The following is a 72,089-nucleotide window of genomic DNA, read 5'->3' as shown; positions in this document are numbered from 1 at the left end:
CAAAGTCCTCGGTGAAGACACAACCACCACAAGCATCCTCATACATGGCTCCTAATAAGGATGCAAAGACTCAGCTAGGAGGAATACGACTAGAGCAACGAGCTAACAATGCTCTAATCAATGGGCTAGAAAAGTCCTCCAAGAAACTACCACCCACGAGCAAACAGACAGTAACTTTCCACTACTAGCCAAAAAATCAAGGGAAAGTACAAGAAGTCAACCTTGCCGAGGATAGTAGCGATAGTGATGAATCTTACGACATCCCCTATCATCAACTTAGGCCATCACTATCACCAACCCCTTCAATAACAACCATGACAGGTCAAAAGAACAGGACAACAAGTCAAAGCCAGAAAGCTCGACAAATCTGGATACCAAAAAACCAGATCGGCCAAAAACAGATATGGATCAAGAAGACAAAGATCTCTAATGACAAATCACAAGATCCAACACCAAAAAAAAAACAAGGAAAGCGTGCACGAACGGGTAAGATTGTCACAAAGTCGCAAGCTTTCACAACTCAGGTTTGGGCTCCAAAGAAGTTGATTCAAGCACAAAAAAGTCAGGAATTCATTTGGATTCCAAAACAACCACAGTATCAACTTTCAAAGCCTAAATCCCGCCCCCAACCAAGCGTACAAGGGCTAAAGCAAAGACCACTGTCGACTCACACAACAAAAAGGTGGATCCCAAAGAAGTCTCTTCAAACACAAACGAAGCACGGGCAAGTATGGGTTCTCAAACGAGCGTCAGCAACAAAGCAACCAATAATCGCAAAGAAATGGGTCCCAAAGAAGACCAACAAAAGTGCTGTCAGTGCATCGCCACTTGAATTCTTACAATTCTTCCTACGATTACACTACAGTTAGAAGAGATCAAGTCGTTTCAATCAAGCAACGATACAGGAGCTTCAAAGACCATTACATTGCTTAGCATAGGAAGCCTTGCCAACAAATGCCAATAAGCAAATTGCTTATACCCACATCTTGCAGAACATAAATCTTTTCCATGCATTGACTGTGTATGCATAATAGGGCTACATTACAAGGCCTGCATAGGCACAACTTTTAATTGCCCAAGCACAACACATACCCTTTGCGATACCCTGTCGTAAAGGATGACTCCAAATAGGAAGGGGGGAGGCATTCTGAATGCGGACCTAACATTATGACTTTTAGAGGGCAATGTTTTGTGAGATTCATTGAAATTTTGCGTTTTATTGTGATAATTTTTGACGAAATTTAGAGTATATGCCCTCATAGTAGTGTTACAGAGGAGTATGGGGACAAAATCCATATATGAGCCCCTAGGGACGTGTGTATAGTGTACATAGCATTTAGATTTCTATTTGAATGATTTTTCTTTTGTTGAGTTGTTTTAAGATTTTCTTTGTTTCTTATTAAGAAAAAATAAAAATAAAAATCCATAATCTACATGAAGAAAAGACTGAGGAGAGGCCTGAGCACTACAAAGAGAAGAAGGTACAGGAAAACGATGAAACTTCACGAAATATGTCTCAGCAGCCACAACAATAGCCGAAGAACTTGTCACAAAGAAGTGTCATCATGCAACTGACAAGTCATAAAAGTCAGAGTCGAGTAGCTAAGCCACAAAATGAGTGAGGTGTTAGTCCCAAAGCTTCAAGTAATATTCTCTGTGGTCTAAGCGTCTTAGCTATTCTAGGTACTGCTCAAGCTGGAAGAGTTGAGCATATTTACATTATGTCGCTCATGCTGGTATAGGTGAACAAAAGAGTCGAAGTCTAAATACTTAAGTCTGGTGAAGTGAAGGAGAAGGTCCAAAAGACACTTATGTACTGAGCACAGTGAGATACGAGTGGAGAAACTTCTACATCGAAAACCCTTCTTGGAAAGGTGGAAGCTATTGAGACATCTGTTGATGTCACATGTGCTACATTTATTCCTTGAAACACCCATCGTCTCCTTCTTTCACATTGCATGCTTTGTTGACAAATTTCTCATATGCATATAGAGTGTCCCATAATTGGCACTTGCATCAGGCACTCTTTCCGTGTTTCACCCAAGCACTCACCTTACATGAACATGTACTTCACGTTCAACTGCTCAACTCCAATAAGAGCGTATACCAAAGGCATTTTTTTCCCACCGGGTTTTTTCCCTTTGGTCATCCAGGTTTTAGACCCTAATCTAAAGACACCTATCACCATCCTCTTGTACATATTCCTTCTACATCAACAATAAGTAAATGCTACTCAAATCAATTGACAAATGAATTGGAGCACCAATTTGAGATCATAGCATACTTCTCCTCAATGGCGAGTCGAAGAATGGCCTACAATGACAAAGCTGTAGAGAACACTAACAACATGATTGCACAGGAACAAAGAAGTCCCCAATGAAGAAGAGCAGACATAAAAGTAATCAGAGGATCTCAAAAGATGAATGGTTACGATGATAGATGTCCGCTCTAATGGATCATAGTTCTTGTTGTGGTTCGACAAAGATACAAGCAGTGCAACAGATGAAGCCAAAACAACAGCAAAGTGTTGATCGCTGGGTCAACTACACAACATAACTCCTTACAAAGTTGTCATTGGCTCACAAGATCAGAAAGCCAATCACTCAATTCTACAGATTGTAGAAGTTGTTTTTGAGAATCACAAATACTCCGAATTGACAGATTTGCTGGAGCAAGTGATGGATGGAGCTTTCTCTATCCATCACTTGCGACATTGGTTTCTTTTTGAATTTAGATCTAGCAGTAGACCTATAATGATAGAAACAAATGCTGCAGCTCGGAGCGTGGATGTGAAAGACATAAAGTTCGTCATCAATTATGATTTTCCTGAATCATGTGAAGACTATGTACATCGGATTGGACGAACAAGAAAAGCTACTACAAAGGCTATAGTCTATACTTTCTTTCCAACAACAAAACGACAACAAAGACCACATCGCCATCGACAATCAGGTCATGTCGGGGACGACATGAATGCGGAAGGGGGGAATGCTGACCGCTGGGTGAACAACACAACATAACTCAAGTTTTGTACCAAAGTCTTATCTTTTGCGAGTTATGAAATGCTGCGGATTATGGATATAAACGTCATTTGTAATGAGTAGTTATTCTAGTTTCAGAAGCCGGGGTGCAATGGCACTTCCAGATTGTAAATACAAAGCCATTTGACCCTTTCAACCCCATTTTTTGTTAAACCTAAGGTAGCCTTAGTATATAAGGTACCTAGGTCATTTTGTAAGAAGACTTTTTCATAATCAAAACTGAGCGCTGCCGTCTACTGTGTGAGAGAGAGAAAGAGAGTGAGCGTGAGCTTCATCCTCTCGCTACGCCCGGCTCGCTCAACACATTGGAGATCCGACTGCACCATTGCCGTAGGCTCGAGGAGAGCTACGCGACAATGCCAAGCATTCCACGCGAGACGAAGCGCACACGCCGACGCATCTACGAGCTATTTGTGGCCGTAAGTATATCAAACGATGTCTGTTTCTGCGTGCTAGTAGTCTATAGAATCGTGGCGACATAAGCTACGCATAGGTACTCATAAATTTCAGTTTCGGGCACTTTCAAAATTCTGTTCCGTCATCCTACGCGTTTTCCACAGATGGGTTTAGAGTGAGGGTTTTGAGTGTAGAAGCTTAGGGACAGGTGTATCCTAGTGAGGGGATGGTGTTCCTTCAGTTTCGTATGATTCTGGCATGATTAGGTGAGTTACCTTCCGTATGTGTGTATGTGGCTAGGTGGTGTAGTTGAGGGCAGTGAGGTTCTTGATTGTGGTTTAGTTGGCCTTCCAGAGTGTTGTATGTGTAGGATGGTCTCAGCCTGACAAGCTTAAGAGATTTCCTCCGTGTGCCTATCGTGTCATCTGTGTCCTCGATTGACAATATGTTGATCTAGGTAGTGTTTGCATGCACTTCATGGGTGTGTGAGTCTCTCCCGTCCAACAGAGGTGTTGCTTGTGTTCATCTGGTGAATTAGAGTAGATGATAATATCATCAAAGAACACTCCAGTAAAGGTTTGGTGAGGCCTAAATAGCTTCTCCATCAGGTAGTTAAATGTGGCTGGTGCATTGGTCAAGCCAAAAGGCATGACAATGTATTCATAAAGACCAAACGTAGTGCGAAATGCGGTCTTTACAATGTCTTGATCAACTATTCTTATTTGATGATAGCCACTTTTTAGGTCAATCCTACTGAAGTAGGTGGACCCTTGTAGCTTATCAAATAGGTCTTCTACCCGTGGAACAAGAAACCTATTTTTGATACTGGTCCTATTTAGTGCTCTATAGTCGACACACATACGATATGTGCCGTCTTTCTTTTGCACTAGTAACACAGGTGAGCAAAATGGAGATGAGCTAGGCCTAACCATGCCCTTCTCTACTAACTCATGCACTTGCCGCATAATCTCCTCTTGTTGAGCTTGAGAAACTCTATAAGGAGGTTTATTAGGCGGTGAACTTCCTGGAAGAAGTTCAATTGCATGGTCACCATTGCCTCGTTTAGGAGGTAGTCCACAAGGGATGTCGTCAATAAAAACATCTTGGAACCTTTTGAGAAAATTGGATAACTCTAATTCCTTGTGATTGTTTATATTTTCTTTTGCTAAAGCATTAGGTTCATTTTCAGAATATTTAACAAAAATCATGTACACAGAAATAGAGCTCTTTATTGACTTATTGAAAGCTTGTGTATGTACAATGGGTATGGTGTTACCCATTTCCTTAGCATCTATGAACATATCTTTTTCCCTGAACCTAAAGTAGACTTTTCTTTCAGGGAATTTAACATTGGTAGCCATGCAATCAAACCATGGTGCCCCTAGGATTACATCCTCGTGCTTAAGAGGAGAGATAAAGAAGTCCTCTTTGTCCACATAGCTTTGGACATGGAGCCTCAATTTCCTGATTAAGGGAGTGATTGAAGCTTCTTGCCCCTTGAAAGCACCATCTGCGGGTAGGACATCTCCCATCTCGTAAGCTTGTATGCCTAGCTTGGTGGCCAACTTTGTGGATATGAAATTGTGAGTAGAACCAGGGTCAAAGAGAATAAAAGCATCATGTTCTCTTACCTTTCCCCAATCATGGCATAGAGGAGATCCTTTGTGGTGAGTTTTCTCCTCTTGGATTTCGACCAAGGTAGCTCTAGGAGGCTCATGGAGGGTGTTCTTTTGGGGACAAGCACGGTACACATGCTCTTGCTTGCCGCACTTGAAACAACGGTTATCCTTGCGATAACGTTCAAGCTCTTCAGGAGAGAGTTTGTTTTTGCCTTTGTAAACTCCCTTCTCCTTAGCTTTGTGGTTATTGGAACTGCCCTTAGGAACTTTTGGACATTGTCCTTCCCCTTAGGCTCATTGGAACCCTTGTTTTCTATGGGCTTAGGATTTCTCTTAGCCCCTGTTTGGAAATTGATTTGGGAAGCCACCATAGTATGGTGTATAACCGCAGATATGGTGCGTGGCCTTTGGGAGTTGACATACTCCACCATTTCTTCAATTAAGCCCGCACAAAAATGTTGCTTTTGCTCTCCAAAATCCAACTTTTTGAAGACAGTGGCTTTGAGTTGTAGGTCCCAAAACTTGTCTACATATTTGTGAATGGATTCATAGGGAGAGAGCTTCAGGCTTCGCCATTCGGTGAGTACTTTGTCTTTGGCATCGGTGGCCAAAAACTGCTTCATAATGGAAGCTCTTAAAGCTTTCCATGTTCATGGAGCTTCATCGTTGGCCCATAGGCTAGACCACCATTACCTGGAGGACTTTTGAAAGTGCATAGCTACATGGTGTAGCTTAGAGGACTCCGTGAAGCCCTCATCTCCAAACGCCGCATCAAATTGTTGGATAAAGGCCAAGACTTTGTTTGTAGCACCAAAGGTGCCATCATAGGTAAGGAAAGAGATGCTCTTTCCTCCCTCTTTGAACTTCTTGAGCTTGGACGACCTCTTCCAAGTGGCATAGGATTTCCTATGGCCTCTTCTTTTTGATGGTTCAAAAGTTGCACCATCACTTTCTTCAAAAGATGAAGAATTTGAGGAAGATGGAGAAGAGGGTGACCTCTTTCTCGCCTTTTTCTTGCCTTGATCTTCATTGTCTACACCATCACTTTCATAAGAGGGAGAGGATGAAGAAGATGGATAAGAGGGTGTCCTCGTTCTCGCCCTTTTCTTCTCTTGCTTTTTGTCATCCCTCTTTGAATTATGGTGTGGAGAAGTGTGCGATGGTCTTCTCCGTTTAGGAGATGATGGAGAGCGTTTAGCCCGTGGAGCCATCTCCATCCAGGTGGCAGGAGACTCACTTATTTCTCATTCCTTCGGCGGGGGCTCTTGAGTTCTCCTTTGGGGAGGAGATGACTCATCAAGGAGCAAATTTTTGAGCCCTTCGTATGGATCCTCTTCTTCTTCCCGAATCAGAGAGAGGTCTCTTTTGGAAGTCTCACAAGGAGGCTTCCTAGGTGCTCTCTCATCATGGTGGGGAGCTTGGAGAATCCCATGAGCACGAAGCTGCCATTGTACTTCACTTTGGAGGGATGGATTGCCCATGGCTTGTTGAAGCCTAGAAACAAGGTAGTTAACAAGCATAGGGGCATCATTAGTAGCCTGCTCATTAGCAAAATCAATGTTATCAACATTAATTTCACACTTTTTAATATTGTCCGTCATTCTAACAACTTTTAGGCGTAAAATTTTTAGGTGTACTTTGGCACTTCAAGCCCTAGTTGCTACTCCTCTTTACCCCTTTAGAAAAAGCACTCAAGCTACAGTACCCGTGGCTCGAATACCATTAATTGCAAGGAATAGAAGAGAGGGTTTTTCAACACCAAAACAACACCGGCTCCTGTCAAGCTTCTAATAGCTCAATAGTGGTTAAGCCATAGGCAAGCCCCATAGGACTCCACTATTAAGACCATAGCTCTTGACGGTGATGCCCCGTTGTCTGCACGAAGGCAGGCGCACTGCAAGGCTGAAAAATCCCTATTTTACTTACTCAATTGCAATTAATAATACCAACCATTTATAGCTAGCTTGAGGACCTCCCTTTCTGAGCAAGAAAAGAGAAACCTTGTGCTCTGATACCAATGTAACATTTAATAACCTACTAACTTGTGTATAGCGGAAAATAGCATGAACATAGTGAGCATGTCATTTGAATAGATTCCTAATGAGAATAACAAGAGTGCTTGGGTGGAGAGAGCAACAAAAAGCATAACACCTAGTTAGATAGCATGAACAATACTTCAAAAGAGAGAGAAATTAAGCTATTGACAACAGTTGAGGACCGGATTTCATGGAGCCGGTCCCCCCTCCATAAAGGCTTTGTATTATGGTTTCTCCCATCAGGAGAGACATTTTACAATACAATTCTTTAAGTTCCTTCAATACTAGCTAGTGCAATGAAGATGGAAACTTCAAGCACTAAGCAAAACACTTATTAAACACAACACCAATTCCCTCACGGTCTCAGACCCCAGACCTCACACACCTTCGAAGATGGTGAGAGCTAGCGGGGTATGAGAGTAGATTGAGAGGCAGAAGGAGTAGTCGTACAAGAAAGATGTACATCTCCTCACATAATCACTTATATTAGCATAGCATAGCTTAGTAATTAACTTGGTAGAGGAGATGAGCATGCATTGAAGCTTGGCTCTTGGTTGGATCTGCATCACAAAGCCAAGAGTTGTTGGTGTAGGTCTCCCTTCTTACAAGCTTGGAGTAGGTTATAAGATTTCAATTAAAGCTTGAGAAGGAGAGAGAGAGAGTCTTCTTGCTTCACACATGAGCTAGTGTGAGTGTGTGTGGATAATGCCTTTGAAAATTCAGCCCCCTCTCTCTCTTGGTCAACCCCCCTCGCTTATTGCTCTTGTTGGCTCCTCATTGGACCTCCCCAGGCCTAGCCAATGGAATTTAAGAAGCATAAGTGATATCCTTCTGACATGTGTCCCCCTTTTGTGAGAGATTTATGTAATTAATTTATGCTACTAAACTCTCATTGGACCCCTTTGTCTGCTGGCCAATAGGAATCAGGCAAGCCATTGGGCTGCTGAATGCTCATTGGACCCCTTGGTGGGAGACTGTCCAATAGTCTTCTAGAGAGCTTAATTCTTATTGGTTCTTTTATTAAGTGCTTTTAAATTAATTAAACTAGATTTACTCTAGCCTAATTCTCATTGGTCCACCTCCAAGGCCATCCAATAGGATTTGAGTACACCTTGTGGGCATCTGGGCTAGGGAGCTGACATGTGTCCCTCTTTTCCTTTGTGTAAAAAGGAGGCTTGTGAGTGTGTGTGTGTGTGTGTGTGTTTCTCTCTCATCCCCTATTTGCAAGGCTTGGCCCCTCCTTTGTAGGATCTATGAAGACTTGTTTTTGTATACACACTAAGCATCCAATTTTCCTAGTGATTGACCTTTGGACACAACCTTTGATATTTGGAACCTTAGCATTTTGGAAGTCTTAATGGGCTGAACCTTAGGGTCTTTAAAGACCATTGTTGCACCTTGCTCTTTTGAAGACGCCCCCCCCATTGGATCTCTATTTTCCCGCCTTTGGATCCTTACTGTGGCCGGTCTGCCAGCTTAACCAATATCGTAGTTTTTTCTCCCATGGCACTTCCCCATATTAAATGATCAGTTTAACATGAGAAAATAATTTAGGAGAATTAGATACTAGTTATTATGACAACTGAAGGTGCAGTCACATTTCCAATTGCAGTTGCAAATGAAGAAACAGGTGTTGCAGGTGGACAACAGCAGTTTAAAGATCCAGTATTGTCTATTGTGGATGAGATACTCATTGGAGAAGATGCTAAGGTGGCAATGAAAGAACTTGAAGCTAAAGTGGATGCACGATTTGGTAAAGATGGTAAGGAAACTGCAACAGAAGGGGAAATTTGAAAGCAACCTGAAGATAAAGATCATCTCGATATTGAAGTTTTTGATCAAGGGATGGGTTCTTACAATGTTTGAGAAACATTGCCCACCGGGTGAGCTAGGTGTTAGTGCCTCATGTGTCAAGGCACTTACTTTTTGGATTTTTAACTAAGGTCTTAACTTTAAGCCTTAGGAGCATGTTTACACAAGGACTTTATGCCTACGTAGCTGGATATACCCGAAGGTCACATGGCGAATAACAATTTTTGGATGTAATTAATAGGCACTTTGTATTCTTCCTGCAGTCGTGTTGCTATTTTTGAGAATGTAATGGACGCTGATGATGAATACAGGGTAGTGCAATACTTTCTCTTGCTTAGCCATGGTCTCTTTTGTTCACATGGTTTTTGCAGTTTCCATGGTGTAATGTGCAGTCTCCTGTAGTCGTTTTCCTTTATACTGCATGTTTCTTGCACTTAATACCTGTTAGGGTTGTGAACCCCTAACAATTTTGAGATGTACGACGTCTCTGAAGCCAAAAGTGCTGAGGCTGAGGTCAATGAAGATCCTAGCCCTTCAAAAGATCCCAATTACCTAGGGCAGATCTTGAACAAGTTTGCCTACATCTCAAAGGCCTTCTTTTCATTCGAAGAGAAGTTGTACTCATTGATGCTGGAAAATTTGCGGGGCACACTTAGGGTGTCACTCGATGTGCTTAAGTCATATGATGCACGAGGAGTGATGGACCTAAAGAAATGGAATGCATCTGAGTTAGATCGCACAATTTGTTGACTTTTTATGATTCCAAAAGAGGTGTTGATGTTGCTACATCAAATGCGTGTACGAGGTACATCAATGGCCATAGGAGTTGTGTATCAAAATGTTTCATGGATAGTGTGTGTCCATTTTCTACATGCTTCGGTTAGGGATGATCACTAGCTAAGCTATAATTTGGTGTAATTTTAGGAGGTTTTGTAGACCATGATTGGGCTGCAATGCTTGTAGAAGCTGTTTGCTTGCAAGAACTAAAGAAGGCAAGAATGGATACTCATATTCTAGCCTCAAGTTCAATTTGTCTTTCTCATACCATAGTTCCTTGTATCATGTCATTTTGGTGTAGCCATACAACCCGCAAGCATCTGATGAAAATAAACGGCCCTTCATCCTCATCATTCAAGATGAGTGGATGTGGGAAATGGCTCTTCGGTTTTAATGACATAATGCATGGGTTGTAGGCAACACATTCAAGGCAAATATCTTTGGGTTGCCTCTCTATGTTGTTTTCTTGCCCAACCAAAACAGTGTGGGGATTCCAATCTGGTTGATGTTGTGCCAATGATGTGGGCACTAGCCAAGAAAAATGGGCCTTGGAGTTGACCTTCAAGATGGTGTTTGCAAGGCTAGGTGCAGATCAGCCCGTTACATTGACAGGAGCTAGAAGCAATCCTCAAGGTGGTCCATGAAGACCCTCACTATTGGATTCAAGATGAAGAACGGGGGCGGCAACAAGTAGTATCCCATGTGTTGCTTTTTTGGTTCGATGTGAAGAAGGCATGGGTGGAGAATCTCTTGCCACAGGTTTGTGATCCATCAACTGGTCAATATTCACACCTTTTTTTTGGCATGCCATGCAAATACAAGTGGAGATTTACATTGGTGTCAACTTGTCTGTGCAGGTCCCTAAAGACAAGCAAGAAGTTGTTTATAATCACTTGTCAAACCTAATGCAGGCACCACTCAAGGAGATGTTCAATAGGGGATACACGGAGTTGTTGCATACATAGCACACGAGAATATACAACGTTACGTCTCAATTGGCTGATGTGGTGGAGAAGGTGGCCGAGGTTTGGGCATTTATTTCCACATGGGAATGTTGAACTACAAACCTAATTGAGAGATTATGGTAGTATATCAAGTATAATCTACTTGACACAAAGATAAATAGGTCAATTTTGGTCCTCTTGCATGCGCTTGTCAGAGATTCACTTCATGGAATAGCTGTCGGCAGAACATTGCTCAGTTCTTCCAAAAAAAGTAGGAAATTGGTAAGAGCTAGCACACAAGATTGAGATTTATTGCATTTGCACCCTAGTTGGATCCAACTCTCAGGTTTTTAATGTGGTTTTTGCTCTTATTTCAACGGATCCTGGTTGTTTCAGCCAATTTGGTTTGAGTAAGCAACACACATCTAGATTGACAGCAGGTGAAGGTGACAGCAGGTGAAGTGATCTTCAAAATATTTGAGAGTGACTTCTCCACTTTGGAAGTGATAGATGAGAGAAATTCCTCTTCAAAATCCTAAGCATGTCATCTCCATTGAAGTGGTATCATGCGAGCATGCAATGCAACTACTATGATTGTCTCGAATGGCAATTAGAGTGCAAGCACCCTTATGGGATCCGGCTAATAGTTGAAAGGCACTTCCCTTGTCTACAAAGTGTTCTCCCAACCCTTGATAGTTTGCATGCTCTTAGTTAGGTAGTAGATGTCCATTGCCTAGATGGAGCTGAGGAACAAGGGCCACCGTCTTCAGAAGCACCATGAACCACGATGGTTGGGGGAGATAGATTAAGCATTGATGAATAGATTGGTGACTGAATCCATGACCTAAGAGGTCTTCTACAAACCCTTGAGAAGGACATGCACAAATGTGACATCACATTGAAACTTGTCATTCTAAGTAAATTGCTCATCTCAAGAAATAGCATTTCTAGTTTGATTGTCCCCAAGGAACAAGGGTTACTGTCTTCAGAGGCACCACAAACCACGACAGTTGTGGGAGACAGATTGAGCATTAATGAATAGATCAGTGACAGCATCTATGACTTGAGAGGTCTTCTACAAACTCTTGAGAAGGACTTGCACAAATAAATGTGACATCAAGCTGAAACCTGTCATTCTAAGTCAATTGCTTATCTCAAAAAATAGAATCTCTAGTTTGATTGTCCTCAATGAGATTGAAATGCTAGCAAAGGGACCAGTTAGATAGATCCAAGCTCATGTTACCTTGACATGGCTTGGTCATGGATTGCCTTGAGTAGCTGCTGTTGATGACATCTAATCTTGATATGGTCTCTAATGTAGACTCAAGTTTTGTGCAGGTAGACACGCCTCGAGGGTAGACATGGACGAGGATAGTATGCAATAGGAGAAGGCTGCCACATTTGAGTGAACAATAGCAAAAAATGACAAGTAGACAAGGGAAACCACCAACACATGGGTTCGTGTGTTTGAAAACCTTGAGAAGTAAATAGATCCTTGTCCCTAATAAAAAACCAGGACCTTACATAACTTGGATCAGACAGTGTAAGCAAAACAATCAATAAAATTACTTTTCACCTCGCTCTTTAAGAAGAAGCAAACAATGACTACTTCACAACAACTCTTCAAGTAAAAGCAAACATTGAATGCTTCACAGCTTTACTTTACATAATTGCATTTTATATAAGGGTGAAAGTTGGTTGTGTCACATTGCACTGATTACAATTCGGGTACGAAGATCACGATTGATTACACCAAATGACACAAGGCATCCAAAATGTGTAGTGGCCAAGTAGAGTCATATACATTCGAGCAAATATGTGCTGCATACATATGCTGACATGTCCATTGCCCAAGAAACACAAAATCCTATGGCAAAACCCTATATCATTGTGTCGAGCCTAATACACCAGCATGTAGACTATGTGGTGGCCGTGATTAACCTTAATGCTTCAGCCAAGAAACACGGCACAACATACATTGGCCCAACTAACCAAGATGGACCTTCACACCTTTGTAAGACACTGCATGCACCAATCATGCAACTAATCTTGGAAACATCCTCGTTCTTGAACCAATTCCTTGTCAGCCAATTCTTGTTTGGTCACCCTATGAGACCTCGCAAAAACAGATCACTAAGAAACAAAGAAGTTATGATTAGATTGCTGTCAGACCGCAAGAAGGCTCAAATCTAGCATGCACGACGTTGACTGTGCATGACAAACTTCATAAGATAAAATCCACAATCGATGCCATTTGATTGCTGTGGAACATTGATAGCCTTGAGCTCAAGTGCGGAACGATCAAGGCACGTTGCATCACTTGTGCAAGGCTTTGCAATACACTACAAAATAGCGAGATAAAACCATTGAGAGAGAGTTCCCGCTACACAAGCGAAAAAGATAGCAAAAAAATTCAGAATGACGCGGAGATACATGTGCACTCTCTCAGCCTAAGGCCTAGAGAGTCAAAGTACAACATGTTACTCTTCTTTCCTGGTAGTCAAAGAAGTATTGCACCCTGTTTAAGTAGAGGGAAAACAAGGACCAATGGTGCCTGTGACAAGCCAGAATGCTTAGTTACACTACTTTACAATTGGCAAGGGATGTAAAAAGCACATACTAGAGCACACAAATAGCTGCATACAACTGGCCAAAAGCAGCAGAGCAGCTCACTCATGTCAACACCCATAAATTGCTGTGAGAGAAATTGGCAAAGAAGATTGGTGTCCATGGTATACCACAATCAATCGATGATATGGACCTCATTTAGGATGTGCATTGGTAATCCGTGCTCAACCCACTTACAAGGAAGCAAGCATACACACACCAGGTTAACACCACAATATCTGCAATTGGACTTGATAGGTTAATGCAAGACATTGTCTAATATTGTGCAAATAGGTTCAAGGTTTGGGACGATGCCTCCCCATGCAATATACTCAATAACAATGCCTGGTCCACATCAAGCGTCATCTTGAATCTCATTGATGTAAAAACAATAGATGCCATTGATGCTAGCCTGGCAACAAAAAATGAGGACTCAACAAAAAAAAAACAATGCTCAACAACAAATAATGAAGGGTGTGGCAATGTTTACTTGGGTTGCACACCTGGCATAGCCGCAATGTTTCCCCGTGTGGTAGTAACCCTACCACCCCCACCCTCTCCAACATTCACACTTCCATTTTGGATGGTGAAGTTGAGGCACACATGGGACCCCGACACAACACCATGTGGTGTGGACACATCTATGACAACCTTGGCCTTTCCGTTGGATCAGATGGCCAACTTTTTTTGGCGACCTAGTGAAACTACCTACAATAAAGCACAAGCACCCCAAGAATCAACAATGGAGCAAGCCCAAAAATCTTAAAATTGATAATATGAAAATTTGCATGTACCAACTATAGAAAATATGATAATTGTAAATATTGGAAAGCTAAAAATTTGTAGGCACCAAAAATAGAAAATTCAAAAATTAAAAATCTTGAAAAATTGATGATCTCAAAATCTAGAAATTACCAATAAATGGAAGGGCTAGCAAGGGAAATATTACCTAATCATGTTGTTGGAAATTGATGTTCATGGTCATCGAAGCAAATCTGATAAATGCATCTATGGTTTGTTGACTCAAGGAAGACATGGCCTTGACATCCTCGATCTCAGCTATGGATGGTAGCGGTGGAACATCCTTAACACCGTGTATGGCTGGCTACACAACAACACTGTGTATGGATGGATACTCATCGATATGTGTGGCTGCTAGCAAATCAACAAGGACGGTCGGTGCAAGGACCTCAACCTCTGGTGTATCCCCATGATGATCGAGGAGCTAGATGTAGAAGATTCATTCTTAGACCCCACCTCCTCCTCTCCATTACTCTTATGCCATTGATAGTTATCCCCAAACCCACCTTTAGCATACAAGCCATCTTTATCGCACCCGCACTCATCTTCGTCCTCCACCTCCTGATCCAAATCATCTTTATCGCACCCACACTCATCCTCCTCCTCCATCTCCTCATCCAAATCATCTTTATCGCACTCGGGCGCATCCTTCTCCTCCACCTCATTACCCTTTATGCTATGCAAAGCCTCCTCATTGTCGTCAATATCAACCATCATCACATTGAGCCAAGTTGGAAACTCCTTGCCACGCCTCTACATTCAACCCACAAAAGAAATGATTATTGGAAGTGCACTAAAATCATATAACCCAGAATAATGCTACATCATTGCAAAAATAGTTTTCATTGCAAGATTTCCCTTAAACACGACAAAAATTGATCATGACAAAAACTAAAAAGTTGAATAGCTGGCTGCCATTGAACAACCAGCTAGCAACAAAAGTTCAAAGTTCCCACAATTTTCATTAAGCAATTCCCACCGATCATTGCATTCACATACTTGACACGATGCATCACGCATGGTAGCTACATGCATGTAGATGACATTGCATAGACAAACACAACCACCTTGAACAAACAGAGATGGACCATGGCAAAAGCGGCTTACCTAGTGCAAATAGAGACATTAATGCAGTGCAAACAAGGATAGGGGAACGTAGGGACGCTAAGCAGATATGGATCCGAGCGTGGCCTTGAGGACGGAGGTAGCCATGGCCTTGAGGATGGATCTAGATGAACAAGGGTGGCAAACAGAGGCAACCACCACAAACCACTACATGGCCTTGATGATGGCTTTGAATAAACAAAGACAAAGGGACCTAGGTGGATGACTTTGAATAAACAAAGACAGAGGGACATAAGTATTCACATAGTAGACACGGATCACTACATGGCCTCTTCAATCACTCTGGATGAACAAGGGCAAGCAAACAGAGGTAGCCATGGACATTGCATAGATAGTGATCTAGGGACATAGGTGTTTAAGTAGACACAGACCACTAGGTGGGGCGTGGGGATGGCTCTAGATGAACAAGGACAAGCAAATGAAGGTAACCATGAACAACTATGCTGCCTTGTGGACAATTGCATGGCTTGAGGATGGCTTTGAATAAACAAGGGTAGGGAAACAGAGGTAGCCACAGACCACTACATTGCCTTGAGGACAACTTTGAATAAACTAAGACCCCATGAGGGACATGGGCATTCAAGTAAATGCAAACTTGTGTGCAGCCTTGAGTATGGATATGGATAAACAAGGATAGGCAAATAGAAGCAGCCATGGACCACTGTGCAGCCTTGAAGACAGTGGTGCAACCAAATTTGGTCGATGCTAGGAAGCGGGCCAAGCAATGCTATGGGTGTCTACATGTACATGATAGAGTGCTAAAGCAGGTGTGAAGGTCCTGGGCAGGCAAGTGATAATGAAAATGTATGTTTAATGTGGTTTTTTATGCCAAGAATTCTCCAAAATAGGCCAATTGGGATGGCAGGTTAAGGTGTCCAAGGTGTTCTGTTGATGCCTTGAAATGCGAGTCAGTTCAGACGACTCCTTACGGAGCTACGGTGTGAAAGATATCGAAGACGAAAGATGGAAGGCTTTGCAGATCCCCGACAAATAGGGGTGGAGACAGGTGGCCAGAGCTAGTGTGAGTGGATAGGGGCAAAGTGCTCAATTTGTGGAGCATCTCGGTCCTTTTAGGTCGTTAAAACGGGCAAGATTTGGTAGTTGAAAGTTTGTCGGGGGCCAGTTATGGGCCAACTTGATCGCTTTGGTAAACATGACATCTGAAGGTTTCTAGGCTTGCCAAGGATTGGGAAGGTAGTATGCATAGTATGGAGTTGACAAGAGTTGATGGCTTGTCAATTGGAATCACAATGGAGGAGATATGCCAGATCCAAGTTTGGTGTTGTTGGTTGTGAGGAGGTGCTAGGTGATCATTTCTTGTATTGGCGGCCTCGGTTGGTAGCCACGACAAATTCAAAATGCGGCAAGAATTGCACGATTTGAAGTCGAAATAATGAAGTTTTGGTCAGTTTTACAGCTTGGGCACTCTACGGAGCAGTAAATGGAAGAACTCTGAAGGAGGGGTGGAAATCTTGAGTTTAATGGAGTTTTTAGCTCATAAAAAAGGGAGCAGGACCGTGGAGGCGACATGTGATCAAGGGATAATCTCGTATGCGGGGGTGCACTGTAGCATGTTGGGGTATATAGGCTATGACGTGAGCCTTTGAAGATTCGAGACAGGGAGGGCTGATGATGCCAAGTAGTCAAAGCTCATTTCAGCGGATGGATGTGAAGAGCTCATCATGTGGAGCGTGGCCGTCTTTTCGGATCGTCATTTGGAGTCTCGAATGTCGAGATATTGTCAGTTGAAGTTTCACCGGGACCAATTCTGAGCCAATTGGGTCACCTTGATTGGTGGGCCATCCGAAGTTTTTGGAGCCTTGCCAGGGTTTTATGCGGAGTATATGGTGTAGAAGGCCATAGAACGTGATGGCATGCCAATCAAAGTTTAAATAAGGTAGATATACCAAGTTGAAGTGTGTGCCAATTGCCGGGAGTGTGGTAGCAAATGATTTTTTGCCAATTTGAGGCGCGTTGTTTGAGGGCTCGGCAAAATCGAGATCCATTGGGATTCATACAGTTTGTAGCCGGAAAAGGGAGCTTCTAGTGGCATTTTGTGGCTTGGCGGTTGGATCACCGCCCATTACTTTTGAAGGCAAGCGGTGAGAGCACCGACGGTGCTGTCAATGCCTCACTTAGGATGCGGATCACTTGGTGTGGAGCTCAAGGCAAGCCAAATATAGCATGCCTTCGCATGCAGGAAAGAGGCTGAAAATAGAAGAGTTTGACGAGTTTCATAATAGAATGGCTGTACACATGCCCTAAAAGGGGCCATCTTTTTGCATTTTTGGAGGAACTTTTTTGTGAAGGAGGAGGCTCAACGAGGGGCTTCTTTTTGGAGGAAGGAGAAGCTCAAGAGGAGCTCTTGAAGGTTAGATCTGTGCACTGCTTTGGCACCAATGAAAGCACCAATACAAAGTTCTTCTTCCATGCTCTCAACGAGGAGAGCTACATGGAGGTGAAGCCAGGGATCGCCCGAGCTTAATTTTGGTTGCACTTGTCGATGTTGTGTCGACGGAGTCGGTTGTAGCGAGTTTCTTGGTGTTTGTAGATGATGTTTTTGTCAAAATTGAAGCGAATCATACCAATTTTTAATGTCGTTTCTTCCCTCTTTCCCCACTTATCATCTGTGCTCTGCTTCAGTTGTTTGGTGCCAGTGTGTGAGATGTGTGTGCCTCCCTGCGTCTCTCTGTGTGTGAGAGAGAAAGAGAGAGCGCTGTGTGTGAGAGAAAGAGAGAGTGGTGTGTGCTTTGTGAAGATTGTAAACTGTTAGGTTTTAGGCCCCGTGGTCGGGTTGTGGCCGTGCTCGCCCATCACATTCTTGCTTATATAGAAAATAAGAGAGTGAGAAGGGTTCTTCTCACAATCTCCACCACATCCTGTGTATGCTCCTCATCCCCTTCCCCTTCTCTCCTTCCCTCTCTTGCACTCCGCATCAGTATCCACAAGTGGTATCAGGGCCCAGGAGGCAGTCCCAACATCTCCGACTACACACCACACTTGCAACCCTCCCAATCGGATTAGAATCCATGAGAGCTTTGAAGCTCTACAGGAGCCGACGAGCAGAGGAGTTTGAGCACTAGAAATCGGGTATACTTTTAGGAGCAGCAAATAGAATCAAGCATTGAGAGCAGGTAGAAAATGGGGCAGCATAACCCAAAGTAGCAAAGGCAAGGAATTGGGTGCAACAACAGAGGAGATTGGAAATCAGGCATCTTTGTAGAAGCAGCAGGGGAATCTTTGAGGGAGTCTTGGGAGCTTGAAAACTCTAATGGAATCAAGAATCGAAGGAATCAAAGGCAAGCTTGGGAAAGCAAGTCGAAATCGAGTGAGCAGAGCAGGAGAGAAAGTTTGAAAAATCGGGTAGCCAAGCTTGCAAGCATTTGAGCAGTAGCGCTAGCGAGCAATAGCAAAATTGAGATTTTAACACACTCCCACTTTGCTCGTCACTGTCTGCAGCATTTCGGTAGTTTTTGCAAATCTCAAAAGAGAAGCAGTGAATTTGATTTTTTTTTTGAAGTAGACATTAGTGTGTGCAAGGGCCTACTCCCACCATAATCCTCAACCGCCCCCTATTCACATACACTTGAGCAAGAGAGATTTAGAGAGAGAGAGAGAGAGAGAGAGAGAGAGAGAGAGAGAGAGAGAGAGAGAGAGAGAGAGAGAGAGAGAGAGAGAGAGAGAGAGAGAGAGAGAGAGAGAGATTCTCTCACCGCTAGAGAGCTTGAGAGAGAGAGAGAGAGAGAGAGAGCGAGTGAGAGAAAGAGAGAACATGCTTTATCGACATCGGTAAGATTTTCGTCCGATAGCGGGAGGTGGCCTCAACATTGGAGTTTTGCCATTCGAACACCGGTTTTGACACCGTGTTTGCACCTCGACATCGACTCTTGACGATTCTTCGATCTGGACATCGATGATTAGCTGTTCCGACACCGTTTTTGACACCGTGTTTATGCTTTGGTACTGACTCTCCTTACGAGAGGATTTTGACATCTGACCTGACGCCAGTCTTTGTGCTTGCGACGTGCGCGGGTGAGGTGTCTCTACCATAGAGGAGTGGCACCCAGCATCTGCACCAAGTGCACCGATCGGACTTTATAACACGGTTTTTAGCTACAACTCTCTTGCGGCTACTTGACTCGCACATTTTCATTTGGCGATGGAAATCGACACATATCGACGCTGACATTCAAGTTACAGGGGGCTTTTGAACCCATTCACACTCAGTTTCCCCAGGTTTCCGGACACATACAGACACAACACTTTTCAGGAAATTTTGACAGTCATTTCGATAGCAGTTTCTCTACGGAGAGATGCGTTGACAATGAGGCAAGCTTTTCCATGCATGGGAACCCCCCCATATATCTTTGCCCTTTTACCAAAATATTTCCTATTATATAAGTTACTTTTGATTTTTCTTCCCTTTTTCACAAAAGTTTTAACCTTTATTAAATAAATAAGACTTATGCTAATCAATCATGATGTAGCATAAATAAGTAAGCTTTCTTTGTTGATATCTCTTTTGACCTTAAATATTAAATATATATATTCTAAATTACATTATATAGTTTAGTATTTTCTAATATATTTTTCATGTATATATATTATTCCACCCTACCAAATATTTTATTCACTAGTTTTCATTTTCAAACCTCAACCCCACTTTCAAATTTCAATAATACCTCCATCTAAATGATTGCCAATCTTTTCAAAACTCTAGGTCATGTTTTCATACACATGAAGGAGCTTACACTTGAAGGCAAGAGAGAAGTCCACTCAAAGGGGACCACCAAAAGACCTTTGCAGCCACAAATAATACATTATTTGGCTAAATTTTTTAAGTAGAGAAGAACCCCGAATCTGAAGGAGCGTTCAACATGAAAAATGTAGCTCGTGATCTCAACTTTTAGCTCAATTTTTTTCAGAATTTTTGGAGTTATGAACACGGAGATATGATTTTTGTAGTGGACCCCAATTTTCTCGTGTAATGGTGATACAGGCCATCCCTAATTTTCTTTCCTCTAGAATGGCTATGGTTCTACAAGTCTTCAAGCATGATTACAAGAGACAAGGCTCTTTTAATGAGGTCTTGGCAAGTCTAGAGTGATTCTATCACCATTTTTGGAGGATCCATCCTCATCAACAACTATCCACCTTTGACAATCTCTCTTGTAAATTTCTTACCTCTCTCTTCTCTCCCTAATAAGCTTATGTCTAGCCAAAGCTAGACTATTGTAAATATCTCCTATCCTCTACATCCTACCCACATTCTCTCATCTTCTCTCTCTATTGACTCTGGTATTTTAAATAATGAGGAGACAAGATGGGAGCCACAGTCACATGCACCCCATTTTCCTAGTCACCAAAGTGGAACACTCACCTCAAATAGAAATATTGCTAAATCCTCCCCTCCTTCCCTATATAAGGAGGCCATGAGAGCTCACTCAAACACACACACACACACACCTATCCATACACACTCTTGTGCTACATGCTTGTAGCATGAACCCTAATCACATAATCACAACACCATCATCATCACCATCACCATGCACAAAAGATGAGCACCACACCTCCACACCACTTGTAATTAAGGGTTGAAGGCACAATTTCAAGAAGAAGAAGGGTGGACACACTCATGATATTCCTAGCCATCAACTCCCATCTCTCCATTATGCCTCCTACGATCTTGTCCCCTTCTCATTTTCCTGCCATACGCTACCTATTGTATTCATCTTTTGCAAGCAATCAACACACTCCATCTTGGTGCCATACTTTGTGTCACTTTGGATACATCTCATTGTGAGTATGGAATAAACTTGTTCCTTGCCTTTTTTTTTTCTGCTTATGTAAAGGTGTGCGGATTCGCCACCACACACACACACACACACACACACACACACACACACACACACACACACACACACACACACACACACACACACACTCTCCCTCTCATATTCCTATAATCTTGCTACTTCCATCTTGAGGTGTGCGGATTTGCCACCTCTTGTATGATAAGTGAGCATACTCGCAAGTTTCCCCTACCTCATTATCTTTCTTACCAACATGCACGAGTAGCAAGCCCATTCTCACTCATTCACCACTCCTCTCACCTTATTCTCCGACCACCCCGTTCCACATTTGGGCGTGGATCTTGAAATTTTTTCCATGGCATGCTTCATTGTGTATATGTATGCGTCCTAGCCGCATATCTTACTAGGTGGTGCCCCTATTGTGTATCCCCCATGATGAGGCCATTGTGCATAGTCTTGGTGTAGAGGCCAGCGGGTCTATTTTTCACTTCCGCCTCTCAACAGATGCATGTTTGCTTTAGCACACCATAGTGCTATTGAGCTCTTTTGAGAGTGGACATCCCCGTAGTGATCACTTTTACTGCATGCAACAGTTCTTGGCACATGTTTGAACGCGATCATTCATGTACATTGAGTTGAGGACATTGCCCATTGTACTAAGTGCGGAGCCATTTTTTTTTGGCTATTTTGGCAGTTTTCTCGATCGTTTCCAAGACTCGATTTCGAAAGAGCCATTTCTGAGACTAAGGCTAGTGTCTTTGAGTCTGCTTTAGCCTTTGGAGGGTCAATAGCTTGAGGTTTTCTTTGAGCTGCGGTATTCTCAAATGTTGAGATACCTTCGGTGATATAGGTAGCTGAAGTTCCCCTCTTTTGGTACCCTCACCATAGAATATGTATCTAGATGGTTTCTTATGCTTTTGACACCGACTTGGCGGTCACACAACAGTGACAATGTCAATTTTTTGATGCCCAGTTAGTGCAATTTGCACATTCTATGCGTTTTTTGAGTTGAGTTTTGACTCCTCACACAAAGGAGACTGTCAGATTTTTCCCGTGAGTTGTGACTTTCATTGTTGGCACTTTTGAGCCTATTTTGGTTGAGAGTTTGCTCCTGATACAAAGGTTACTCTACCCAAATTTTTGCAGCTTCTTGCCATAGTTTGGCACCTCTCAAACCCTCTTGTCAGCAAATGACTTCTTCTTAAAAAAAATGAGGAATATTTCATTCGCAAGTTTGATGGTAGCAACTTCACCATGTGGAAAGAGTGCATGAAGGATGTTTTGACTAACAAAGGTCTATTAGAACCACTGACAGAGCGTGCAGATGGTGATGGCTATACACAGGCTTAGTGGGAGCTTTTGGATGTGAAAGCTATGGGTGCAATACGTCTACATCTAGACGAGTCAGTGTTCTTCACTATCATAGGGATGACAACAACCAAGGCTCTATGGGATAGCTTATGTTCAGCATGGGAGAGCAAAAGTGCATCCAACAAAGTTTTTCTCATGAAAAAGCTTATGAAGCTCAACATGAGAGAAGGTAGCACAATTTGTGGACACTTAAATGAGTTCAACTCTTTGTTTAGTCAGTTGACATCTCCGGCTTTAGTGGGTTTGACGACAAATTCAAGTCTATTTTCCTGTTATGCTCTTTACCTAGTTCATGGAACATATTTTGCACAGCCATTAGCAATTTGACCCCAAATGGAAAGTTAGTGTTCAATGATGTCACAAGTGCATTGCTCACATAGGAGATTAGACGTCAATCTCTTCATTCGAGTGGGCATGGTGATGCATATGTGGCTAGTGGCAATTGTGACCAGCAAAGGCATTGTGATCGTGCCAGGGTCATTCTTAGGATTGCAGGCAAGGTTGTAGCAAGAGTCACGGCAAAGACATGAGAAATGTTAAGTGTTACTACTTCCATAAAAAGGGACACTTGAAGAAAGATTTCCGCACAATGTAGCATGATAAGGGCAAAGAGAAAGCAAAGTCTGACAAACCTAAAAGCAACGTGAAAATTGAAGAAATTAATGTGGTTGAGTCCATCCATTGAGACAGTTTCACATGGGATTTGAGTCCTGATGTATTGTTAGCTCTTGACGAGTGTTATATGCAAAGTTTGATTGTGGACTCAGGTGCTAGCTTTCACGTGACTCCTCACAAGGAGTGGTTCTCTACATACAATGCCACACATGGCACAATGAAGCTAGGAAATTCTTATGAGCTTGATATATGCATTATGAGCAGCATCAAGTTTTCTATGCATAATGGCACTAAGTTTATGCTGCATAATGTTAGACATGTACCCAAATTGACAAAGAGTTTGATGTCAGTTGGACAGCTGGATGATTGGGGTTACACTATTATATTTGCTCATGGTTCTTGGATTATCAAGAAGGAAAATCTGGTCATGCTTAAAGGCTAGAAGTCTAGCTCATTGTATTCGCTTTATGTCTCTTTTGTGAAAGAGAATTCTATTTGTGTAGTTGAGATGCCGTCTACAGAGTTGTGGCATAGCCGGCTAGGTTATATGAGTCAAAAGGGAATGAAAGTCTTGTAGCATTCTGGTTATATCCCTGTGTTAGATTACTATTCTCTTTATATAAGCATTGTATCTATGGCAAACAAACTAAGTTGACATCAGCGCCTTTGGACAAGGAGTTAGGGAGTCCTCTAGATCTTGTTCATGTTAAGTATGGAGCCTGATTTACCCATTGTAATTTTTTGTGGTAAAAACGCACATTTGTAAGGCCCCCATTATGAGGAGAAGCCATCATGCGTGAAGAAAAATACCTCGCCGGAAAATAAAATCACTCACCGGGAACCAAAATTTTCACAGCCAATCTCGAGCAAAGCCGGAATATTCCTTTTTGCCGGAATATTATGGCCGGACGACGGTCGGAAAACGACCGGTCGGTTGGTCGGTTGACCGATGGCCGGTGGTCGAATTCAATGGCCGATGACCGAATTCAAAATTGGGCTTGTCTTCTCAAGGACGGCCACACATGGGCGGATTGGAGGGTCCGATTTGGACTTATCTACACAAGGACGACTACACATGGTTGCCTCTCATGAGAGAGGGCAGCCCTTTTGGCATATAAAAGGAGGCCATTTCTACACACATTTCATAGTGTGAAGTTGATGCAATAAGGTGGGTGTGAGGTGGTGAGAGTGAAGCAAGGTGGGAGCTCTATTAAGGGTACAATCCCTTTGTAAACTACTTCTTGTTTTGAAGTACTAAAGCCATTGAGTGGCTGCTTTCCCATGGACGTAGCCCACATTGGGTGAACCACTGCGCACGTATGTCGCACGTGTCAATGCAAGGAACTTGCCGATACATTGTGTGCGAGCCACAAATGGCTCCAAACACACAACAAGCCTAAACTAGTAAGCTCAAAGATGGCGATGGTGTGTCACTCACGGCTCTACGCTTGCTGTCGTGGAGGATTCCTCGTCGCGAAGAAGAGGGAGATGCCGCTACGCCGCGCTCAACCGCCTCACCGCCGTCGTACCGTGGCAATGCTCGATCGCACACTCTCTCTCTCTCTCTCTCTCACACACACACACACACACACATACACACACATACACACACACACAAGGAGATGAAGAAGAAGAAGATGGAGATGGAGCAAGAGCACTCTTCAATTGCACAAATGAGAGAATGAGTGAATTCTAGGTTTAGTTGACTTTTATATGAGCTCGCCCCATTCACACTTGGGCGCCCATTCTTAGCCAACTAATCCCTTGAATGTTTGAGTTAAAGTGCGTCTCTCATCGGCATAGTGGACCGACAAGCCCGGTACCTCACTCTACCAAATAAATAATACAACGTCCGTTGTAGGTGATAGGAATGTGCGTGAGGGTTAACATACCCCCCTTCCTGATGTAGATTCTGTCCTCGAAAGCTATTGATTTGAAGCTCGTTCGTTGAGGTGGAAGAGCATTTGAGATGAATGTCCTTAGCCTTCTTCAGTCACTGCAAAATCAAACAACATTGGCACAGTAATTGCATTCTCATATACAATTAAAAAGCATATGCAGTTTTAGGCAGACAAATTGATTGGTAGCATAATTCTAAACTATTTGTCAGCAAAATAAACATTAAATTTCAATATAATCAAACGCATAAACAGTTGGGAAGGTAAAAAACTAAACAAGTTCGGGGTCACTAATTCAACGGTCGAAGATCGACTATTAATACCATGGGTAAGCTTCTTAATTTTCTATGGTCAATTAAGTTGTTTAATCGCGAGAGCCAAGTATTTCATGTTCGAGGGCTGACTAGAGGCTATACCTAGAAGACCTTGTAGTTAAGCTATGATAAAAGGAATTTCTCATGAAATTATCGCCTGATTGATTACCTTTTCTTTGACCCCCCACAGTCTTTTCACAGTGATTCAATTTTGATGTGTGTGCTTATTTTGTATGCCTTGGGTTTTTTGCTTTTTAAGGAAAAGCGCCCACACTGGGAACCTCTAGGGCTCTAGTACCATAGGCGATACATGTGAGTGGAGTACCAAATCAATATGAGGTTTCTCTTCCAGCTTAAGATTTTACATTGTAGCACTTTGATTTTTTATTTGTTCGTTTTCAGCATTTTAATTTTGTAACTTTGGGGGTTCATACAACACTATTACCCTCCCGAGGCTCATCACACTAGTAAACTCCCTCTATAATACTTAAGCTAAAGGTCAATAGGGACTAAGTCCACTAGAAAGTCCTAGTACATTTCACACAATGCTGCTTAGATCGGATTAAGAACCTAAGTAACCATTGATTATTAGGAAGGCATTCCCCATGGTATTAAGAGAAGATCTCTAACACCTAACTTGGTCAAACTAGCTTAGTCAGACTGCTTGATTTTTAAACCTAGACAAGTGATTATGACAAAAAATTACATTGAATTAAATGTTTGATACTAAGCAAATGTGTTGGATATTATGCTATCAATCACAATTAAAGCATACAAACATGGATGCAAAAAGATAAGGGGCAATGCTAATGGACAAGAAACACCTGTTTGTGTTGATGGTCTCGCTTGATTTGAAGTGTGAATGAGAGAAAGATTCCATGAAGGTCCAAATCCTAACAACAGCAACACGTTCCTGTACACACTAGGAAACACAAAGAATACCTCTAGGATGCACATCAGTGGGAAGAAAGAACTTTGCTAATCACTAAACTCTAAAACAAAAACATTCCTATCATACTAATCCTACCTACCTTCCATCAGTCGAGTGATGAGGATCAAAGGTGTTCGATGACATAGGTTTCTGTTTCAGTGTACCGGATGTGAATGTGTAGGTCTAGGTCAATGTTTTGACTTTTATTGTGCACACTCGTTTGCTAATTGCTCTTGCTCTTTATTTTTTTTTCTTTTGTGAGTATAAGGCTTTATATATACATTCCCTAAGATTGGTTATTGAGAGGTCAGGGAGGAAGGTTGAGAGGGGAGTGAGTGAATGATGACTGTCAGCAAACACTCCCCCCTTCCTTGGGTAGATCATACCATTTGAAATGTGCTCATCACCCTTTGAAACCAATTGTTCCAGTTGGTAATAGGTGAGGATTTTTGCCAGTAGTTTTCTATTACCTTAGGTGTAGTTTTCTTTTACCTTAGGTGCCTCATTGAGTTGCAAGGGTGGTAAGGTACTTTACCAGGATCGAACTTGAAGTTGTTCATCATGTGATTCTTGAACACTGGGAGGTGTGGATTCCTTTGTAGCTTCATGAAGGTCCACTATTGTAGGTGGAGGCTGTGGAGAAGCTTTTTCCTCTATGGATGCATTATATGAGAAGCTAGAAGCTTCATGGGACTCCCCCCTTCCTGAGCTAGGTGGAACAAATCGTTCTTTCTTCAGTACCCAAACTAGCTCTGGAGCGGGTGTGTAGCATTCTGTGATTTTTTTCTTTCCGCGATCTTCAATTTGTTTTTGAGCCACAGGATTGAGCTCACATGGGCCCGGTGACAAGTAAGAGCACAATTTACATTTTGGCACCCAGATTTGATCATTTCTTTGATAGTAGCCTTGGGCTTCCAATAGTCGTTAAGGAATCCAACGCCACGTTTCCTTACATTTCTTGGAGCGAGTGGGACGTTTCTTACAAGACTTCTGTTTTTTAGCACTAGCTATGGTCGCTAAAGAAGCTTTAGGGACCCACTTGTATGTTTTCTTCATTATATTAGGATGAGTCTTGTCAAAATCTAGATGCATTGCTTGTAACATATTTAAGGGTACGGGCATTTCATCCCCCTCAGGTGTTACCCAGGTCATCCCCCTGTTTCCCCAAGTGTCTATGGTTGCTGCTAGGTGGACCCAATCCACATTGTCCGACTCGGTCATCCCAGGTAGTACATCCATATAAGGAGAATCTTCCCCAATATTACTGTCTGCTTTAGAGGAATCTCAAATCTCGAGCGAGATTTTCCGAGCAATCCCTAAAACTAGCAAGATTGGCCAAGGCACACTATACAAAACAAAAACCAAACATGATTTTTTAGGTGACTGCAAGCACAAAAAATAAAAATTAAAACAAGATTACACCTAATGTCAATGGTAAAATGACCACAAATTTTTGACAGAAAAGACCCCTTGAATAAGGGTTTGATAGAATGTTTCCTTTGATGGGATAGAACAATTGGAACCCTTACAATGGCATGTTAATATTCCTCTTCATGGAACTAGTTGCCCTCAGATATTAAAAGCTCATTTCTACCACCATTGATCCTTGTTGGGAATAGTGGCACCATGATTCCAATGGATATAAATCTCCTACTCCTACCTCCCTACACGTAGGACCAAGAGACTTACACTAAAAGAGTAAGGTTGTTGCCACTCGAACAAATCTCATGAATAAAGAGAGTCAGGGAGCTTGAGCTTCTTTTCACTTCTTCTTCTTCTTCTTCTCCCCTCTCTTGCTCTACCTCAAGTTATTGAGGGTTGATGTATGATAACATACTATGCATTTAAGTTACTCTAGAGAAAACGGAGGAAACTTGAAAATAATTCTATTATTGCAATGAGGCTATCTTTTGAGAAAATCCACATCATGGTATATATTAAAGTTTGGATTTACACCATCATAGGTAGCTTTCTATGGGGCCGCGCGGGGGGGGGGGGGGGGGGGGGGGGGGGGGGGGGGGGGGGGGGGGGGGGGGGGGGGGGGGGGGGGGGTGGGGGGGGGGGGGGGGGGGGGGGGGGGGGGGGGGGGGGGGGGGGGGGGGGGGGGGGGGGGGGGCAAACATGTCAAGGGAGGTGGTAACGATGGGGGATTATAAAGAGTGCTTTGATAGAAGAGTATGCAAGGTCGATAAAACTATGAACAATTTTCTTAAGACAACTTTGTCCACATGCTAGTTCTCTTTCACCTACCCATATCAATAGAAACCTAGGTTTAGTGTAATTCCACCTACAAATTTTGAGATTTATCCTTAAATTCAAAGTAGAAGGTGAATAAACCTACAAACTTTAGAGAAATTTAGTGTAAATACCTTCTCTTAAATTTTTCATATTAATATGAGCACAACTCAAAGCTCCTAGATTGCTCGGGGTTCCTAGTTTGATGAGTTGTCCGTCATGCCTCGACCCAGATTACTCACCCAACGGGTGTGATGCCCCTATGTTGAATACACTTCTTGGAGCCATGGTGTATGATTGTCATTGTAGTCCTTTGAAATGATTTTCCTAATGCGGCTTAGGCCTCATTTTTTTGTACTCTATTTACTGTTTGGGAGTTGTACGTCCATCAATGCCTCATAGCAATTCAAATGGATGGTAGTCTAGCATTGCATCTATCATCTTGTAGAATAATGTGGCCCAAGCCTTAGTCCTTAGCACCCCATAAGGTAACCCCCTCAAAGGGGTAAGTGGGAGGTTGGTTGTGCTACAACAAACAAAATTGTGCCACGTTGAGACAATTGTGTTGGCTAGAGAAGGTAAATCTCAGGGTTCCTAATCATTGAAAAATTTGGTTTTGAAGGAATTAGGCAAGGAAACTCACAATAGACGAGGCAAGAAGGTCCTCAAGTTCAACCGTCGTCATTTTCAATAACTATATAGTATAAACAAAACCCTTCAAAAAATCTCTTTGAAAGAGACGCGGACTCTTTCACGCACGAGCAGGAACCAGTGCTCCAAAAAAACTTTGTTTTGAAAACTTGGCAAACCTACCTATGAGAATTTTACTGGTAAACTGACTAAATTTGAAGGGTTTTACACCAAATGACGCAGAATTTCTATAAATTTTGTAGGTTTTCTCACTTTAAAATTTAAAATTTAGAGGTAAATCTCCAAATTTGCAGGTGGGATTACACTAAACCTAGGGTTTTTTTTCAACCCCTCCCCCTCTTTTTCTCTCTCCTTTCTCTCTCTCAATCTCTTAAAAAAAAAAACTCTTTGAAAGAGCCTACGCCCACGTGGACTTTTTGTTTAGAGAGAGAGAGAGAGAGAGAGAGAGAGGAGGAGGAGGAGGAGGAGGAGGAGGGGATCGTATATGGGCGAGGGAAGGCTAGAAGGGAAGAGGCTGAGGAGGCGGAGATCGTGCATGCTATAGGATCAACATATCTGTGTTGATGTGCGTCACACGACCTTGTACTTTGTCACAAGGAGAGCTTCTACATGTTGACATAACTCCACCTAATCTCTTGTCACACCATCGTTTTTGGTCTTGCGGCTTGAGTAGGTCTTTCCCAACCCAATTAAGCATCCAGTGTGAAGAATCATGGTGGTTATTGGACTAAGCGAGGTAGGGGAGGGAAAGCACGCACTCCTGCGAGGCAAGAGTTCAGAATTTCGGACTACAAAAGGAGACCCCCGGACTCCGAAGAGGCGCATCTACTAAATCGCACTTCTCTCTCACACACACACACACACACACACACACACACACAGTATCGTTGGAACTTAGATCTTTAAGGTCTCTTGGGATAGTTTCCTATGATGTTAAAACTCTCTTCTTCTCGGGTGTGTGTGTGTGGGTGTGGGTGTGTGTGCTAATAAAAATGGTATAACCTTTCTATCACCCAAGTGTGGTAGATTGGTTATGCCATTTCCCTCTTGAATAACAGGTCTTGAGTTCAACTCTCCTCGTCGGCAAAATCTTTAAAGTCTCTTGGGATAGTTTCCTACGATGTTAAAACTCTCTTCTTCTTCTTCTTCTTCTCTCTCTCCCTCTCTCTCTCTCTCTCTCTTTCTCTCTCTCTCTCTCTCTCCAGAATATTGTACTAGATGTGTCCAAAATTTGAACCGCTTGACACAAAAATTTAAGCATTACAAAAGCCGATCCAATTGTATGATAAAAAAATTGTATTTCTCAAAAAGTGAACCTTATTGATGTATTAATTGTTAGACATATTGCAAAACCTAACTGCGAGCCCTTGTAAGCTCATCAGAGAACTGTTAGCACACAAAGAGGTTGACCTTGAATGAGAACTACAAAGCTAAGCCTTGAAACAAATAGAGCTTCTGCTCTTGCTGCATGCAACAATTGAAGTGATATGATAGCACCTCGCAAACGCAAGATGGACGAGAGAATACAACATCAGAGACAGGGAAGGGGAAGAGGAGTTGCCACCCTTAAGGGCTGCTGGGAAGCATCATTGCAGAAGGCCTTGAGCAAGCTGGCCTTGATTAAGCGGTCGCCCGTGCAGGAGTCAAGTAAATGGAAACGCAGAGGAGGTGCATACGTGGAAGGTGAAGGTGCAGCTTGTGTGTAAGAGAGGAGCGCTGACTGATGTAATCACCGGCACGTTTGATGCCTTCCTCGGCGAAGCGTCTGCTCTCTCTCTCTCTCTCTCTCTAAAAGAAAAATCACCACAAAAAACAGTTATTCATCTACAAGGATTACTTCGAACTTAGTCAATGATAGATTATTGTCTGACTTGACTGAAAAAGTGGCACGCTCCGTTGTCACCTCAATAGAGCCTTGCCACTTGTCCATTGCAAGGCGCATGGAGCACCTTCCTGCATTACATCCACTTGCTCATTACGGGCAAGGAAAACGATCACGGCAGTATCATCGCCACTGACGCATTCAGCAAAGCGCAAAGGGGTGCTCTGAAGGGCATCGAAGCGGCTCTTTTGCATCACCTGCTTGGCTCTCAGCACCTTCACCACCTGCAGGTTGTGGCTGGATGTGCCGGGCCTTAGATCTTGCGCTTCTGCTTCGACGCCGCCATGCCTACCCTCTTCTCTCTCTCTCTCTCTCTCTCTCTCTTCTCTCTCTCTCTCTCTCTCTCTCTCTCTCTCTCTCTCTCTCTCTCCTCTCTCTCTCTCTCTCTCTCTCTCTCTCTCTCTCGTAAAAAAGAATCTCTTTGAAAGAACGCGCGCCGGCACGCGCTCTTTCAAAGAGATTCTTTTTTACGAGAGAGAGAGAGAGAGAGAGAGAGAGAGAGAGAGAGAGAGAGAGAGAGAGAGAGAGAGAGAGAGAGAGAGAGAGAGAGAGAGAGAGAGAGAGAGAGAGAGAGAGAGAGAGAGAGAGAGAGAGAGAATCTCTTTGAAAGAGCGCGTGCGGCGCGCGTTCTTTCAAAGAGATTCTTTTTTACGAGAGAGAGAGAGAGAGAGAGAGAGAGAGAGAGAGAGAGAGAGAGAGAGAGGGAGAGAGAGAGAGAGAGAGAGAGAGAGAGAGAGATGAGAGAGAGGAGAGAGAGAGAGAGAGAGAGAGAGAGATCTTAATCATCTGCAGAAACATCATGTGTGTGTGCGCGTACGTGTGTGTGTGTGTGAGAGAGAGAGAGAGAGGGGGGGGTGGGAGGGACCCTTGCTTCTATTGCTATCAACGCACACACACGAGAGAGAGAGAGAGAGAGAGAGAGAGAGAGAGAGAGAGAGAGAGAGGAGAGAGAGAGAGAGAGAGAGAGAGAGAGAGAGAGATGAGAGAGAGAGAGAGAGAGAGAGAGAGAGAGAGAGAGAGAGAGAGCAATCGTTGCTCCTATCAGCCTGCAGCGCGCTTGCGCGCAAGAGAGAGAAAGAGAGAGAGGAAATGGAATGAAATAAAATGTTATATTAAACATTTTCAAAAGGCCAAAATGACGTATGAAACTCATACAATCTTGGTGGATCTAATATAGTGTATGGCCACTGTTGTGTGTGTGTGTGTGTGTGTGTGTGAGAGAGAGAGAGAGAGAGAGAGAGAGAGAGAGAGAGAGAGAGAGAGAGAGAGAGAGAGAGAGAGAGAGAGAGAAGAGATGAGAGAGGAGAGAGAGAGAGAGAGAGAGAGAGAGAGAGAGATGTGTTGGGGGTGGTTCATCAAGACCAATTACGAGAACTGCTTCCGATTCATCAAGACCAAGTATGAGAAGCTGAAGCAGTTGAAAATGGCCAAGTACAAGAAGGTGGATCTCACCAACAGCATGCGAGTGAAAGCCCGGAACTGACTTGCACAGAAGATCATTGCAGAAACCCTCAAGGATGCGGGCAGGAAGGCCCTTGCCATCTAATTCACTCTCTCTCCCTTCTTCGGCTACTTGGACTTCCCCTCCTCGACTATGTTGCATGTCTTGAGTAAGTATTTCAAATCTGCATACCTCATCTGATAACCAAACCTGTAATTATGTAGCTCGCATTCATTTATCAACAGAGCTGGATGAGGAGTGTGAATGAAGCCAAAGGCTCATCAGACCATGACTTGCACTAGTGGCAAATTGCAATATTCCCCAAATATTCCTTTCCCTTGACATTGAGTTGTCTTCCACTAATCCCGTCACACACTCTGCTAAAAGCGCAAGCAACTAGTTGCACTCATATTGAAGCCGCTAGCTTAATTACTTGAGCATTATAACCATCATAAGCTTTTCTGCCCTCATGTCCACTTTGACGTTTACTTGTTTTTTGCATCGCCAAGAGTCTGATAGCATCAACAGAAAAATGTGTTGACAAGTAGGGACTCAAGTACTTGAGCACTAACATTGTCTCGTCCAAATGACTTCTTGAGGGGCGGATCACATAAGATCTACGATTTCTCAGCACTACTCTGGAGCTTGTGAGCCTTGATGTAGTCCCATACTCGCTTGAGGGCATAAGGCCTTGTGGTCTCCGAGGTTTGCAAGATGGAAGCCAGGTTGGAGGAGACCCTATAGAGGATCTGAGCACCACCTCTGGGCTCGGGATCTAGGTCGGGCTCGGGAGTGGTTTTGAGTTTGGGTACTTTCTTGCTCATCTATATATTCATCAACTCATGCAAAATGTAGAGCACTCACACACTAGACAATCACACACTAGACAAGGGGCAAGATCCCAATCGATGGCAAAATGAAGGATCGCGATCGATGGCATGAAGATGGATTGGGATTGGCTAGGGTTGAACGATCGAAGCTACAACTTGCACGTACAATACCCCATATTGTAGCAACAAGGCTCCATGATACAACCAAGCATTGGAAGGTGGAAGTCAAGTAGTAAATCATGCAAGTGCAATTAGGAAGCGAGAGCTAATTGGCCATCTGATATTGGGAAGAAGCAGGAGGCATGAAAAACAACTTGCACTACTATGATATGATTCCTGCAGCCGCTAATATTTCAGCTGACTACAAGTAGTAGTCAGAGCATTCGAAGAGCATAATAATTCATTGCTTATTAGATATGATACTGATCATTGCATTGCAAAATTACAAAAAACTCTTCTAAAAGATCTTCTGACAAACAATCGGCCACAGAGCGTATGATAATCAAGGCCTATGATAGAATTGAATGGGAGTTCATACTTCAAAGTCTATATGATATGGGTTTGGACAGATTCTTTTTCACATTCTTTTTGGGAATGCGCCAGCTAGAATTTCAGTTAATGGTACTCTTACAGATGTTATTTCATTCCATAAATCCATAAGACAAGGGTGCCCACTTTCTCCTTTGCTCTATGCTATCTCATATGATGCCTTGAATGTTATGCAGTAGGAAAAACTCACTGCCATAAATGTACCTAGCTTTATGAAGCAAATGTGCCTCCAATAGTGTGTTGATCATACCAATGCAATTGTGAGAAATGATGTACATGCAAAGGAGAATTTTAGGGCTTGTCTCACGGTCTTGCAAGTGGCTCAATTATTAACCATGCTAAAAGTCTGGTTTGATGGGTTTGTCTGCTTTGTATAACCCAATTTTCACCAGCGGACTTAAATTGTTGCGTTGCGGGAAAAAACATGCCCATGCTGCTTGCTGACTGGTGTTTTATGTCGAGCCATTGTCTGATAGTTTATAGTTTAGCTTATTTTTTATGTGCCATATCCGTACGACAGGCTAGTCATCAACATTGATGGAGTCATGATGTAAATATCCACTTTCTAGCAAGGCAATTTGAATGATTGGAAGATCGAGACCAATTAAAATTGTAAGCGAAGGTTTGAATACTGAAATAGGAGTTTTGGTTATGACTTGAAAAGTAATGGTGTTCCAAGGATCTATCCTCTTGAGAGAGAGAGAGAGAGAGAGAGAGAGAGAGAGAGAGAGAGAGAGAGAGAGAGAGAGAGAGAGAGAGGATTTCGCAAGGAAGTGTTCACCAAAACCTTTTTCAAGAACCAATGGAAAAAAGAACATTGAATATCTTCACAAATTTTTTTGGATTTTTATCGAGTTTTACACTAAAATCCTCCAAATTTACAAATGGATTTTTAGAAGTTTTACACTAAAATCCATTGAAAGCACTTTTTGTTGTAGTGCATCAATATATAACAAACAATAAATATTTTGTTGATGATAAAATTTACTATATTGCGTAAAAACACTTGCTCGGGTTTGTCTTTGCTCGAAAAAACTCCCTCGGTGCGTGGTAAGACTCTCCGCTTTACACGTGTAACAATACTGCAATGGGACCGAGTGAACTGTGGTGTCAGATCTATGATCAATTATAAACCTGTTTCCTAGAGGATGTGCTCGACCAGTTACAAGATCCACTCGAATGACAGAATCTTGGAACTGCAGGTAGACATGGTTTTTAGACCAGTCATGCACCATTTTTGCTTCCCTCATGAAAGGATGTCCTAAGATCATCTCCGATGCCATAGTGTGTTTGGAGAAATCCATAAGAATGAAGGTAAATCTTATTTTATGTTCAAAGACCTTGATCTTGAGGTCTTCTAGCATCCCAATAGGTTTAACAATAGACCCATTGGCCATCTTCACTACTATGGTTGTGGTCGCAAGGTGAGGTCTTCCCATAGTTTCCCATCAATTTTTAGTCACAATGCTAACCCCAACGCCACCATCAAGGATTCCCTTCATAGTTAATCCCTTAGTAGTGATTGGTATGGTCGCATTGGATTCTTCACCCTCAAAGTATTGTCCCAACTTGGTATTTCTATAACAAGGTTCTCATCTAGGTTGGGTTGTGTATCTAAGTGTTCCTTCTCTATTGGCATCTCCCCAACTCCATCCATCTGTGCAAATTGTGGTAGCCCAAAATTTAGTTCTCCATTGAGGAAGGCTCAAAGAGCTGAGACTAGCTCAGGGTCTTTATATAGTTTGGACATGATGGTGGTTCTAACTTCTGAAGACATGAAATCCATCAATTTGGCAATGTTTAACGGCACCTTTTGGACTTCAGCCCCTTGCCGTGGAGAAGATGGGATCTCCATTTCTTCGATAGGATCAGGTAGTCCCTCTGTAAACATTCTTTCCATCAAGAAGTGAGTACGCACACTTTCCCATGACTTTAAGTCACTTTCTTCTTGGATGACACTAGGTATGGCTAAGGGTCTATGGATTGTTGCGTAGGGAACACGGTGTCTGTAATCTGGATCTGCCTAGGTGCTGGTTCTAGATCCCTTTGGGTATCTTCTACCAAACTCCTTAATTGCTTGACTCGCTCAATCTCCTCTGTAGGGTTTGGATAAGTTCCTATCTTCTTCTTGGATCTTGGCCATTGTGGCTCATGAAGATCTTCCTTGTTGGTTTCTATCTTAGTGGTAGTTTTGGTCTCCATGGTTTCACCTGAATCAGAATCCTCTTCAGCGTCGTTCATATATACGGGGTCGTCACCAGTCCCTATGTTGGTCTTTGGACTGTGGTCTGGCTTCGTTGCTTTTTGCAATCTCTTCCTTCATGTTTTCTTCTTTTTTTGAGATTGGGCAATTGATGCCGTGTCTCTTTCCTCAAGAATATAATTTTGTTTTTGGAGCATCGATCGTGTGAGTACGTCTACTGGTATTACAGGTGTACTTTGTGATGGCTCCTCGGTAACTTCAATCAAGTTTAATGGTGTGATCTTCGGTGCATTTGGATTATTTGGACATTGGGCAATCAAATGATCTATGCCACATCAATTACACATGAGTATCGGCATTGTAGACGTGCTCGCTTGATTGGTTTGCATTAGTGTGGCATTCTTTTGTAGCCTAATAGGACACTCGGCTACACGATGTGTACCTCCACACTCATAGCATTGGAGAGGTGGTCTCTTAGCAGTGTAATTGATATTTTGGCCTCTTGCTAGGTTTGACTTGTCCCCAATAGTCCTCCATGTAGTATTGTGGACTTTCTTCAAGCACATCCATCCCATAGGCAATATTAGGATCTATATCTTCCTCACTGCCTTCCAAACAAGCAATAGATGACTCACAACCTACTTGATTCCCATAAGTGATTCTCGGATGTGGTGGTTATAGTCCTAGCACTAGAGGTGGTAAAGGTGTTTTTTGAACAACATTTTGGGCCCTAGGGACCATGTGTTGTGCTGCTTGTTCAAGAGGTGGGGCCGGCATCAATGCACGCACTTGAGGTGTGTCTGTCCATGCTAAGGTTGGTCTATTGGCCATTGTGCACTTAAATACTATGCAATCCTTAGCTTGATGACCATACCTCCCACATGCATTGCAATTCCCATTGAATTTTACTCTAATAGTAGAGCATTCACTGGTACTATGCGGTCCATAGCATACTGAGCACCATTGTTGCTCCCTTCTTGGATACATATGATTGTTTTGTGGAGCACGATTGTCTCTAAGACTCTCTTAAATAGCCTTGGTGAGATCTGCTAAAGTCATCTCAGATATCTTTGGCTCCTTAGCAATAATCTTGAGGGTCATTGGCTGATGTCCTGATGCTTGCAAGCTAATAGATTTAGGCTCAACAGACACTCTTTCTCCTTGAATCATTAAATTATCCTCCAATTGGATCGCATTGGTGGCTTCTGTAAGGTTTCCAGTTTCGGAGACCTTAAAAATTGTACAAAGCTTGTAAAATTAAATGGAAAACCACTGTGGAAGGATTCGAACACGGCTAATATTGGTATTTTTGGAATCAAAAGCAGAGGTTTACTATGTTTAGTAATTTTCAGAATCTGAATCCTATAAAAACTGGAAAAGTTACAGACCCTGGAAGGTTACAATAGGAATTCAAGTAATTAATAAAAATTGGATGGTTTTCAGTAATAATTATTAACAAGGACTTTTTACCCTAAGGTTCTAGAATTAACTGGTAATCCAGTTTTCATCATTAGAATCAGCAAAAATCAACCAAAGTAAATTCTGGAAGGTATGGGGGCTATGTGGAGCTGGGGGGAACTTGCCAGGGACAGATATAGCAGTAGGTGGTGCCATTTGCAAGCTGGGGGGCTGCTTGGAGTGTAGAAACCTGCCAGAAGCTGCCCGGTGCCCATAAAAGCTATAAAAGGACCCCCTTCTCTTCATAATTTTTTAGACTCAGAGCCTTGACACTCTCTCTCTATTCTAGAGAGAACGCTATGCAGAAATCACTAGAGATTAAGCTCTAGTTGATTAACCTGTGGTCCAACGGTTGGTTGCCACATGCAAGCTGTGAGACATCATTCATGCACCACCTCAGTGTGTGTTACTTCCACTGTATAGAATCTTGAGGAAGACTCAAGAGGCAGCAATTGCACCATGTGTACTGCTTTCTCCTTTCCCTCAGCAACATATTTCCTCTTGGGAGAATCCTTTTTGCCATGACCTCTTCCTAAACATTAAAAACATAACTTTTCTTTCTTGGCTTTATCAAAATCCTCAGGAGAGAGAGGACCCCTAGACCCCTTGGGCTTTTTAGATGCATCTGAATTAGCAACTAGAAATTTTCTTTTATTGTGCCCATACTGAGTGCGGGTATTACCATGTATACTAGCAGGCACGTGACTATTATGTGTTTTGTTCTCATCAGGATCATCATCAATATGTGCTTTCACTATGGCTTCCTCAAGTGTTTTAGGGTCTTGGGTCTTGACATACTTCTTAAGCTCGGGTGTCAGACCCCGTATGAACCCTCGTACTTGTTGAAAGGTATCCAAGCCTTCCAACTTGAGGATAACATCCCAATAGTGAGAGATATATTCAAGGAGTGATGGGTATTGGTGCATGGAACATGTGTCCCAAGTCGTCCAATTCCGGTCGGCCTCGTTTGTAGGAAAAAATTCCTTGCTACACATTGCTTCAAAAGCTGCCCAACTTTGTGGTATGATGTTCTTCTCCTTGAGAGACATCCACCATTTGTATGCCTTTCCTTCCAAAGTTAAGCTCGTTTGCAGAGCTCTGATTGCATCCGGAGTACGCCGTAAGGCGTGAATGCCATCCCACTTGCTGAGAAAGATATTCAATGCATCCTTATTGCGGTCTCGGTCTTCTCCCTTAAAAATTGGTGGTTTAATGTTATTTAACAATTCATCCATATCTTTGGTAGTGAGAATATGCAACGTATCAGCAGTTGGGCCTTGCCCTAGATTAGAAATGCCCTGCCCTTGTGTGGCAACGTGCTCATGCATGTGGGTGTCAATAGAATGGGTGGTTGGGTGGTGGACTCTCAGGCTCTAGCTTCCCTTGTCTTACGCTGGTATCAAAGCTTGTGTCTATTTTGGGAAGGGGGAAGGGCGTGGTGCTTTCTAGCCACTCAAGGCTTGCATGTCGGGGTCTTACACAATGGGGATCACCCCTTAGCAAGGTCGACGACAAAGTGGCAGTCCGTGGGCACGCAACCTTGGCAAGGGAGTACCGCCGGGTGTAGGAGCACCAAAACGCAGGCACTCGGGCTCATTAGCGGCGCAAGGCTGTGTTGGGAGTTTTAGGACACAGGGCCGAAGCCCCTCGGGCTTCGCATCAACAGCCCCAGGATCTCCAAGCCTCTGCGCACTGCCCGTTTGGCACCATAGCCGACTGTGAGTTCCTTTTTCCCACTTGAAGGGTGCCCACCCCCTTAGGGGTAGTGGCCATACACAATAATTTTAAGCTCAAGGGGTGGTACCCACAGTGGGTACCCCACCCCCCCTACTCCACTACGTGCTATAGGCAAGCCCTTGGCCCTTTGCCCTAGTTGGACTCCCCATTCCACACCGCCTAGCCCGGCCGTGCCCTTGTCTAGTCCGGCCTTGCTGGTGTCCTGACATCCCATTAAGACTTCCAAAATTCAAAGGTAATGTCCAATGGTCAAACTTTAGGAAAATTGGATGCTTGTGTGAAGACTCAGAAGTCTTCCCACATCCCTATCTAGGGGAGGGCGAGCCATATTTGTAGGGGATGAGAGAGAAACAAACACCCACTCTTCCAAGCTTCCTTTACACAAAGGGCATAGTGGACACATGTCAGCTTCCTAGCCCAATTGCCCCCAAGGTGCATTCGAATCCTATTGGATGGCCATAGAGGTGGACCAATGAGAATTAGGCTAGAGTAAATTTAGTTTAATTCATTTAAAAACATTTGATAAAATCATTTAAAAACACTTGATAAGAGAATCAATAGAAATTAAGCTCTCTAAAAGACTATTGGAAAGTCTCCCAAGGGGTCCAACGAGCATTCAACAGCCCAATGGCTTGCCTGATTCTTATTGGCTAGAAGACTAAGAGGTCCAATGAGGGTTTAATTGCATTATTTAAATACCTAAAGCTCTCACAAAAGGGGAAATGGGGACACTTGTCACAAGGCTATCACTTATGCTTCTTAATTGTCATTGGCTAAGCTTTGTAGGGGCCAATAGGGATGCCAACATGAGCAAATAGCAAGAGGGGTCGACAAAGAGGTAGAGGGGGACTGATTTTTGCAAGGCATTATCACACACACACACACACACACACACACACACACACACACACACACACACACACACACACACACACACACACACACACACACACACACACACACACACACACACACACACACACACTCACACAAGCTCATGTGTGAAGTAAACAAGACTATCTCCTTCTCAAGCTTTAATGGAAAGATCATCATCTACTCCAAGCTTGTGAGAAGGGAGGCCTACACCAACAACTCTTGGCATTGTGATGCAAATCCAACCAAGAGCCAAGCTCCAATGCATGCTCACCTCCTCTACCATGCTAATTACTAAGCTATGCTAAGCTATTAAGAGTGTTTGTTTGAGGAGACATACTTCTTTCTCGTAAGAATACTCCTTCCTCTCGATCTACTCTCATACCCCGCTAGCTCTTACCATCTTCAAAGGTCTGTGAGGTCTTGGGTCTAAGACCGTGAGGGAATTGAGGTTGTGTTTTCAAGTGTAAGCTTGGTGCTTGAAGCTTCCATCTTCATTGCACCAGCAAATTATTAGAGGAACACAAAGTATTGTATTGTAAAATGTCTCCCTTGATGGGGGAAACCTATAATATAAAGCCTTTTGAAGGGGGGACCTACTTCATGAGAATCCGGTCCTCAACTATTGACAATAGCTCAATTTCTTTCTCCTTTTGAAGTATTGTTCATGCCTATATAACTAGGTGTTATGCTTTTGTTGCTCTCTTCATCCAAGCACTCTTGCTATGCTCATTAGGAATCTGTTCTTAATAAAATTCTCATAATGTTTATGTTATTTTCCGCTACACACAAGTTACTAGACCATTAAATGTTACACTGTGTGTGAAGTACAGGTAAAGTGGGCGATTTATAAATTGGTTGAAAGCATTGAGTAGTAGGTAGATCACTACCCTTTTCATTTGAACATGCCGGTTCCATGGTTCCATTGCCGGGATTTGAAGTCACTTTTTACTTAAAGAGCGAGCCAGGGTCTATTTGGGTCTAGACACATAGAGAGTTTTAGTTATGGCTGACAGATAGGAAGGCATCAGAGAGGAAGCGTCCTCATCGCAAGAGAGACAGGAGCCATCTGTTATCCATGAGGTTGGTGAGTTGTCTAGACCGCCACAGTACGTTACTCCTCCTGCCATGACTGAACCACATGTTCCTTCGGCTTCCATGATGGATGAGGATACTTTCAGGACTCAGCTTGTTGCTGCAGTGTCTATGTTTTCTCAGGTGATGCAGAATCCCTTGTTTTAGGTATTTTTGCAAACTCCTCCTTCTATGCAGCAAGTTGGGACACAGGTTGGGGATCTTTTAAAGGCCACACATGCTGCTGATTCAATGGCTATCCCAAGGTAGCATGCGGATTCAGTTGAGACTCCTAGATCTCTTTCCATTGTTCAAGAGTAGGTGGTTGAAACACCAGTGTCTTGGGCTATGCTAGTTCAGCCCCCCACTTTTCAGAAGTCTAATATTGGTTTAAATGGATAGGGAAGTAATTTCCAGGCTATGCAGCAGACTTTCCCACCTACTTTCGTACATCCTAGGTACTTTGGGGGTGGATAAGTGTTTCAGACTATGGCTGATTATGCGCCTGGAAATCAGTCTTATACGCCAAGAACAGTGTTTGGGGGTATACAGAATTGGATGCCAAACCCCATGTATGGAAATGTTGGCATGCAGCTTGGTTTTCAGGGCGTTCAAGGCAGTTTTGGCATTCCGCAGGGTACTTTTGGTATGGCTGGTTTTCCAAATCAGCAAGTAGGTACTCTGCCCATGAGCCTTGTAGTCAATGGTCTAGTAGTTATAGTGTCACCTGTTAGTGAACCTATGATGCAGGCACATCCTATGGACCCGATGACGGCTTTTGAGAATCCAAAGCCATACAAAGAAGGTGTTCGAGCAGTAACATTTGAAACATTTTATAGATTTGAAGACAACTCTTTCCTTCTTACAGTAGTTTGATGCCGCATTTGTTGGAGGGAATTTCATTGAGCTTTCAAAGGTCAGAAAACTGCCACCTTCTTGAAAGGAAATGCAAGTCAATGGTGGAGCACCTTACTGTTACAAGGATAGGCTCCTACCACTTGGATTTATTTCAACCAAGTGTTTGCGTCTGCTTGGTTGACTACAAAATTTGAATTTGAGGTTATGTCAGCATGGCACAATCTGGATGCCACTAAATACAAAGATCTGGAAGATTATAACAGGAAGTTTTGGAAGGACTTGCTTCCAGTCACTTCTTATAGGCATGTGCCGTTGACTGAGCAGATAGAGCACTACTGTTGTGGGTTGCCCAAAGAGCTTAGAAATTACTATACAAAGACCAAGGTCTATACTTTGACTCAGTTGATTGAGAATACCAATATTGGAAATGCTTTGTTACTGGGGTTAGATGAGTGGATTTAAGGGCATCAATACACAAGATAAGTCCAAGAAAAATTCACCAAAGAAACCTTTTGGAAAGCAGGCTTCTCAGACTCCTCAGAACACAGGAAAAACATGGTAGAACAAGAAGAAATAAGGCCAGCCCAATGCACACAAAGAATCAAAAGAAGCCTTTTGTCAACAAATATGTTGAAGAACGAAAGGCTTTGATGGCTGAGGGCAAATGCTTTAACTGTGAGAAGACTGCATATTGTGTCCAACTGTCCGGACATTAAGAAAAGGCCAGCAGTTGTAATTGAAGAAATAGAAGACAATGAGGACAGAAAAGGCAAGAAGCCCAAACCAGCAGCAGGTTTAGTGCTAGATATGCTGGGAAATAGGCTAGCTACAGATGCCAGTGAGCTTTGTAGAGCTTGGGGTAAAGTTAGGGACCAACATGTGCTGATTTTATTAGATCTTGGTGCCAAGGAAAACTTTATCTCACGAGAGTTGGTGACTACCTTGGGTGTAAGAGCTGATGAGATGAGGTACACAACACAGGAAGGGTTGGCATGTCCTTGCCCTTCAGAGTCTGTGACACCCATTCTCAGAAAACTGCGTTTGCATATTCAGTCCTATGTGGATGCAGAAGAATTTATATCATGCCGCTTGAGGGTTGTTATGTCTTAATGGGAATACCTTGGATGTACAGGGTGCATGGAGTGCTGGATGCCTTTAACACGACGTTAACCTTGGAACATATGGGAAAGACTCATGTGCTGGATATCAAACTTAAAGGAGAGTCTGTACCTATTGTTGGAATTAGGGTTGCAAAGAAACATACACAGCTTGGAGAAGACGAAGGAAGCTCAAAGCACACAATAGGGAGTGTATTACTTAGTGTGCAATGGAAAGATAGATAGCCCTAGAGTTATGGGCGTATATACAATGCACGGGGGAAAAAACCTCCTAAAGGGGGAAAAAATGCCCTAGTGGTCCTAGTGTGTTCACACACATCACTACCACATGTATATGGTGACAAATCCCGCCTGCAGTGATGCGGTGAACAAGAGCTAGCACATGAGTAAGTGGAAGTGTCATGTCCTAAGGACATGGTCAGTCCACAAAGGGGAGTAAGCCCAAAGCTTTGTAGAAAGCTTCGAGCTTCTCATGAGACAATGCCTTTGTGAAACGATCTGCAAGGTTATCTTGTGTTGGCACATAAGCCAAGCTGACCTCTCCTGTTGAGAGCCTCTCCCTGACATAGTGTTAATGCACCTTAATGTGCTTTGTGTGAGCATGAAAAACTGGGTTCCTTGCAACTACCAATGCGCTCTGACTATTAGTGTAGATAGTGTTGGTAGTGTCCTGTCAGACACCCAAATCAGCCATAAGGCGTCTGAGCCATACACACATAACCGTAGCTGTGAAGACTACCCTGTACTCAGCCTCACAACTCGAAGTGGCCACAATAGGTTTCTTCTTGCTCAACCATGATATACATGAACTTCTAAGCATGAAACAAAAACCACTTGTGGACACTCACGTATCAAAATAACTAGCCCGATCTGAGTTCAAAAAAGCATGTAAGTCTAGCGGCAATGATACCCCCTTGGGATAAAACAAGCCAAGATGTAAAGTGCCACTAAGGTAGCGGAAAATCCTCTTGACAGCCTGCCAATGCTTAGACCCTAGGCTATTCATACATTTGATGACCTGTGAGACTGCAAACTGAATATCCAGCCTTGTGTTGCATACATAATTGAGGCAGCCAATAGTAGTTTGGTAAAGAGTGACATCAGCAGGATCACCAACATCTTGTAGACTCAACTTCACACCTATTTCCATGGAGTGGTAATAGGTTTGAAACCCTCAAGTCCAAACTTACATAGTAATGTCTCTATGTAAGTTTTTTGACACAAGGCAATACCACCATCACACTGCTTAAACTGTTTACCCATGTAATGATGCAACAACCCCAAATCTTTCATCTTGAAAGCAGCATTCAAATCAGCCTTAAATTCAACAATATGTCTCTCATTTGGTCCAGTGATCATCAAATGATCTACATAAAGAACCACAATGAGAAGTACATCATCCTCACGCTTTACATACAATGTGCTTTCTATTGGACTGTTATGAAAGCCCTGTTTGACCAAATGAGTGTCAGCTTTCTCATACCAAGCACGAGGACATTGCTTCAATCCATACAAATCCTTCTTACATCTGCACACTTTGTCCTCTTGTCCTTTCTTGACAAAACCACGAGGCTGCCTTACATAAAATTCCTCAAATATGTCACCATTCAAGAAAACAGTAACAATGTCTGATTGTTGTACATCCCAACCAAAATGAGCTGCCAATGCACATAGAAAATGCATAGTAGTCATACGACAAGTAGGAGCAAAATTCTCTTCATAATCTGGGTTTTGCCTTTTTGTTGTGCATAACCCTTTGCAACAAGTCGAGCCTTATGGCAATCGATCTCACCATCCGGCTTGTGTTTCAACTTGTAAATCCACTTCGTACCAATGGCCTTTTTGCCAGGAGGCAAATCACATAAAGTCCATGTGTCATTTTCTATAAGTGCATCATATTCTTATTGCATGACAGCCATCCAATTTTTTGAATTATGTGCTTCATCAAAAGACAGAGGTTCCTCAACATCATGTAAGCTAGACACAACCAAAGCATAACAATTTGGTGCATAAGATTCATGGAGAGAGCCTGAACGAGTACGACTGGACAAAGGTGCATCCAATTTACTGTCACACAAAGTGTGCACCAGCCATTTTGGCATACCTCTAGCCTACTCATTTTCAGCCCTTTCCTCATCAAGTACATTATGTACATCTGCATCAGTAATAGACTGATCTATAACGTTTTCGGAAACCCCCATAGCCTATACATTTGGCTTATTGGAACTTACATTTGAGCTTCCACCACTGAAAAGAGGCAACAAAGTGTCATAAATGTCCTGTGAGCTTACATTACTGTCTCTAGTACATGACAACAAGGGCTGAGCAGAATCTTCCACAAACACTACATCCTGTGAAACCAAAATACTCTTTGTTTGTGGATGATACAACTTGCAAACTTTTCTTTCAGCACTATCACCAACACGTCCCATCGCGTACCCCTCCTATACACTCTGTAAAAGTTTTCATAGCTTTCTTGCATAGGGCATTGGGGATGAAGGAGCAGGCAAAGATCCTTTTGAGATATTTGAGGGTATTAGGAAAGTTCCTTTCATCTTGTATACAAAGGATTTTTTTTCGAGCATATCAGTATGTGAAGAATATGGATGAAGCTTATCAAAAGATAAAGCATGCCCTTGAAAGGACTCAGGCAAAGCAAAAGAAAGCTCTTGATCTTCACCGTCGTGAATTGTTGTTTCACTTGGTGATTGGGTCTTGTTAGGGTTTTAAAAGGCATGCTTAAAGAAACGCAAAGGCAAGGGAAGCCTCTTTACAAAGCTTAGCATGCGCTATTATGGGCCTTTTCAGGTAACATAGAAGATCAACGACGTCAGTTATAGGCTGAAATTTCTTGAGAATTAGAAGATTCATAATGCGTTTCATGTGAGTCTTCTTAGACCCTATGTGGGTGATGTGCCAGTGGAAATGCCAGCTGAGGAACAACCGAAAGTTGAGGAACTTGATGAAATCTTAGTTCCGGAACAAATACTGACACATAAAGAAATAAAGTGAAAGGCAAGGTTGCAAGGCGTTATTTCGTGAAGTTCAGGAATTATCCACCTATGGATGCTAAGTGGATGAAAGAAGGTGAACTTGCAGAATCACTAAATGTATTGAAACTTTACCTTGAAGCCTTTGAATTGTAGCCTACCTTGAACCCTATCTCTGAGCCGTAATGAGAAAGAGATTTTGTATAGGCTATTATCTTGTGTCCATATAGTATTTCAATGCATTTGGAGTAAGTATGGTTTGTTGGTTGTCAAGAATACAATGATTACTTCTTTGAATTGAATACATGTTGTAACCACATTTCAAAATGTTGGTTTATTATGTCGTATATTACTCGATTGAACATGTATTTTGGAATGTGACTCTTATCAAATAGTTTCACAAAGAACATACATGTGTTAACAATGTGTTAGAGTACACAACGTTGACCGAGAGCATGTATGTGTTGTACATGTGTTGACAAAGTGTTGGGTGCACCAAGTTAGTCGTAAGTATGTATGAAAATCATGCAAACGAGGACATTTGCAATTTCAAGAGGGGGATATGTAACAAGCTTGTGATGAGTAACAATCTTTTTATTGGTTTTCTTCCTATTGTATAATTTGTTTTACTTTTTGGAAGTACCCCTCTGGAAATCTAAACGCCCAGGAGTTGCATGGCTAGTGTGGAATGGACAAGAATGTCTAGTAAGAGTCTAGGCCGGGCAGGTAGTTGCCATGTTAGGCCAGTTGGCACCGAAGATGGACAAGCAGACAAGAGACTAGCAAACGTTGGGTCATCAGTGGAAAATCATCTTAGATGAGCCATATTGCAGATGTTGGCCAGGAGGTTTTCTTCAATAATGTCTGGAGACCAGTAGGGATGCAATGGAAGCATCTCCTAAAGTTTAGGGAGGTTGTTATTTTTGGCCAGAAATGTGTTCGCGTCTTTAGCTCCAATATGTCATGGGGAACATTTCATAACTCTGTGGCTAAGTTAGCTGACGCTTAGATTGAGGTATTCTTAGACCGGAAGGGATAGAACGAGAAAATCATGCATGAATGGCACTTGGCACATTTTGGGAACATTTCCCAATGTAGAGAGAACTAGCACTCGTTTTTACTGACAAGGGCTCATTTTTGAAGCTCAAGTGGATTGTACCAGGTCACGAGCTATTGAGTGCTTCCCTTGCCCTGCTACTCATGCATAGAGGGTTGAGCTTGCTCCCCACTGCCTCTCTCTCTCTCCTCTATGAGTAGTAGTGATGCCCCACAAGAGGGCTACTCTTATGATATTATGTACAGTTGTGTGGGAAGTATGCTTTATGGTTGAGGCAAAATCCTCCGTTGACGGGAATAGGAGTAGCTACTTGCTACTACAAAGCAGCTCGGTGGGGGTAATAACCCCACCATACAGGTGTAGAATCAGCCCTGTACATGTGCTGATTTGGGACTTTTTATGTGCTAAATTTGGAATGTTTTGAAGCTATTTGAGAGCCAGACTCATTGGAAACAGTGTCCTAGCATCAAAGAACAATTCCAGGAAGTTGTAGAGCTGAAAATAGTGAAAAATAAAAAGATACAGTACGCTGTAATTCTCTGTACAATAGTGAATTCAGAGGGTTTTTGTCAGTTGAAGTCAGTTCTATGGTGGGGGATTGTTTCGGGTTAGCTTGGTGTTGTTATGCTGCCCAAAATTCCAATGAAACAGGAGATTTCTAGCTGGATACATGAACATGAATCTCTTTGTACTTTCCCTCTTTAATAATTAAAGAAATACTGCAAGGTGCGCCTATTTAGGGGCTTATCTAGTGTCACGTGCCAACTCTACAGAAGCCTTCTAGCTTTTGTTTCTCTTCTTTTCTGTGTGTGAAGTACATGTAAAGTGGGCAATTTATAAATTAGGTGAAAGCATTGAATAGAAGTAGGTCACTGCCCTTTTCATTTAAACAGGTCGATTTCAGGCCTGGTGTTGGATGAACCTAGGAGACTGAACCCCATGTGAGAAAACCCTGTTGGACTCCTGCATGGCTCAAGAGAAGACTGACACCACGCCAAATCTATACCGATGCATGGCAAGACCACAAGCAATGATTAATACTCTTTGGTTGTTGTAAACATCTCTGGTAGAGTGGGTCATGGCCCATATTGCTGGACCACTCACCTACTACCGCGACAACTCTCACTATGATCAATTGCACTCAAGGAAGCCAAGGAATAACTAAATTTGAAGAAAGAAGATGAGAAAAAAATATAGAAAATCTCTGCACTATTGTCGATTAAATACAAGAACTTTGCACGATCTCGATCATTTTTATAGGCACTAGTGGAGATTCTATATGTAGTCTCATATATACACATAGTTTGATGAGAACTGCTTCAAATCATGTCTTATTAAAAACAACACCAAGTTTAGGAAAAAATAAAAAAGAAAATGATGGAAAACAAGGGGAAACATTTTCCAATTCATATGCATAATAATGGGCTTTAACTACCAAATCTTAGAAAACAAACAAGAGTTTATAAGAGTGTGCATACCTTCCATTATCAAATCAAACATGAAGAGGAGTGAGATTGCAAATTAAACCTCCATGTTAATGGCCCTTTTGATGAGAAATCACCATCCAAACAAGTTTCTAGGCCCTCTCATAGACATATGGACACCTTTACTCCCAAACCCCTACCCTTCATTTCAAGTTGCACTTATGTAATGTAAACCTTCTCCTACTTCACCTAAAACACAACCTCCCTCACGACCAAAATTTGATAAAAACTTCAGTTTTTTCATGTTTAATATGTAATTATTCATTTTTTAAAGCGACCACACTTGTACGTACAAGAACAACAAAACTATGCACTTCACACAATTGTCACCTATACATAGTGACACCTAGCAAACACCTCTTATGCACATGTATTTCTTATGTACATATGAGACTTTCTATAAATATAAAAAAACATTAAAAAAAAGGGTTCTTTGGGCTATGCTCCAAAAAAATTTCACATATTGACCCCCTAAATTAGCATGGAACAATTTCAAGTGTTCTATGTGCATTCTTTGGCTTCATTGCATGATCCGTGTTACAAAAGATTAAACCTAAGCCCATTGACACTTGCCTTATGCATTTTCCTATCCAAGTCCTTAAGACCATAGCTTCCATTATGAAACACTTCATGCACAATAAACTCCCATCTAACCTTGATACTTGCTTGGAAGGTCTTGTCCAAAGCACTATTATACCTCAAGACCAACATGTCTGTATGCAACCCTTTATCCTTTATTGTACCTGCTTCTAAGAAGGGACTATGCAATGATACACTTTTTATGAGTTTGAAAGGTCATTGTGACATGTATGAATTTTATATGATTCAAAAAAAATGTGACGGGTCGTGACCCCTGTAGATACATACAATGTTTCAACTTGCAAAATCTCTCTCTCTCTCTCTCTCTCGCTCTCTCTCTCTCACACACACACACACACACACACACACACACACACACACACATATGTATATATATACATATATATATATATACATAGTGGAGTAGCAAGAACCTCTATTCAATGTTTTCTCTATGCATTTTGTTCACCAATTGAAAACAATTGCATACACACACACACATACTTACTCTCTCCCTCTCTCTGTCTCTCTCTCTCTCTCTCTCTCTCTCTCTCACACACACACACACACACACACACACACACACACACACACACACACACACACACACACACACACACACACACACACACACACACACACACACACACACACACACACACACACGCATGCATGTATGCAAATTTTTATGGATTCTTCTCTCTCTCCCTTCCTCCCTTGCCTCTCTCTCTCTCTCTCTCACACACACACACACATACACACACACACACACACGCACACACACACATACAAACTCACACGTTCACATGTGCTTATGATCATGCGTGTGCTTGCGCACACATACATATGCATGTATGCATATATTTGTATATTCTAGATTGTTGATTAGATTTTGTAGAGTGGGACTCCTCGACCTACAATAGGGATCTAGACTATCGACACAAAGTATCTAGATGACTATTGCATCGCGTAGAACAAAACTACGCTTAAAAGAGTCCCTAGCCTCTCCATACATAGCCTCGATAGTCATCATTGGAAATTGACTCTGAAATGATATCTACAAGTTTGCAATCATCTCCTCACTGTATGTAGGCAAATCCATTGACAATTTAGTGAACAACATGCACACGGACTCACACAAAAATACACCATTTGGCTGATCTATGAGCCCAATGAGTTGACACATGACTTTTTGTGATAGTCCTAGCTGGCCCAAATTAAAGTCCTAAACTGCATTGGAATGACAAGTAGTCAAGGGCTCCCATTGGCCCATCATCAAATGCATACAGACCTCTAGAGAGCTACATAAGCATCAAGAATACTCATCTTGACGTGGTCTGTGAACCCATAATCAACCTCAGCCTCAACTAGGCTGTCAATGGCATAACCCCACCTGTCACAAAGCCTCCATTGCGCTCAAGTGGACAAGTGAATACCCGTGGCCTCATTGCCACCAATCGACATGAAAAAATATCCCATGTTGCCCGCGCATCGGATGACTCCAACACAAAAATGTGAAAACATGAGAGAGCTCTCTCCGCACCTAAAGCCATCCCAAACCGTGTCCAAAACCTCAAGGGGCTGAACTGACAACATACACAAAATTGTCCTCTCTAGATTCGCATAGATATAACGTCTAGGTCTAGCACCCACATGTCTCACATATCTGCCACTCAAGGATGAACTCAATTCCCATGAACACATGGCCATCTTGGACCCCAAAATACAGGCCATTGTGAAACGGACGAGAATGTCCAGTGAGAGTCATGGACAGACAATTAAGGTCCCGTTAGGCCAGTTGGCACTGTAGATGAACAAGTATACAAGAGACTAGCAATTGTGGGATCATTAGTAGAAAATCACTTGATTTATGGGCTACAATACATTGGGTGTAGCTACAATTATCAAAAGTGGTAAGATGACCAGTGGGAATGCAATGGAAGCATCTCCTAAAATTTAGGGAGGTGCTATTTTTGGCCATAGAATGTGTTCATGTCCTTAGTTCCAAAATGACAAGGGGAACATCTTATTACTCTGCCGCCAAGTCAATAGATGAACCGTGTGGGAGATTTTTAGACCAAAAGGTCTGGGCGGGAAATTAAATGCATGTGTGCCACATGACACAATTTGGTGCACATTCCAAGAATGAGAGCCCAACGCTCAATTAATGTTGCAGGGGGCTTGTTTTTGCAATTCAAGTGGATTATAGCAAGTACTAGCTATTGTGTGCTGCCCTCTCCTTGTCCCCTATGCACTGGAGGTTATGCTTGCTCCCTATAGCCATTCTATTCTCTCTTTTAATAAGTGGTAATGCCCCTCTAGTGGGCTGATCAAATGAAATATGTACAAAGATGTGGTCTTATGATCTTTGCTGAGATAAGTGCCTCCATAAATAGGAATGGGAGTAGCTAACTGCTACTCCAAAGCAGATATTGAAGAAGGTGATAACCTCTCCTTGCTGAATTTTTTGATTTCCCACTATTTATACACTAAAATTGACCTTTACAATGGTTGGAAACACATCAAATTCGAAGTGCACATTGCCCAAGATGTGGGAAACTGTGTGAGAGCTAGTACAGGTGCCTCACAGGGTTGAAAACATGTGAAAACCAAAAATTACAGCGTGCTGTAATTTTTTGTTTTGGGCTACTCAGGGGGATTTCATCAGTGATTAAGAGTTCTTGCTTGGGGTTTTGTTTGGGGTAAGTATTGGTGTTGTTATGCTGCCAAAATTTTGCCAAAACAGGTGTTATATTGCTAGACATAGGTTGTAAACCCCGGAATTCAGATTTTGTATCTTCTCCCTCTTTAAATGAATAAAGAAATATCAGGGGCGCCTGGTTTAGGGGCGAACAGGGTGCCTTGTCAGCTAACAGGAGTATTCTAGCTACTTGTGTAACGTGTTCTTTTCTTCTCCTGTGTATTTAAATTCACGTAAAGTGGGTGACCGTAAATTGGGTGAAAGCATAATACAATTAGTGTATTATTGCCCTTTTCTAATGAACAGGCCGGTTTCACCAGATCTTTGCGATGTGCATCAAGTGTGATCGTTTCTTGGTTTATGCACTTACTATCGCCACTTCATCAAGCATTTTGCTCATATTGCCTCTCCACTTCATGATCTAACCAAGAAGAATAGCACTTTCCAATGGAAGGTGAAGGAGACAAAAAATTTCAAAAAGCTGAAAATTGCCCTCACTTTTGGTCGAGTCCTCATCATTATGGAGTCTCGACTTGGCAAAGCCATTTGTGGTGGAAGCAAATGCTTGTGGAAATTTCATTGGTGCTAGGCTCAACCAAGAAGACCATGCAATAGCTTTTGAAAGGCAACGACTAAATGATACAGAGAAGAGGTATGATATTTATGATACAGAGAAGAGGTATGATATTTATGAGAAAGAGCTTTTGGTCGTTGCTCATGCTTTCAAGATATGGAAACATTATCTCCGAGGCAATTAACTTCTTATAAGAACTGATCACCAAAGCTTGAAGTACTTCAAGACTCAAAAACACTTACAACAAAAGCATGCAAAGTGGGAAAACTTCTTATCTATGTTTCATTTTCAAATCCTGTATACCCCTAGGAAGCATAATGTGGTTACAGGCGCACTTTCAAGAGTCCCCCAAATCTCAACCATCACAATGGCTCATCATGAAGACTTTCAAGGTATGAAAAATATTTATGATAAAGATGCAGATTTTCAAACAATATGGCTAAAGCTATAGGAAGGACCTCATCCAAATTATTGCATCAAGGAGAAGGGGTGACTCTCAACGCTTTGGAGTGCTTCTTCTATTCGCCAACATTACGAGAGACACCTGCAACTACCTTGAGGAATGTTGGTATGCCAAAAATAAAAATTTGATGGACAAAAGACCCCTATATTACTGCAACCTTTGCCTGTAGCAGAGAGCCCTTTGGAGTCTATCACTCTGGATCTCATTACAAGAATTCCAAGGACACTACAAGGGAATGATATGATTTGGGTCATTATTGACAAGTTCAATAAGTAGGTACACTATATCTTGCCATAAGACATTGAAGTCTTCACAAGCTGCACGACTTTTCATTCAACATATCTTTAGGTTGCATGGTATGCCTTCAGAAATCAAATTTGATAGGGACTCTAGGTTCACAACAAGTAACTTCTAGTGTGCTCTATTTTAGAATTTGGGGACAACTTTAAAGTTCTCCTCATCTTTTCATCCACAAACAGATGGGCAAACAGAAATCATGAATCTCACTCTTCTTGATATGCTGAAAGCTTATGTTAGTGAGCAAAAGTCACAGTGGGAAAAGTATCTACCTCTATTGGAATTTGCCTACAACAACACAAAACACTCATTCACATGGAAAACTCCAAATGAGATAGTGGAAGGCATATTCATACCTCCACCTATTATCCACACCAAAGACAAAATATTTTCTGCTCATGAGTTTGTTTCAAATTTGAAGACAAGAATGAATCAAGTCAAAGCCACCATCAAAGCCACCCAGGAACGACAAAAGAGGCAAGCTTATAAGTTCTAGAAGGTTCTAAAAGATTCTACGTGGATACTTGTCAACAAGCTCTCAAAGGAAGAGACAAGTATGTGGACACTTGTCACACAAACTCTCTCTATTACTACACGCTCGTCATAAGCCTCCTCAACTTTTCCCTTTTCTTCTTGAGGCAACTTCCCTATAGATAGAGCCTTTTTCCCTCTCATTTCACCATCTCCTAGATGCTGAATTTTCCTCTACCATCAGCCCAACAAACCCTCTTCACTACCATCACCATCTCCCTCTATATTTACTATTCCCTCATTTTCAAGAAGCCATCTCTCTCTCTCTCTCTCTCTCTCTCTCTCTCTCTCTAGCTTGCTGATTTTGGGACAGTACCCTGCAAATCTGAGATTTAGCCCATCCTTTGAGCCCTTAAAATTTTCCACTCATCATACTTGCAATCAAGAAGATACCCTCTCTCTCTCTATCTCTCTCTCTCTCTAACTTGTTGTTTTTAGGGCAACATACCTACGAATTTGAATATTCAGCTTTGCCTCCTCAATCTTTGCACTCTCCTACTCAACCAACAAGCAACCAAGAAAGCTGGCAGCTGAATTTTCTCTTTGTATATATGTTTGGGAAGTATAGTTTGTTTATTATGCATGTGCACACACATCTTGCATGATCTACAAGCGTGAGTCTGTTTAAAATCACTTTGGGATTGGTTGTAGCTAAACTCAATCCTAAGGTACTTGGATTTGAGAAGAAAGGAAGTTCCTTTGGCAGGGTTTCCCATCTTCGACCCTCATTTTTGTTTTTTGTCTCTCTTTTGAGTATTGTGTAAACATTAAGCTAAGTCAAGTACTGGATCATAAATAAGCACTATTCTATTGTAGAGGCTCTTACATGTCCTTGGTAATCCCACTAGAGAAAGAGCTAGATATGTATGATCTAGTGCTCCAATGGGATGGCACTGAGAAGGATGTGACCAAGGTGACGCCTCTAGGGGTCCCATGATGTAGTCTACTATTGTATAGCTAGATCTAGAATGTCCACCATGTGGAATGCATGTGAGTGTCCTCCGATCCTAGTCACTATGTCATCCTGTTACAAATAATGAGATGGGCGAGCCCCAAGCTCAAATAGGTGGTCTCCATAGTGCCCTCTGTCTGGGCCTACAAATTCAGATGTGTGTGTTGCTCCCACCTCATCTGCCTCATGGTAGTCATAGATCGGGCATTGTCTGCACTGAGTGTGGGCATCAAAGTTTCCTAGGAGGAAGACCTCACCTAGGTGGAGTAGTGCATAATCTCCTCTAAGAGAAAGAGATATGGTGATGCGCTCATGGCGCTATCCTCTCTGGTGTCCTCCTCTGTCATGGCGTATGATGAGTCGAAAGGGGAGAAGTAGCAAAGTGCAATATAGACTGTCCCGGGCCGAGCCAGCTCTAGGTTGATACATATATAGTGGGCCTCTAAGTCCTAGGCTACCACATGTATTCATCCCTGTAGCTCTTGCTTGAAGAGCATAGCTACCCCACTGGAGTTGCGTGTTTTCCCCTAGCATGTACTTTGTGTGTAAGATGACTCCCATCAATAGCCCTTTACTCATGTTCGACCCCTCTATGGACTCTAGCGTGTCTTTGTCAGTAGTATAATATTTCTCCCCTCCATGACGTGCTCTAGTCTCCCTAGTTGTGTCCATAGTGACCCATTGCAATTCCATTCTTCAATGTGCATCTCCTATCCCTATTTGACGGCCTTGCCATCAATGATGATGCAAGCATCACGGCACATGGCTCTCTTCCTCTCTTCACTTTGGTGCTCTTGTTGCATCCAGGTGAGGTCATTATCTAGGTAGATGATAAACTCCTCGCGAAGACCGCGTAGTACTACCTTCTTCTTCATGATTTCCGTGGGAAATTGCAAGATGAAGATGAGTGCCCTTTCCTTTCTGGTGTCTTTGCTGGCCCACCATGCTTTGATGAAGGGGAGTGTATCCTCGTCTTTGTAGTCAAGCTTGGTGCATAGGGTTCTCCCAACCACCTTGGGAGTGGAGTTCCCACTCTATTTAATGCCCAAGACATGGATGTTACGTCTGCAGGCACGTCTCATCTTCTCTTCTTCGAGGGTAGTGTGCACAATGTCTTCTTGTACCTCTTCTTTGGCTTCCTTACGAAGGTTCTCCTTCACCACCTCCACCCATAGTAATAGGAAAGCCCATTTTTGGGTTTTCATTCCCACTTCTCCTGTCCCCAACAATCGTCCCCCCTCTTTTTTACACTAACACCCCCCCCGCCCCTTCCCCTTCCCCTTGAGCCCCGTCCCGTCCCCTTTGACACGTCCGATGTTACTATGCCTCCACCCATCCTTCTTGCTTGGATTTTATTTTCACTTCAATGGACTTGGTCTTTACTTTTAAAGTCTTGATGATTTCTGTTGTGAGCTCCTCTTTGATGGAAGCTCTATCTTCTTCACATATGTCTCCTTCTTCCCGAGTAGGATAGGCCGCGGTCTCGTAGGGCAGGAAGATCCCCTTTGAGCATGTAAATATCCTCTTGCATTTGAATTCAATCTGCTTGACATTCTATCTTTTCCTTCCGCCATAGCTCTATCTCTATCTTCCACTCTTTCATCATCTCTTCCATCATGGTCTCCATCTTCTTGATGTCCCGGGTGTGGTTGTTGATGGTCGTATCCGTGTTCCTCTTGTCCGTGTTCATTATGGCTGTTGTCATGATGCTTCGTGTTTATTAGGAGAAAACCACAAAAAAGGAGGGTTTTTAGGTTTCCTTACAAAAGAACTATCACTTTTTGGAGTATTGGTGATTGCAGATAAATAATGCTTGGGTTTCTTTGGGTGATATTTATGTCTACTGTGATGCTTGGCAATGCTTTAACGAATACTTATTTTCATTAGGCATTGAAAAGTTCTTTATGGATATCCCCTTCAGAATGGCGTCTCTTGAAGTTCAATGATTACGGGATATGGCAACGTGATGGTGGCAAAGCTCTTTGGTTGATAAGAATGTACTTAGCATAGCGTCGTTTACAGTGTATGCCAAATATGGTGGGAAGTTCAAAGGGAAGGCCATGAGGATGTATGAATGGCCGGCATATTGTTATTAATAAAATAATAAAGCAATGTTATTTTAATGAGAAAAGGGAGAATAAAATAAAGCTGACTAGTTGGCGGCGTTTTTAACCCCCAGATGAGAGCAGAGGAAGTCCTTGAGCAGCTGAGGCGGGAAAGATTTTGAGCAGCAAGGGCGGCACCTGTTGAGGCGAGGCTATGGACCAGGCTTTGAGGGCGACAAGAGCACCCAAGGAGCCATTGCCGCCCGAGTTTTACTCTATTACCGTAGGAGGAGCGTCAACTTGGGTGTGAATGGGCGCTTACAACAAGAAGTTAATAATAAAGCAAGGTTTTTTTTAATAATATCGAGGAGGGCCAATATAAAAAGCACAGCGAGCGCGAGTTGAGGAGGATAATCAAGCAAGGTGCCACGTGATCAAAAAAGGAGAGCGAGTGCGAGCAAAGGCAGGAGAGAGCGCGAACAAGGGAGGCAAGGAAGGGCATCAATGTGGTGGATTCATCAGTAGCGGGCCTGGGCGGATGCCCTTATGCAAAGGGTGCAACTGGAAACATAGCAATAGAGGATGTTATATACATATGCTGGATGGCCTTGGGGTAGACGAATGTTGATATCATGAAAGTGATTGCTGTTAGAGAGTACATCTGTCAACGAGGTTGAGCGTCAACTGCAACGGGGCACTACAAGAAGGAGGAAGGAAAAGCGTGGCGTCAAGTGCAATAGCGAGGGATGATAAGCAGGAGGTCAACCAAGCTTTTGGGAGAACCAACTCTTTGTCCACTACCTCAAAGCGGAAGGCTGTTGGTAAATTTGTGGATGATTGGGTGATCGGAGATATCGACATCTACAAGTTTGAGCCCGCAAAATTACCTGGTTTGGCAAATTTGTGGAGTAGGGACTTTGAGTAGTTTTATTTTTTAATGCTCAAGATAAGAGGAATCTCTACGGTTCACGTACAAATAGAACAACGAAATCAGGCTACTAGAAGGTAACTGGCAATCTACTATGGCGGCCAAGCACCTCATGGAGAGGTGATATTTGCAGGAGACCTAAAGCACATGGGGTGGTTGAACCAAGGAGTCGAGCCACTGAGTTGCTTCTGGAGAGGACGAGGAGGGTGGATTTGAGAGCTATGTCGATGGAGAAGCATATTTTTAGCAATTTTCAGGGGGTTGTTTGAGTTCAAGAAAGACCGAAGCAATAAAGGTGAATCTTGTGCTTATAAAAGGTGGTCGGGAAGGACATTAAAGGCCATACAAATTTGGCATTTGCACTTCCGTTCATAATCTAGGCGGGGTCAAGAGCACTTGTTGCCTATTGAAATCAAGTTATTTTTTTGAATTCAGATTTTAGTTCATTTAAGTAATTCAATTCAAGGTGTACAAGGTGTTCTTTTGTGCTATATTCTCTTGAGATGTGCATCTTTCTCTTACCGTTTCCCATAGCGAGCAACCCAAGTGCTGACCCGGCTCAACTTGTGAACATAAAATTCTCCCGACATCTTTGGTGAACCTGACGCATAGCGAGCCGGGGTGGGAAATTTTGGTAGAGAGGATGACAACGACATCTCAAGTAGAAATGATACAGCAGATGATGCAACTACTTGATGCCTTCTTGTAGCAGCAACAACAACATCATATTACTTATGAGAAATTTGGTTTGGACCAAGCAAATTTATCGCGAGGATTTTCTCTTTCAGATGAAGCCATTATGAAGCAAACAAAAGTGGAAGAAGCATTGGGTAAGGTTTATGTTGAAAGAGCTGGAACATTTGATGGTTATGATAGTGATGAATATCTTGCATGCTATAGGTCAAAGATGGTTATGATAGTGATGAATATCTTGCATGCTATAGGTCAAAGATGGAGCTTATGGGTATTCCAAAACAAACACGACGGATTTCGGGTGAGATTTCAGTACTCAATCGAGTTAGAGAAATTGAAGAGCAGAAATGCTTTAACACACTCACTGACAACTCCCTAAATCTCCTAAGAGAGGATCTAGCCGGTCCACTGGCTCTAGACTCCACCAAGCTCTAAACCCTTGTCTAGCAACTTAGCTAAGGTGTAAAATGGATTTGTGGATTGATCTTTTTTGAGGAGTCTAACTGCGCACTCGGTCACTCATCACCTAAGATGCATTCCTCGGCAACGGCGCCCATGTTTGCGGGTCGCCGCGACCGACATCCATAGCATAGCTCTCAAGCATCAACATATTTATCAATACAGGGGAAGCGACTCGGATGAGGCATGGAAACTCACTAGGGTGTCATTCTTAATGAAGTGAACTCAAAGAGATGCAATTACTAACTCTACAAGCAAATCAAACGCATTACCGCCAAGTAATCTGCCTATGTCCTCCTACAAGTAGGGTGTCATTCTTAATGAAGTGAACTCAAAGAGATGCAACTACTAACTCTACAAGCAAATCAAACGCATTACCGCCAAGTAATCTGCCTATGTCCTCCTACACAGCTCTACAGTCATCACGCCCGTTTACTATGCAAATCATATCGGAATCGCACGAAACTTGAAGGGAAGCTACAGGGGATTATCAAGAACATATCCTATCACTATCACAGCATTCTGGAGAGGTACAAAGATCGCGATCGTTCATCCCAAAGTCATCAAAAACAGCGAACAGATGATCCTAATGGGTCATTTTAGGGTCCCTCAAGCCTCTCCTAGGGTCAAAAACAACATAAAACACGCATATAGACACTCAAAACAGCGATTTAAGGCCTCAAACTCAGAGTTGAAATCCTACACCGAATCTTGAATGATTACACTTGAATGGAAGAGCAAGATAAGAGGAACACAATACAATAAACAAATCTGAATTTGGATTACCGTAGCCACAATGGCGAAGATTACAAGTTTGGACAAGAAGGAGCTCTCAAACGTACGTTGTCTTCTCAGTTTTCCATCCAAAAGATCATGTTCAAACTTACAAAAAATGACCTTTATAGATTAGGTCTTTACAAATGGCTTGTCCGGCCATAAGCTCCTAATTCTAAGTGGCTCTCTAATATACAATTGCTCCCATAAGAATAATCATAGATCCTTTGACAAATTCTCGGCTTAGAGATGCTTCCTTACAAAAGAATTTTACAATGGTTTCTCAGAAAAATATGATCCTTCTCTGGAAACGGCCGCTTGTTGCTTCGTCTGCCAAACACTAGGTTTTGCATCTGATTTCAAAGGAATTGTATGTTGGCATATTGATGGATCAACTCCTTTGAGGTCTTTATAGGACCATGCAAACACATCTTTATACTTCTTGAGAAGTTGGGTTAGCCGTTCTTCTTCTTCAGCCTCTAAATCGTTTGCTGTACAGACCGGCTAAGACTTTTCACCTGGTTGTGCAAGGTCTATCCTTTTTGCATTTTCTGGCCCATCGTAAGATTCTTGGTTAGTTCTTTCCCTGACTGGTGGCGTCACGATGATTTTTTTGTCTTGGATGGTAAATTTCCGATAGTGTGATGGTACATTCATGTTTTCCTTTTCTGACTCCCCTTTACCATCACTATCTTCTTCAGTAGTCCATATCTCACGGAAAGACCGTTTCAGTTCTTGGTATTTCTGTTTACGCTCCAGTTTGGTCCACTCTTGGTCTTTTGTTGTTTCTTTTTTTTATTTTTGAGATTTTTGTGATTTTGTTTCTATTTTAGTTTTTCGTTCCTGTTTTATTTCCTCTCAAGTTCTTTCCTTGCAATATTTTGAGAATCTTCCTGATATTTGATCTTTTACACAATCCTCTGCTTTTACAAGCATCAAATAGTGAGTTTTACCTTTTATCCTGGGCATCAGGTTCTCTCTTGCTTTGTTTCCTGCTCGTTTCCTCCTATAGCGTTCCTGGCGTCTAGGGTGCTGATTAGCAAAATCATAAAACTTAATATTCTTGGGTTCCCTTCCACGCTCACTTGAGGTGTCTGAACACTCATTATCTGCATCATCATTTACTTCCAGATGTTCAGAGGAGTTATAAAACTCTTCTTGTCCTGGTGGTTCTATCGTCTCATCTTCTCCTGGTATAATGTTTACCATGTAGTAGGGCAGCACATCATAGCCATCCTTATCGCAAAATTTTGTTGTTGGACTATCTGTAATGGTACAAACATCCAATGTTGCTAGTATGTGTTCCCATTCTAGAGGTTCCAAGGCATCTTCAGGGAAAGGTTCCGGAATATACTCCTTGTCCTCAATTGCTCTTTCTAAGACGCATTCCTCTCTTCTTAAGCTTCCACAATGTGAAGCTCCGCACATCCATACCTCTTTTTGTTGCCCCAACCATGCTGGGAGTTCCGATCCTGCTAGTGTAGCTGAATCAAACTCTTCCACAGGTGTTTGGTTCACATCTTTGTAACTAAGGTCTTTCATGTGTATTTTAGTTGTTGTCTCGCCATGTCTGAGGTATATGTGGTCGTAACCCCAATCTTGGACTATCTTCAATTGTCGCATGAATGGTCTTCCCAAGATGATCTCATAATTGTTCTTTTTGTCGAAATCAACTATTGCAAATGTATGCTCATACTCGATCCCGCACGAAGTGACAATCACTTTTTCTAAGAGTCCTAGAGGCTTCTCCATGAACCCATCTGCCAATTGCAATTTATTGTGATAGCCCTTAAAGCTGGTTTTCCCCATTTTTTCCATATTTCCTTGGTGGCGATAGCAACTCCCGCTCCACTGTCAAGAATAGCTTTGGAAACTACTCCTTGGAATTCTACTGGTAGCATGGTGTTTTCATCTTCGCTCACAATACTCTCCAACCTTGTTTAATGGTACTGGCCTAGTGTTTAGTTGAGGTCTGTCCAACTCTCTGATCCCTTCCTGTAGCCTCATGGTGGGGTCTCTTACTCCAAATTTTTCTAGGCATTTACCTACTGTGGTCCACATGTTTGGCCGTAACCTTAGGAGTTCTGCTAATGTGATTGTGCATGCCACCGGGGTGGACAATAACTCAATCAATCCTTGCGAATCCATCGATTTATTAGAATAAAGTCTTTGAGATGGGATTGCTCTCACTTCCAACTTGGCTTCATACTCTCCTAGGTAAGAGGGTAAAGTTCTCAGTGAGTCTGGTTGGCTGTGCCCCGAACTAATTGATCCTTGGTCTCCCCCTTGTGAATGTATCTCAAAGTTTATTTGTGACCTTGCCTCAAATTATTCAATAGGAGGTAAGGTTACATTCTTTTCTTTTCTCATGCTATTCATGTGGATACTCATCCTATTAGCCTTGTTGGCCTCACGGATTTGCTTCCACAGATCATCTAGACCATTACAGTCCTTACCCATTTCTATCAATATTTTAGGTTGGAACCCGTCACTTGCCTCATTTGTGGTGTTTGGCACTATGATAGGCTCTCCTATGGACTCATAGGCATTAGTGAGTCTTTCCTTTGTTTCTACATGTTTCTCTATAGTTGGTTGGATAGGGGTTGGAGCTGGCCGTAACCTTAGGAGTTCTGCTAATGTGATTGTGCATGCCACCGGGGTGGACAATAACTCAATCAATCCTTGCGAATCCATCACTTTATTAGAATAAAGTCTTTGAGATGGGATTGCTCTCACTTCCAACTTGGCTTCATACTCTCCTAGGTAAGAGGGTAAAGTTCTCAGTGAGTCTGGTTGGCTGTGCCCCGAACTAATTGATCCTTGGTCTCCCCCTTGTGAATGTATCTCAAAGTTTATTTGTGACCTTGCCTCAAATTCTTCAATAGGAGGTAAGGTTACATTCTTTTCTTTTCTCGTGCTATTCATGTGGATACTCATCCTATTAGCCTTGTTGGCCTCACGGATTTGCTTCCACAGATCGTCTAGACCATTACAGTCCTTACCCATTTCTATCAATATTTTAGGTTGGAACCCGTCACTTGCCTCATTTGTGGTGTTTGGCACTATGATAGGCTCTCCTCTGGACTCATAGGCATTAGTGAGTCTTTCCTTTGTTTCTACATGTTTCTCTATAGTTGGTTGGATAGGGGTTGGAGCTGGCCATAACCTTAGGAGTTCTGCTAATGTGATTGTGCATGCCACCGGGGTGGACAATAACTCAATCAATCCTTGCGAATCCATCACTTTATTAGAATAAAGTCTTTGAGATGGGATTGCTCTCACTTCCAACTTGGATTCATACTCTCCTAGGTAAGAGGGTAAAGTTCTCAGTGAGTCTGGTTGGCTGTGCCCCGAACTAATTGATCCTTGGTCTCCCCCTTGTGAATGTATCTCAAAGTTCATTTGTGACCTTGCCTTAAATTCTTCAATAGGAGGTAAGGTTACATTCTTTTCTTTTCTCGTGCTATTCATGTGGATACTCATCCTATTAGCCTTGTTGGCCTCACGGATTTGCTTCCATAGATCGTCTAGACCATTACAGTCCTTACCCATTTCTATCAATATTTTAGGTTGGAACCCGTCACTTGCCTCATTTGTGGTGTTTGGCACTATGATAGGCTCTCCGATGGACTCATAGGCATTAGTGAGTCTTTCCTTTGTTTCTACATGTTTCTCTATAGTTGGTTGGATAGGGGTTGGAGCTGGTGCCTCATGCCAATTTGCAGGTTTACCCAACGGGTCTTCCATCAATGATGGAGCTATTTCGATCATCTTTTTACACATTTCCAACCTTTGTTTTCCTATTTCCGCATATGGATAAGTCATCCACCTTTGCTCCTGGGTTTGGTTCTTTTTGAGTCTAGCTTCATAAGCTTTTAGAAGCACATCCAACTGCTCATTTACCTTGTCTGCCAGTACAGATCCTCTTGATCCTACACTTTTGGGCTCTGCTATTTCCTTAGGTGCTATGGTTTCCGTGGTGTGTGAATTTAAGCTAGCTAGATCCTCTAACCACTCTAATCTATTCTTTGTATGTTTCAACTCCTCGGATAGAGCTGTTTGCTCTCGTTCTTTCCTGGCTTTCATACGCGCCTTTCTAGCTTTCCAAGTGCTTCTCTGATTTTTCGTTTATGAACTTTGGGCATCGGTTTTTGGCTCTTCAACTATGGGTTGGTGAAGGAGTACGAGCGGAAGTGCGACGCGAGAGAGAGAGTGCGAGAAGAAGAGCACAACGATATGGTGAACTCGCTCTACTGTAATGTGTAGAGCATAGTGAGTTCTTATTAGGTTTTTACAAAAGAATATGTGTACATACCTGGCGGCCCGTCCACTTACCTGGGCGACCACATTGGGCTTTATACCCCAACAACCTCCCACTTAAAGTCCAATGTGGTACTTTAAGTGTGAGAGAAGCTACTATACAAGCTAATATACAAGAGATGTAGAGAAGTGATGTACAACCCTACACCTAACTGCTTGCGAAAATGTGCAAAGCTCTCTGAGGGAAGTCCTTTTGTAAGTAGATCAGCAGGATTTTCTGTGGTGTGAACTTTGACAAGCTGAAGTTGCTTATCCTTGAGCATTTCCCTGATGAAATGATACTTCACATCCACATGCTTTGTCTTTGAGTGATAAACTGGATTGCGAGCCAATTGTATAGCACTTTGACTATCACAATATAACACAGGCATCTCTTCTTTGATTCCCAAATCTGTTACTAGTTGATTAAGCCAAATTGATTCTTTGCATGCCTCTGATGCTGCAACATATTCAGCCTCTGTAGTAGAGTGAGTAACACAATCTTGTAATCTAGAACGCCATGATACTGCTCCACCAGCCAATGTAAAGACCTTCGATTGTCTAAGTCACCTGCATAATCTGAGTCTGTAAAACCCTTTACACTTAGCTCCTGACTCCCATAGCATATACGCATACTCTTTGTAGCTTTCAGGTATCTCAATATTCCTTTCACTTCCTCCCAATGTTTCTTGCCTGGGTTTGACATGTATCGACTTACTACTCCCACTGCAAATGCAATGTCTGGGCGATTAGCAATCATTGCATACATCAAACTACCCACTGCAGACGCATATGGAATCTTATCCATTTCAGCCTGTTCTTCCTCAGACACAGGACAATCTTGTTTGCTAAGTTTCACATATGGTGGCAATGGAACACTCAGTGCCTTTCCCTTCTCCATATTGAAACGTTGCAAAACCTTGTCAATATACTCTATTTGAGATAACCAAATCAACTTCTTTGATCTGTCTCTCTCAATGCGCATACCAAGTATATGACTTGCCTCACCCATGTCTTTCATGTCAAACGATTCTTCCATCTTTGACTTCAAAGCTGAAATTTCTTCCAAGTGCTTGCCAACAATCAACATGTCATCCACATACAAAATAAGGATCAGCCAACTGCCATCCTTAGCCTTCTTTGTATATAGACAGTGATCGAACTCACTACGCATTAGGAAATTTCGGAGGTCATTTGGAGGGCCTTCTAAGAAAATGTATTTTTTGCACTCTCTCTCTAGAAAAAATGGCAAATAAAAGAGCTGGGTCTTTCATAGTAAAACTTCAAAAAGTGTACTTTAAGTAGATTCCTTACTCTTCTGAACATTCGTTCGTAGTGATTGAGGGATAATCCTCTTTTCAGTTGCATTGAGTGAACCTCGTCAATATGGAGGGAATGAGGCTAACATGGAGGGACGAATCCGCAGCCGCTATTCACTTTCCATTAAACCTGCACATTTGGCTAATGGCGCACTCCTCACATGGCACAAATGTTACCCAGAAACGAGCCAAATATCACCTTCACATTGATTTGGACAATGAGTACCAACCATTGATTAAGCGCAGTAAAACAAACACACATATACCTCCCGCTTCCATAGACACGCTCAGAGCTCAAGGAGCTAAACACATAGATATCTGGACGAGAGGCTCTCTCTACCCTAAGAATCCAATAACTAATGCGTCTCCACCGTTTGTCAATCCTACAAGCTTATTGACCTTTGCCGGTGATGGAGAAAAGGGCCTTCTGGGTTATTGTAAATCACTTAAAAGAGAAGCTGAAACTTACAAGAGCATTCTCCAAGCTCAACAATGTGAGATTGTTCGCCTTTCACATTTACATTCTACAGATCAGGTTACCCTTTTGCAACATAAAACAGAGGTACAAGAACTGAAAGGAAAGGTGCGAAGTTGTCAAATGAAGGACACCATCTTGGGTGGTCGTATCCGAAAGAAGAAATTGCGCAATCTTGAAACATTGCAGGTTGCATCAGGAGGTCTCAAGAAAAGAATCTGAGCATTAAGGTGATGCTTCTTGGTTGGCTACATTGTCTTAGTTAAGTAATCTTTTTGTTTTTTCTTGTTATGCATTGTTTTCATGTGCCTAAATAGTGTTAGTGAAGCAAATTTTCTGTTATTTACTTATGCATTGTCTTCATGTAGAGATTCAATCTATCCTGACAAGGAAAACATTGACCCCAAAGCCAATATAGGAAAGAGATTGAAGCCACTTATAAGTAGAAGCCTGGCAACAGATATAGTACATGACAAGAAGTTTAAGGTTCTACAACGAAATGTAGTGGACCGCTTTATTTCAGAGAACTCAGTGCCTGCAAAAGAGATACAAGGCACACTTGATTCACTTGGTGTAAGCAAAAGAGGATATTCGGCTATCCAAAAGTCTGTCTCATCCATCTTTGTTAGGAAGGGTATAAAATCCAAACTTCTACCATCAGCCTCAAGTGTTTGGAAAGAGAGGCTTCAGCTTAACGAGGCACAGGGAGACTATCTTGGACAACCCTTTCATATTAAAGCAACTTACAGTGGCCATGGAGCGAACATGGCATATGATGAGTTCAACAATATTTTTATGGAACTGCGGATACTACAGAAGAGAATGGTGGAGTTTTACAACATCACATTTGAAGAGTCACGTGGGCTATTACATTTTGTGTTAAAACTGGATGAGTGTGAGCTTGTTAAAGAGAAAAAGCTAGAGAGTGTTACTATTACTTTAATGAATAGAGCCCTCTCAAAGTGTCCCAATGATGATCCTTTATATTTTAGTGTTCAATCAGAATCTAACATATGGTGGCTTGGTGCGTTTGAGGTAAGCAATATTCTCAAGTAAGCTCAAATGTTCAGATCTACTTAAGTCTCATTTATTTTGTGTTGCAGGTAAAGAAAGAAGATCATGAGATTCTATATTGGGTGTTCCATCGAACTAATATTCCGGAGGTGATTGATCGACAGACTAACCAGGGAGAGGTACTACGTCTAGATGGAAGGGGAGACTTTCAAGTTCAGTGGCATCTTGCAGGTGACCTTAAAACATTAAAGTGCATGTATAATTGTGGAATGGGTGCAATGGCAAAGTCACCGTGTTTGTTCTGCATGGAGCTTGCAAAGGTCATGGACCCAAAGTGGTGGAGAAAAGCTCCAACACGTCACATTGAGGATCCTGCTTTTCGACCGGTTTTGAAAATACCACTTGTGAATGTCCACATTTGTACAATGCATGCCCTTTGTAGAATTGTGGAGAAATTGGTCTACTTATACATCGGGTTTGCTTGGAAGATTAAGAACTCCGCAGAACGACAAGTAGCCCTGCAGTGCTTAGAAATGGTACTGTCGGATATGGGGCTTCATGGTGGCAATGTGAAAATCCAGCGGGATGAAAAGAGATCAACTGCTGAGAAGGATGTCCCATGCAAACCATCCATCGGTGGGGTGAAGACACGGAGGTTTTTATCTAAGCCCCAAGGTACAAGAGATCCAAAGCTAACAAAACATGGAAAAATATATAACACATCTTATGTTAGCAAGGTAGAGTATCAGAGCTGGAAAAAGCTACATATTGCAGTCAAAGACCACGAACCAACTACTCGTAACGCGAAGGCTGAGGTTTGGCGATCAATAGACATCCTATTTTTGATGTGCGACAAAGATGACTGGTCACAAGGTGATATGAACAAGTTCAAGGAAAATCTCAACCTTCTGAAAAAATCATTCAAGACAGCATGGACAGACACCCAGATTACTCACTACATGGTATTATAATGTATTTCTTTCTCTCTTATGTGCAAATATGTGACTGTAAAACATTCTAACTAATCTGTTTTCATATCCAGCACATCATCTTCAATCATTTGCCATATTTTATACAGAAGTATGGGAACCCGGCAATATGGAATACCCAAGGGATGGAAAAGTCTCATTACATGGCGAGAAATGCTTATTTCAGGCACACACGACATGGTGGCTCTCGAATCAAGGCTAACAGTTTGAGAGAACTATTTGAATGGTTCTATCGTAGAATCATTCATCGAATGCAGGCAAAAGAAGTCTTGGCAAATTCAGCAACAGCACAAGCCATCAGACATTTACAACAACAAAAAGCTAAAAGATCAATGGCATACAACAACTCCGGAGCTCGTGAAAGTCAACGAAGGTGGAGAGAGACAATGGTGTATGTGAATCACAAGTGGAGAAAGATACTCTGAGTGGATGACATTGTACAAAATTTATGTAATACATGATCTTATACAATTGCTACTTGAAGTGTATCAAGATTTTGCAGGTTCAATTTTGTTTTTTGGCACGTCACCCTTGTAACGAATCATGAGATGTTTGCCATACTCTAAAAGTTCATCTGGGTTTTGTCTACCAAGAGCTAGTGCCATTGCTGTGTAGGTGTAGTAATACGCTGCTCGACCACCTGTATAGCCTGGGCAGTAACCAAAACAATCTCTAGCAAACACTTTGTCCACAAGAATGACTTTATCTGCACTTTTGGGCAGCACCGGTCCACCCAAGAAGCGTGATAGTGTCTTGAATGTGTAAGTTGCTATTGAACCCTCTTGTGACATGGAATTGTGAAAAACTACTATCGGCGACTCTCAAAGCTTTGAAAGGTACTGTGCTAGGGCCTCATCCCTTCCTCGATACTCTCTTGTCCGGCGCCGAAGGAATTCATCCTTGTGAGCAATCCAAGATTGCACATACAATGTCAGAAATGACACAAAGAGAGAGAGAGAGAGAGAGAGAGAGAGAGAGAGAGAGAGAGAGAGAGAGAGAGAGAGAGAGTTACCATGAAGCTCTCATCCTTCAGAAAGAGGTTTTTTTGCCACAGGTCTACAGATGTAGTTGACCCCTGACCTGAATGGTTAAACCAATCCTCCACTTCTTTGTTACTTTTCGATGGTCTTAGGCTTTGTCTTATTGCTTGGAAGGTGGCTTCATCAGGTAGTGTCTCCTTGTATTTTTCAGCTTTCTCAAAGCATCTTCGAAGGCATTCCATTGGATTGCTGGATGTTTCCATTGCCTTATCATCACTACTATCCTTTGAAACAAATCCACTCCTCTCCTCTTGGACTCTGGAAATAATAGCAAGGGAGAAATCCTCCCTTAAATAAAACACACTTTGCACATCATGTAAGAAGATATAGGTCCTGTCTCCAATCCTGAAGTCAGGCACAGTAGGCAACATCATCTGAGCATGCTTCTCAGTGAAGTTACTGACATCCAATGGAAGTTTGATTTTTGTGGTTTTCACAGAGAGCATCTTACTTCTTTGTACTTCAATTGCCTCAACCTCAAGGTCGACTGTGTCTTCAACCTCCTCGACTTCTTGCATATGAGTTGTCTCCTCGCATTCCTCATCTGGTGCTGCATCCTGCTCCTCTAACACCTCATCAGGATTCTGCATGAGGAATCCAAACAGGCTGTTCAGGTAAATCATAAAGCCAAAGGCTTCCTGAATGAGTTTGCATTCTTTTTGATGCAAAGGGCAGGCTGAATGTCGGCAAGAGGGTGGTAATTCCCTATACTTCTTCACTCCCTGTCCCTTTCCACCACAGTCATTTAAATGCACAAGAGTCATAGTAGGCAGAACAACCCTTCCTACCTGCACCATCACTTCAAACTTATCTCTGTAGGACAGCAAGAAATTACTGTGCTAAGCTAACAGGTCTTCAATGTCAAACTTTGGATTAAACATAGAATGAACTAGATCAAACTTGTCCCCAACACCACAAGATGCTGCAAAATCAAACAGCCTCTCATCAGTTGCAGCTGGGTCTTCCAGAGAAGACACATCCTCTTTGTCTTTACATTTAGTTGCACAGGGACTTTCTTCTAGCACATCTGTATCATCTGAGAAGTCTATATTCCTCTTTCTTGTATTTCTCTTCAGAAGTACTGTAGAGGGCACCACAGCCTTGTAGGGTGAGGGATCCTCTTGCCCTGGTGACCTCTCTGATTGATCTTCACCAATTGACTTTTCTTCAGACATGTCCTGACAAAAGTCAACAGTTCTTTTGGCAGATACATTAAGCAACTGAGCCTGCAAGGGTTGAAATCCTGGCACAAGCTCTGGATCAGGTTTCAGCCTCTTCGGCCTACTAGACCTTAATCCTATTCATAAGGAAACATGACAAGTCAAAACCATCAGGAAACATGACAACTCTGCCAAAACCAAACCATCATGATCTCTCTCTCTCTCTCTCCTGATAGATATAAATATAAATATAAATATAAATATAAATATAAATATATATATATATCTGTCTCTCACCAAAGCACAAACAAAAACACACATAGTCTCTCTCTCTCTCTCTCTCTCTCTCTCTCTCTCTCTCTCTCCAAAGAACACTAAAAAAATAAACACAGACTCTCTCTCTCTCTCTCTCTCTCTCTCTCTCTCTCTCTCTCTCTCTCTCTCTCTTTGTATTTTTCTATTTGACTAAAGGCACGCAAGGACGGAAAAGTGCTTTTTGCAACTCTCTCCGCGCGCCTTAAGTACAATTGAGGGAGAGTCATAACCATACTATAGGCGCGCGGAGAGAGCAAGAGCCAATATTTGGTTGGCTATGCGTGCCGTTAGTAACGTGTACAGAGAGGGGAGGGAAAGAGACAATGTGTATATATCTGTGTGTGTGTCTGTGTGTATGTGTGTCTGTGTCTCTGTCTATGGAAGTATGGGTATTGAGGTGTGTGTGTTGAACAACAGTCTGGGTTTTTCTTTGTTTAGACACACACACACACACACACACACACACACACACACAATTTGTACCAACTGTTGGAAATACAGAGAGAAAGAGTGAGAGATCACCTTTTGTTGGTGGGGTTTGTAGGAACTCCAAGGGAGGTGTCTCCTCCATTGCTTTTTTGTGTGTCAAAGTGAATCTGTCTCTCTCCCTCCCTCTCTCTCTCTCTCTCTTAGAGTAAGGAGTCCCTCTCTCTATCTCTCTCTCAATCTGTGTCTCTCCCTCTCTCCCTCTCTCTATCTCTCTCACAATCTGTTTTCTCTTTCTCTCTCTCTCTCTCTCTGTCTCTCTAAGACTCTCTCTCTCTCTCTATCACTCTCTCTCTTTCTCTGGCTCTCTCTCTCTCTCTCTCTCTCTCTCTCTCTATTGTTCTCTCTCTTTCTCTCTCTCAAAATCACACTTATAAAATACAAACACACACACACACACACACATATATAACTTACACACACACACACACACATACTCTCTCTCTCTCTCTCTCTCTCTCTCTCTCTCTCTCTCTCTCTCTCTCTATACCAAAGGCGCGCGTAGAGAGGCATACCCGTAGTGCATGTCTCTATGCGCGCCGTTAGTACTGTGCATTGACCAGAGAGAGAGAGAGAGAGAGAGAGAGAGAGAGAGAGAGAGAGAGAGAGAGAGAGAGAGTATGTGTGTATTATTTTACCCTATACTAACGGCGCGCGGAGGTGTTTGTTGAGGTAAAAACGTGCTCCGCACGCGCCTTTAGTAATGCGCACTCTCTCTCTCTCTATTTAAATATGCTAAGCTAGAGAGAGAGAGAGAGAGAGAGAGAGAGAGAGAGAGAGAGAGAGAGAGAGAGAGAGAGAGAGAGAGAGAGAGTCATAGAAAGAGAGAAGGGGATTGAGACTCTTCTTTTGGTGTACAGTGAGATGGCTAGAACAAAAGCCACTGCAAGGAAGGCAGGCAAGGGACCAGGATTAGCATCTAAAGCAAGTAGGAGATCTGCAACCCCAAAGAAAATACCTGGAAAACCAAATAAAATTCTGAAAGGGCCAAGGATGAAGAAGCTGCAAACTTGCATGGGACTTTTCAGAGAAATCAGAAAGGCACAGAAATGTGTAGATTTATGCATACCAAAGCTGCCCTTCCAGAGGATGGTGAGGTCCATATGTGATGAAGCTACCTGGGGCACCAAAAGGTGGAAGGTGGTGGCATTGATGGCTCTACAGGAAGCAGCAGAGGACTTCCTACTGGAGTACTTCAGTGACATGACCATTGTTGCAGCCCATGCCCACAGGGTTACTATAATGGACAAAGATAGTGAGACACTGAAAAGAATAAGGTGGAGGTATGACAAACTACTGGTCCCCAATGTCTGCAAGGATAAGAAAATGAGGGAAATTTTGTTATACCCCCCGGAGCTAGTACCACAACTCACAGTTGTAGATGTCACACATGATGTGAATACAAGGGCAAGGGCAGAGACTATTGCTCGCCAAACAGAGGACATGAGGGAAG

The 72,089-nt window shown here is 42.4% G+C and overlaps 2 pseudogenes; both read right to left on the bottom strand.

Annotated features, from left to right (window-relative positions):
• Positions 1 to 14,422: 14,422 nt before the first annotated feature.
• LOC147417959 (uncharacterized) lies at positions 14,423 to 14,747 on the bottom strand (annotated as a pseudogene).
• A 16,058-nt stretch (positions 14,748 to 30,805) lies between these two features.
• On the bottom strand, positions 30,806 to 31,065 carry LOC147417958 (uncharacterized protein At4g28440 pseudogene; annotated as a pseudogene).
• Between the last annotated feature and the right edge of the window lie 41,024 nt (positions 31,066 to 72,089).

This window comes from Adiantum capillus-veneris, chromosome 30 (genome assembly GCF_014529385.1).
Source record: "Adiantum capillus-veneris isolate H3 chromosome 30, ASM1452938v2, whole genome shotgun sequence".
In the NCBI taxonomy this organism is placed as follows: domain Eukaryota; kingdom Viridiplantae; phylum Streptophyta; class Polypodiopsida; order Polypodiales; family Pteridaceae; genus Adiantum; species Adiantum capillus-veneris.
Note: the sequence above shows the minus strand (reverse complement) of the source record. Positions and strands in the feature narration are given on the sequence as shown.